Below are 71058 nucleotides of genomic sequence, written 5' to 3'. Positions count from 1 at the left end.
ACACTCCCTCAGGGGTGTCTTTGCCATAGTACCTCCAGGAGGTCTCCTGTTGGCATGGACCCTCTACTGCCCAGAGCACAGTCACAGCCACACACTCCCTCTCCAGTCTCCCTCTGAGTCTCTCAAACCATGTCTTCTTGTGTCTCCTGTCCCTGCTGGCTGACTCTGTGTGTGCTCCAGCAGGAATACTCTGTGCTTCTGAGACCAATAGAAGGCTTGGTGTTGTTGGAATTTAGGATCTTTCCTATTGCTTCTTTCTTTCATGGAATTTTGTCTCATCTGTCACTAAGAAACCATGACTAATACTTAGGAGATAGGAAAAAAGTTTCCACAGGCAGGGTGTAGCTGGCCACTCTCTTTGCTGGGGGATTTCTCTTGGAGGGGCAGAGATACCACAAAACTGGGCTGGGGAAAAATGGGGCTAGGGCAGGTCGTTGCTCTCTCAACTTTGGAGGAGGATGGTTGAGATGCTGCTTGGTGGGGGAATTTGCTGCCAGAGCCCAGCCCTGCTCTATTTTCTCCTGCTATTACTCATGAGAGCAGCCATTGAACTGGGACCTTATTGGCACCCTGCCTCACTGGAATGGACCCTTGCCATCTGCTCGGGTGCCTCAGGGGAAAAAACCGATAGCCCAGCCGTGTCCCCTTTCCTGGAGGGTGTGTCTGCCTGCCTGCATGCGGCAGCTGCTGAGGAGGAGCCCCGCTGCCGCTGCCCAGCCCTGCTGCTTTCTGCTGCTGCCTCGGGCTTTTTCACTGCACTCTAACCCACGCCCCTGCCTGCTGGGACACCCCATGGCCCCTGCAGCAGCTGTGGAGTTTCTGCTACCTCTCCTGCTGCCCGGGCTGAGCCCACCCTGGTGTCCCAGCCACCTCTCCGAGGTTCCTGCTGCAGCCTGTTTTTGCCATGCCGTCCATCCACCATTACTGAGGGTGACATGGCTGAGCTGTCCCACAGCGCCCCCTGCAGGCGCGGGGGGATCACGGCACGGCCCGGCCGGGAGCCAGCAGCGCCCCCGCTGGCTGTGACCGGAACTGCAGCGAAGGGGAAAGTGCCTGTGGCCAAGATGGCCGGGATTGGATTCCTCCTGGTGCTGTCTGCTGTGGCTGCCGCTGTGCTGGCGTGCTTGTCTTCTTATCCATACACATATGGGAAAAGGAATAAGAGTTCTTTACTATCTTTGCCTGAAATCCCTGCAATTTCCAAGTTGTAATAATTCAGCGGGAAGGGGATCATGGTCTCTTTTTCAAGGGAGGTTTCCTCCTTTTCAAACCAAGACAGGTGTGCAGTAGCAGTGTCAGTGCCACTGTGACATAACTGTAAGTGGCACTGGGCAGTTCATGGCCTCTACCCAGACAGGGCAGCCTGCTACTGAAGCCCTGCCAAGTTCATGTCCTGTACCTTCACTGACCAATGGAATAGAATCCATAGGATGGTTTGGGTTGGAAGAGACCTTAAAGATGATTTGGTTCAAATCACCTGGGCTCTTTCTATCAGACCAGGTTGCTCAAAGCCTCATGCAACCTGAACACTTCCAGGAATGGATCATCCATGCAGCACATTCTTGAGCAGCCTGTACCCAGGAATTGTTTGGACATAAATCTTCAAATACTTGCATCTTCTGTCTCCAAAACACATGGTATGCTTTTGAAGTAAATTAAGACTATTTATGGTATGTAACAGCACATATCTAATTTCCTTATCATTTTTCCATAGGCCTCTTAATAGGTAATTCCTGGTCCTCAAGTGATAAGGACTTCTTCTTTAGGGATTTCAATTGCTGCTGGAGGATAAGTTGTGTTCTAATTCTGGCACCCCAGGGGCTGGCTGGTACTTTGTCACCCAGTTGAAATTGGGATAAATGGCTGTCTGTGAGACTGCTATGATGTATTCCTACATTTGTGTTGACTGGCTCCCCCCAGCTTCAAAGAGTTGAGGTTTGCTCTTCCTGGAGTGCAGTTTGACTGAGACATTGTAGAGTTCTACCTTTCTAGATGCCAGGGGATTAGAAGGAATATGATACACCATGTCTGCTCCACAATCTTTCCCTCATTCTTCGATAGCTGTGGTTTTGATTACTGCTAAGCCTAGCCAAGGCTGCATTCCATCATGCCAACACACACCTGTGTTTGTTGCATCTAGGGTGCCACCTACATTATCTTGCCATGTAGAAAATCTTCTGGCAACTCCTGTCTGACTTTGCTGCTGCATGGATTGGTGTTGTGAATATAAAGGGGGCTGCTCTACTTGCCAGGCTTCTTCAGACTTCCCTTTCTCCCATCACATTTACTGTTTCAACAACTTTCCATGCATGTCCTATTATTCCACTGATTTCACACCGCCTGATGCTTGCACTGTGGCTTCTGAGATGAGTCTAAGCTGTGTTTTCTCCCTCAGTACATAAGCAGAAATTTCATGGACCTACCTGGCTAAAAATAGCTTTCTTTTGTGCCCACACCATAATCCTGTATTGGCAAGTCTGGTTAACTGATCAGCCTGGTTACTATGTTTCTTAAATTGCCTCTGAATTTCAGATGTTCTTATTTACAACATATGTTCAAGTTCTTTCTCTGAGTAGCTCTTGTATTACTTTCCATTCTTGTGATGCTGGAAATGGTTTTCCTCATTGCTGCTGATTAACATGACTCCAGTCTTTGAGCCATTTCTGGACTGCATTAGTGATGACTCAGGAGGCTGTGTATCTGTATTCTCAGGGCCACTGGGGCTCCCAAGTGTGCTCTAAGGCTAACAGAGGCCATTGCTTCTGCAAATTCATGGCAGCCTCTTCAGCAAATAACTTGTCATATTTTACAGCCTTCATGTTCATTTGCTGGCTTCAGATTAATCAGTTCAGGCTGGGGAAAGGCAAAGATTACATGGTGCCCATTCCTTAGTACTGTTTTGAAGGTTGTTCCTTCAATCAGTATAGCATCAATACCATGGAAAAATTCTCCAGAGATGTTGCCTTGAACCTTTGTGGATGGTGCCATGGAAGATGGTAGGGTTGCAATTCCTGTCCCTTGTACCAGCCAGTTCCAGATATATTGCACACCATTCCAGGTGAGGGCAGACCCAAAGCTAATGTTTGGAAGGTTGCTTGGTATCGTACAAGGTAGTTTTAGTTTATTTTTCATTTAAAAAGGGTAATTTCTCTATATGTTTATAAATTCTAGTCTGGGCAAGATTTCCCAGCTTGCTGCCGAAAATTGGTTGCTCCTTCCACAGGTACAGTTTTCACCTGTTGAAAATAAATGCAGTGGTACTCATCACAAATTCCTTTTAAACTGGTTTAGCCTCTGCATTTGATGTGACTGTGAAGCCCAGAATAATGAGATCCAGAAGATATTTTTACAAAGAATTCCAGAAAGTCATAAGGCAAATTCCTGTGAAAATACACGAACTTACATCTTTGTGGTGTAAAGCCTATTTACAATAGTGTTTTTAAATCCTAAATGGGTTTTTAAAATGTAGAACAGTGCCTTTAAAATATATAGTTGACATACCAAATGCAGGAGTAATTCAAACATGTTTTGGGAAAAAGATTATTTTAACAGGAAGCATTTACATTTTAAGTCAGCTCTGATCACACAGCACCATTGGTTGTGTAACAAATGAATTTGTTTTACTCCATGCACATTTCAGCCAGTTGGGAAGTGTCCACATGCTATAAACACCTAAAATTGGCCTAAACACCTAAAAAAAAATCCTTAACAGTACTTGTAAAAGAAAAGGAAGGCCTCTTGACTGGAGCAATGGTTAGGTAAATGCAGATGTTAATTCTGCTCTACTTTTCTCATAGCTTGCATCCTGTAAAACTCCCATTGGATTTCTTCTTGGTCCCAAATTTTTCACAAGTAATGGTATCCATTTCTTGATATGAGTAAAGTATCCACAAAGCTCATTTCACTCTGAGCCCAAGAGTTTTAATGATGGTAAAATCAAACTTTTTTTTTTTTAGGATAACAGTCATTCTTTCATTGGTTAAAAGTTAAACTCAGTGTACAAGTTAATATTTCCATGAAATAGAAGTTCTTTTCCATTAAACACCCATCAATTTAATTGGTAAAAATCTGATTTTAATTATCAAACTGTCTTTGTATGCTGTTTTGCTTAACCACAGAAAAATATTTCTTGTATATTTTCTGTGTGTGAAGAAATCTAACATTCTGAGGCTAGCATAAAGTGAAAATTTCTGAAACTCCGCTATTTCCAGGAAAGCAAATTAAAGTGATATTGGTAGGATTACTGTTTTTATGACTGATGCAAAAATATTACACTCTAAACCTTCTCTTTCTGGAAAAAGTGCAGTTAGAGTGTTTAGAAATATGTTTTACCACCAATTTTTTTGTTCCCCGTGATTTGGAAGAGAAGAGTAAACTATGTGAAGATGAAAGGAACTAGTAGTGATAGTAGCAGTGGTAGAAGTGAGATGTGAATAAGAAGTGAGGCTGTTGTGATGGGTAGTGTACAGTGTTTATTAGAGCTGATGCTATTGTTGGACAAACCAGGCAGCTCTAGAGTCACACAAGTCTTTATTAAATTTAGAAATGAGATTTTGGGATACGCTTTGGGGGAGGGGCTTGGGAAATTCTTTGCAGAAAGCTTTTAGATAAGTCTGTCTTTTTCTGCATTTTATATCGTTATGTTTCAATCGGCTGATTCTTCCCTCACCTCCAGCTACCCAGACCTGTCTGTGTTTTTTCAACACCAGAAATGCCTTCCTGCCTACTCTGTGGTTCTCAGTCCACCCTGGATGCCAGGCCTCTTGCAATTGGATCCCAAATTCAGTGGTTACTTCACCATCTATTCCCTGCTCTCTCCCTCCCCAAATGTTGCAAATGGTTATTGAGACATCTCTTCTTCACCTCAGAGCTGTCCCTGCTTGTCTTAGCCAGCAAGTTTGCAATCGGATGTACAGTATTCTTCTCCACGGTTCTCACAAAGACTTTCAACTTTCCTTTTTTCTAATTTGGCCTTCTGTTAAGGTCTTAGTATACAAAGCAGAGATGTGGACCTTTTTTCCCCAAACTTCAGGCAAGACTTGTGATTCTGAAGCTTGTGGCTGTAGTGACAACTCCTCTGCATCCAGATGTCTCCTCTCTCTCCCTTCCCTGTCAGTGTTGCTTCTACTCCTATCCCTTGGGCATTGCCATTGTATCTTTGTCATTGGCTTCATTGCAGTTCTGTGTCCTGGCACGTCTCCTTCAGCCTGCAGTTCTTACCTGGCCTGCATCCATTCTTATTGTTTTCCTGTGATGTTCTATTAAATTTAGTAAATTTGTAGTGCAAACTAAGTCTGGCATGTGAAATGGCAGGCTGCAAGTGATTAGCATTGGAACATAAAATCTAATTTGATTTTAAGTGGTGGTACAGAATCAAAGTGAAGATGATGCAAATAATTCTTAGAGTGGACATGGAGAATTCTTGTTAAAGGTTTTGTCTAAATATAGCAGTAGTACTTTCACAAGATGCAGTTGAACTGGAAATGCTTACAGTTCCACTGTGAACGCATTCCAGCTGTTTTTCTGGGCTCATGAACACACTGAAACTACTGAGAACATAGCCTTGGTACAAAAGGGAAAACTTGCCTTTTTCCTCAAGTACTAAAGGATAGGAAGTGGAAAGGAAAACCTCTCAACCTTATTTTAAATGAGAAACAAAACTTACACCATGTTTCTGGCTTGCCATGTATTTGTGCAGACTCCTGTGATTCAAATCATTGCAAACACTGTACTGAGTCTGGTTTCCTCAACCCACACCTTCCCCACAGGAAACCCTCATCATAAAACCCAAAGTCTTTCTCTTTCTGTTAGCACAGGAGGTTGTAGCTCATTTCAAGTACGCAGATTAAAAAGCCTGAAGAGTCTTTTTAGCCATAACTGAACAAGCCACAGTTAAAATGAAGAGCCTGGAAAACCAAAGTCAGTTTTACTGTTCAGTTAATGTTTCTGGTTAGATTACAGATTTTGTTTGGACTTTACTATTAGCATACAAACTGTATGGAATTGTTAAGAATTGTGGTCAGGAAGGTAAAAGAAACAAGCTGTGAAATTATCATTTTACAAGTATCAACAGACATAGAAATTCTGCTTACTGTGAATCTTCATTTCAGTGTGCTGCTACAAAAATAACACTGTTGATCTGGCTCTGTAAACATTGCAAGTGTATATTTCAAATACATTTTATTTTAAAGAAGGAATTTGTAAATGAAGATCCAAGTTCCATTAATTTGTTCAACATAAATTATAATTTCACTTATTTTCCTTGATCAGAGTGAGGATTATTTACCAGTCCAACAGTTGAGGTTTTGGGACTGGTGCCTATGCCAATTATTACGTCTGCCAAATCACAAATTTTGGGTTTTTAGTACTTCATCATTTCTTATGCCAGAACTTCACCATACTTCATCTAATGCAGATTGCCCCAATCTTTTGCTCCCTGAACCTTGCTGCTAGACTTTCTTTTTTTCCTCTGAGCCCCCCACCACACTGGGATTCCTCTTTCTTCCATTCCTTCCTGCCTCAATCCAAGAGGCCACCAGAGATGCAGAGTATGAGGATGCAGACCAAACAAAATGCTGATTGATTGCAAACAAATTCCTGACTGTTAGTTGTGGAGTGAAACCTTTAATTATCATCTTACACACTTTATTGCTGTATGAAGTGTTTTACTGATTTGGGATGAGCAGAAAAAGCACACAGTCATGCCTTGAAGTCATGCCCCAGACATCACACAGTTGCCCTGAAGACACTTCTCCCTTTCTCTGCCCTAGACTGGGCAGGGTACTGAGCTATAGAAATGCATGAAGAGATTTGGCTGCTTGTGATGTGGCTGCTGTTTTGAGGTACACACTTCAAGTCAAGAGGCTGCCTGGAAGTCAGTCAGAAAGGTTCTTATCAGGAACTGCTGAAGCTATTGCTAGATGTAAGTGCAGAAAACCTCGAGGGATAACAAGAGTCTTCAACACTGAAGAGGGAGTGGTGCTGACACCATAATGGCTTTGAACTTTGGAGGATATTCTGAAAATTTGCAAGGATTGCACTCCTCAGTCCTTGAGGACTGAGATGCTTTCAAATGTTGAATATAACACAATTTGACTAGTCATTGACACCCACAGTATTGAGTACTAATAATGGTAAAACTTCGGAAAGCACCTGTATTTCTTACTGCTTTTCAACTAATCCAGACGTTCTTGGAATCAGATTCACTTTCATTATCTGTGATGCCAGCCAATACTGGGAAGGTTTCTTAGAGGTGTTAGAGAGGTTAGGATGCTGTGACATTATGTTGGTTGCCCTGGCATATATTTTATTACCTCTAAGCTTCTAAGAAATAAATTCAGCATTTACAGGGCCAAGCTGTCCTTTGGTTTCTTTTACTTTAGCATGATCAATACCAAAGTGTCCTGTAAAATTCCACTACCACATTGCAATGCAATGTAAAATGTGAACTATTATACGTTAACAAAGTTAATATATTTTTATGCTACAAAACCTGATTGATATAATAGTTGGGAGGGAATCTTACATAAGAAGAGTAAATGTGAGCCTTGTGGTCAGAATGCACCTGGTTATGGAAATTCAGGGTATGTGAGTAGTAGCTGCAAGGCTTGTCAGCTTTTTGAAAGCTTAAAATCCTGTCTGTTGAACAGCTTCAACTTTGAAGCTGTAGACTGTAAGCAACATGTAATTAAAGAATTTTGGTGTCTTAGGCTTATAAAAAATGAACTACTGACATTTCTTATGCCAAGACAACTTCAAAAGTGTCTGAATGCAAAGCAGGTGCACAGTCCTTATTGATCTTGCTGAGATTTGGAAACAGATTTTCTTAAGACTGCTGCAGAGCTCTTGATCCAGCCCCATGATCACAGAGGCAGTGGTGGAGATCAGAGAGGTCTTGGCCCATTGTGAGCTTCCCTAGAGGAACAGTGATTACCCTGAGACCTGGGAAGAGGGGCAGGGGTCCTCCTTGCCTGCTCCAGGGGGTAAAGGACAGGGCTGGCTTTGCTCTGTTGGTGCAAGAGAAGGCAGTGGCAGCAGTGGCTCTGGGGCTGGCCTTGATGACATCAAGGAACTTCATGCTTAATGCAGAGAGTGGCCTCAGCCTGGTTTAGGATTGCTGTGAGGAAGCTGCCATGAACTGCTGCACACAGATGCTGACAAGCCCATGTTTCTGTCTGCCAGCTGTGTGTTGCTTTAGTCCCTGAATTGACACAAAAGGTAACTTAGTAATAATTGAAATGCTCACTAATTTTAGTAATGCATTTATGTTTGGTAAGGGCAAGTACATAGGTGAAATAGCATTAAGCATAGTATATGGTACTTGCAGTCTTCAATTGCGGTCAGGCCCTCCTGAAATTACAGGTAAGAAGAATGGAACAAAAAATTCAAATAAATACATCCAATGACTTTTGATTGCTTGCCATGTGGATTCAGTACCTTTGCTAAATTTTGCAAAACACTTTTCCTCTCCTTCTACTTCACATCCCAGTGTTCCCAGAACTTGTCATTTCTTGGTGGAAGTTTCATGCTTCCACCACCCAAATGTTCTTCTAGCAGCTCTTGTTAGTGTAGCTTGGGTTTCTGCTTACAAACTTCAGGAAACAGAGCAATGTATTTCAGTTTTCATTTATAAAAAGAATTGCAGACAGAGTGACTTACTTTATTTTTACTTCTGTGACTTTGCAGCACAAGGAGTATAGTCCAGTGGCTAGGATTGGCCCATGTCACAGAACCATAAGCTGCTGAAGCTGGTGCCCTTTCAGTCCCACCCTCTGTTTCAGAAGGATGAGCCCCTGCAGGTTCCCCAGGACTGTGGTCAGCTGGGTTTTACTGATTTTGAGTGTGTGGCGGTGGTGCTTTTCTGCTTTCTGCAGTGGAATGTGAATATGACCAATCTAATACTGCAGCATAAGTATCTGAGAGCAGTGACAGGTCTTTTCAAAGGTCTTGGCACTATAATTTGCTTACTTGGATCTCTTGGATACCCTCTAGTTCATCAACTATTCAAAGCCTGTGTTTGCTCTTTTTCTTTTACCTACTGTTTTCCCCCCAGTTAATACAAACTGTGTTGGTTACTAGCAATGGCCTGGTGTAGATCTGTGGGGGAAATTCAGGACTCCTGAATTAAGTAACCAATATGATTAAGCAGAAGCTGTCTATTGTTTACATTGTGCATTTATTTATACATTCTAGCTCTACTGCCCATGCTGATCATGCATTTCTTATTGGTGTCTTTGCTTGTCCATGCATTTTGCATGCACTTCTCAGAATATGTGATTGGTTACAGTCCAGGTGGCTCACAGCTCTCTGGTATCTCCTTCTTGTGGTCTTGGAATTCTGTTTCTTAGCTTCTTTCTTATTTTAGCACAGTTTGTCTTAGAAACCTTGATGGATTCCAGAGAGCCCTGAGAAAATTCTGATAAGAACAGTTACAAGTGAAATGGCTGGTGCACACTGTAGTCTGAGTGGTTCAGGTACTTTGCTACAGATCTGTCTCTTGAGATCCAGGTACTTGAGATACAGAGGTGAAAGGAAAATAGTGTAGACAATTCTAAAGTATTCTTGAATCTGCTCATGCTCCTAGGAGCTAGAAATACCTGCTGTATTCTTCTTCATATGCAATACAATATCTGCTTTATTTGTAAGTATTCTTGTTTAGACTAAGAAAATGCTCAGAAGCCCAACTGCTCTGGGTGTTCCTTAAATCTGTAGGGAGTGCAGCATATTCTTGCTGACTTTTCCTTCTTGGGCCCTGATAGCACCTTTTGTTCTTTATCTCATTGTTTTATAATTACTTTTTTACTGGAACCAGCTGAATCATACTGAGCTTTTCTCCTTTAGACTAAGTTAGTGAACTTCTACTTTAGTAGGACCCACCCATACCAAAAGTGGAGTGAGTACATTTATAAAAGCAACTGCTTTAAAGACATAGGAAGGCTTGTCATGAACAGTGGAGAAATAACTTTGTTTGATGGGAAAGCTCACGTCCAGCACATTAGAGGGCAGATTTTTATTGTAATGAGTTCCATAACCTAAGTTTTGACATTTTTTGCTACCTTACCTCAAAAAAGTAGTGTATATGAAAAGCCTGATATGCTTGCTGCATGCTTGGAAAGCAGAATTTTGGTTTCAGAATAGTAATTTCAGTCAATAAAGCATGATTATATTTTTCTTTTATTGACTCTCAATTTTATTTATTCCTCTGTCAGAGCATTTTTTATGTGGGCTTGGCAGTGAGCGATCTCATCCTAAATTATTTCTCTGTGAAGTTCATTTGCAAAATCCCTTAAAATAGCAATATCACTGAAAGCCCACCCTTTTACAAAGGTTTCCTCCTCTTGAGGGAAACCATTGCAGCTGAAGCCATTCTGAGTTCCTGGTCTGAGTTTTATGCTGGCAGCGGGAACTCTTCATGTAGCCTCTTTTCTACTCCAGGTAAAATTTCAGCTCCACCAGCTTTCTGTAAAGTTGAGTGTATGTGCTTGTTTTTCCATCTGCCTGGAAAGAAACATAGTTCTTGACAAATACACAAACCAGTGTGATGTTCATTGTGTTAGTGCTTTACCTTTGACTTCGAGACAGATGGTGTTGTCAGTTCCTGATGGTCCCTGCTCTGGGTGCTGCTCTGGTGGAGTGTTTTGAGGAGTGTATTTTCAACAAATTCCTCTGCCTGCCCTCTTGGAGTTACACTACCAAATTATGATCAGTTCCTTCCAGCTTTTATGGGGCTGAAGCAGTATATTTAGATGTCTTTTTCTTGAATGGCTGATAGCTACTTTCAGGCCTTTTTCTTTTTCCACGCTTCAGTGAAAGTAGGGATGGTGAAAAATCAGAAACACCCCAAACAGTTGCTTTAGCTATCCACTTATCTTACAAGGCTCTGCTGTTGATCACACCACCACATTTGTGCTGTGAAATCAGTTTGTGTCATCTGTGTCTTGAGTTGGTGTGTTTGCAGTTGGCTAGGTAAGCAGCAGTAACTCTAGCACCTGATTTAATACAAGAGACTGTTCTTTTCCTAAGGACTGAAAATAGAATCTAATCTCCGTGTAGTGGAAACCCCATGGTGGTGCCAGCTGCATTTAGCTGTGTTTTAGGAAGCTGAAAAAGTGCTCAAGATCATACATGCTAATATCTTAACCACCTCCATACTGCTAATCCTAGTTAGGGGGAAAGGTAAGTCATACAAACCCATAAAAATTAATTTTTAATGCCAAGGTATTAACTCCATTACATAACTTCATAATGGCCTTTGTGCTCCGAAGCTTTTCTTCACACTTGAATCTTGTATGCTCTCATGCATTGGAGCTGTCCCCCAGCTTATTTTGTGGTTCAGTGGAAAGAAGGGTGGGAAAGAATATGCTGTGGGTGGCACTAAGGAAACATGCAGTGGCAGTGGCAAGAATAAAGTGCATTATTGGCTGCAGGAATGTATGTTCCAACCCTTCAGGTCATTTCTATAGAGCCAGTTTTTGGTGTGGTTCCCTTTTTTTCTGAAAAGACATATGGATAGTGACCTGGAGAGATAGAGAAGAATGTCTGTCTTCAACCCTGACTCAAAATATTCTTCTAGATTGACTCAGGAAGCAGAAAGCATGCTTCAAGATCGATCACTGACATGTTTATGACTTTATTAAATGTTGGGTTTGAGTAAGAAAAAGCAGCGTCCTTACTGTTTCTTTTATCGTCTACAGGCCAAGATGACTTTTCCTTAGAAGATGCAATTTTAGGAGGTAAAAAAGTTTCTTTCACCTGATTTCTTGTATTTCTGATGAAATAGATTGATTTCTTAGTATTACTGCATGACCAAGCATGACAACTTTGCCACGTATGGTTTGTTTAAACCTCAGTGGAACAATTCAGCAATGTGTTTGTCAAGGTGTTGACCACACAGCACTCAAATTTGTCTTTTGAAGACTTAAAGATTTCTCTTTGAGGTGAAATTGTCTTGCTGTATAGATTTGATCTTGTGCATTTTGATGTATAGGCATGTACTTAGATTTGTCCTTTGTCTTTCATGTAGCTTCTGAACTGTGTGTTAAATAGTATTTATTTTTTTCCCTAACCATATCTGACAGAAAGTACAAAGAAGCCTCTTGTAACTCAGAAGACACCATCATCAAATAAAGGTGAGATCTAATTGGCTTGTAATGCCTTTTACTGTAAAATCAAGTGTAATATATGTTCCAATTTGAGATCCTGAATTTTTCTATTTAGTGGCATGCAGGGTTGTGATTTTTCTCTAAAAGAAAGCAGTCCCCTAACAGCAAAAGGATTTCTTAATTTTGGAATCTACTCTCAGAAATAGGTTTTGTGATTTCACAAAAAACGCTGTGAAAGTTACTTCTGTGGGCTTTCAGTCTACATGTTTGGAGCTTGCTCACCTTGAGCTGGCCCTTGGCAGGTCCCATCATCTCCAAAAGCAGCAAGTTGCTTGGCAGGTAATGCTGGTAACTTTGTAGGGCTTTCCTGTGAGTCACTGATGAGTGAGCACATCTTTCATTTGTGGAGAAAACGTTGTGAGGTCCATTTTGTTTATAAAGTAGTCTAAGAGTACGTGTTTTGTATTACATTTAAAACTTCCCTTCTTTCTTTGTAGATGATTTTGACTTGTCTGATGCTTTTGATTTTGGTGAGTATTCTGTTTTCCTGGATACTGCTCAAATATACCTGGTGCAATGTCTATCTATCCTTTATGACCTAAGTATAATAAGGCACTGAGTTTATTAGGGTAGCAGACTGTTGATGAGAGTAACTGCTGCCTAGTTTTGTTTGTTAATCTTAAGGTTCTGGATCACCAAAACTGTAGGAATTTCAACAATTTCTTAGCCAGCTTCTACTTGTTTCATTGCTGTTTTTTCACTAGATGGCACTGACTCCATAAGCTTACTTATGGAAGTAAATGTTAATTCCAAAGTAATCTCTCCCATTTCAGGAAGTATTTTTAGTAGCACAAGAAACATCAATCTGTTATAAATAATTTGAAGAAAGTACTTTTTCTAATGTGAAGGTTGTGACAGAACTGTACAGAGATAATTTCTAAGACCTCTTATTTCCTATTTTGTGGTAAGCCAAATGAAATGTCATTGTGGGGACCTATATTCCCTGTACTTTGTCTATTTTACAAGTGAGATACTAGACTTTATATTTTATTAAAACCTGGAAATTTTAAAAAAGAAAACAGCCAAGTAACCTGTACCTGCTAGAATAATTAAAAGAAACTCAGCCTTTGAAATCAGATGTGCAAACTAAAATGCTGCATAAGACTTAATGAGTTTTTCTGTGTATGTTCCATCCTAGCAAGGATCTGACATGCTGGTTAATGTAGCAAGAAAACCCTTATTGGCATTAAAACATAGTTTCTTTAGCTAAAATAGCCAAAGAAATACAGCATTGGCTAATGAAAAGAAAATTACATGGGGAAGTTTTGATATAATATTTTAGGTCAGATCATCTTTCAGTTTCACTCCATGCTCTGCTTCTGGTTTCTTCACACTAGTAATTTTGCTCACTTTATTCTAACTCTTACTTGTCTACATACAGGTGATCCCAAGCCACAACCTCCTGCAAATCCTAGAGAGACTGGTAAGACTGATCTAACAGGAATTTCTGAACAGTAAAAGAGTATTTGTTAATCTCTCCTAGTCCCTTTGAACATAACTGTGTTATAGTCTGGTTTTGTTATCTTAACATTTTCTTTTTTTTTTCTCCTAAATCTCTCTTCTGTTTTTAGATAACCCCAAGAAAGATCCACCTAAAGAATCTGGTAAGGCTTCTAGCACAAACTCTTGGTTTTACTGTCTCAGTTACACTTCCAGTAATTGATCCTTGTCAATTGCCTGCTATGGATGTCAGGTGTGGCATACATCAAACACTGAAGATTGAGAAAAAGTTGTCTTGCAAATAAGCTTTGCACCAGTCTTGAAATTCCATAACAAACCTGTTGAATCACTTTCACTTAAAAACAGGATGATGTGAGGAAGAGGCAGGATAAGACTCTGTGTGTGTGTGCTTGGGGCAATGCTGTACTTGGCTGCCTGTGGTTAAGCATCCATGTATTGCATTGAGTTCTTTCTTCTCTACAAACTGAATCCCTTCTAGTCGTGCTCAAAATTAAGTAGCAGCTGCCTGTGATCTTTATTCTTAAAGGATCTAAATTAAAAGGAAAGCTCTAAGTTAAAGAGTTGCCTTTTTTTTTTTGTTTTGTTTTGTTTAAAGACCCCATTAAGAAATACAACTCTTTATGTTTGAAAGATAGGTTTTAAATACATGTCCTTTCCTGCATGTTCTGCTTTAGAGGTCCTCCCTATCTTTGCCTAACCTAGAAAAAAAAAACAGATTCAGAAGGATGCAGGTGTGATGATGCCATTATTCACACATATGGTGGTAAAGAGCCCTGGAATGCAAGCCTCAGTTCTTGCTCTTTCACCTGATTTGCAGTAGATAACTTGGATTTGATTCTTGCATGCCTCAGTACAGTGCTTTTGGCACCCAACTAAAACATCCTCTGATGCAATACTTTTAGTTTTTCTGCCTGAAAAAACTGATTTGCATTGTGTAAACTAAATATTCATTTGGCAGCATTGGGAAGGAGGAGAAGGTGCCATGAGGGAGACAGGAAGGCTCCATGAGGTAGGGTTCATAGGGAAATGGAGAGGGACTACTCCAATGTCCTGCAGTAAATCAGAGAAGGGAATTACACTTGGACTGTTTGAGACTTAGAGACTCAACTCTGAAGAATCATTCACAGTTGCAACCTTGAAAGTTAATGGTCCTTTTCTGTCCACATTGTTTCTTTGCTTTCACAGGACAGTGAGATTTGGGCTTTTAGAGTTAAGCAGCTTATGAGGCTCCATGCTTGCTTAACCTGATTTGTGCAGTACTACCTGCTGTTGGACAATGACTTCTCTCAGTTGTTCAGGAAGTCCAGAGAAAGGAGTGCTGCTGTCAGACTCTGTAGTGCTGGGCAAAAGGGACTTGACATTGTGAGGTCTTTTAAAAGGTTAAATGCTCTGACTCTAGTGCTGAGCCTAAAGCCACCACAATTTCAGCTGAATCGTCTTGAGAAAATTTCCATGTTATTATATGCCTTGATGTATCTTATTCACTGAACTTAAAACATGCTAATGTTATTTGTATTATTTTATAGACAAATTTGATGATTTAGATCTACTGGATGGCGGTTTACCAAGAGAAGGAGGAAGTGATGGCAGTGGCAGCAATGGTAAGAGAGCCGCTTGTGCTTCCTATTGTTTCTGTGCCTACCTGAGCTTTCGTTTAAAGCCTGCTCACAAGCTGGTTAGACAATTAGAGACCTGGTTAGAGCTGGTTAGCTCTAATTTGTAATGCATTTGGTTCTGGTATCTGAAACCGAAGAGCATATTTTTGAGTTCAAAAGTAATGTGTTCTGTCTCTGCCAGAAAAAAAGCCCCAAATACTTCAAGGGTAAAACTGGTCTAGAGCAAACATTTTCAGTGATTTTTTACTGTTATGCTAAGAAATATGGCTTCTAAAACTGAAATGTGAATGCACTGCTTACTTCAAAATTGACCATTAATGTAGTTTTTAAGGTCATCCAAGTGCTATTTTTGATCTTTTATGACATACTCTTAGTTTTTTTAGTTATTGTAGGTAGGAAGCCTAGGAGTGGGCCAGAAGAGGGTCCACCTTATGTTCTCAAAGATTTCCTTTGTCCCACAGGAAGAACTGTCATTTACACTTCCAAGTGATGCTTAGCCTTCACTTCTTTACTGTGGTGGTAGTGAGGCAGGTGAGGAAGTGAGAAGCTGTAGATGCTCCATCCCTGGAAGTGTTCAAGACTAGACGGGATGGAGCTCTGACCAGCCTGGTTTAGTGGAAGGTGTCCCTGCCCATGGCAGAGGAGTTGAAGCTTGGTGATCACTAAGGTCCCTTCACCACCATATGATTCTATTCTCTGAACAGTATAAAACCATTTCATAGCTTGCCACACTTTTTTTGGTAACTGGCTATGCCTAACGTTACTGCTTTACTGCAATTTTAGTATTTCCAAATCAGAATTAGTTTTAAGTATCTTGATGGGGTTTGGGATGTGGTGGTGGTTACTCGACTTCTCTGAAGAGCTGTCCTAGGTGGAGACTATTGATGCCACTGTTTCGGGTAGCTTCCTCCTTCCAAGGTGCCTTTGGGGCAGTACTTGAAAATTGGAAGGGGCAAGAAACATCTGTGGAGACTTGTGTGGTGGTTTCATCTGCACAGGTTCCTGCCTCAGTGGTACGAGTTGCACAGTGACAAATTTAGAGTTAGCATTTATAGAACTTCTGGCTTGCTTGTGAAGAGAATTGCAAAGGTTGATGAGGCTGGGATTTTAGGAAAAGATGGTTCTGTGGAAATACAGCTGAATGTTACTCTGAAATTATATGAGTTCTCTGTGGTGGTGCACAGGCTTATTAAACTAGATTTCACAAAATGTTATTAGCTCGTTTTGTAGAAGTGCTGAGCACTTAGGGCTGGAGTTGGCACTGCTCTGAGCCATGCTTTGAAAACAGAAAGTTTCAGTGCCAGTTTAACACTGTATGGATATAATAGATGGCTTGTATTTTTGGGTAATTAATTGACAAAATGTTTGTCAATTATGATATAAGTGTTCTTTAGACATATAAAATGTAAACTCCCCATTTATTTTTACAGAACGGAAGGGTCCAGCTCCAAATAGTGACCAAGAAAGCGAAGGTAAATGCATGAGTGTGTGTGTAGGATGTGTTTAGATGTATGAAGCTTGTTTTCTTGGGGTTTCTGATTGCTAATCTTCTGCTAGAATGGTCACTGCTGGGAGTGGGTTACAATTAAAAAGCTTTTGTGCAATCTGGAATTCTTTTAAGCTCTGCTTCCATAGCCCTTTAACATTTCTATGTTAAAAATGATTCCCAAGTGTTAAGGTCTCAGAGATGCTGGTGCAGTGATCGCATGTATACAAAGTAGATATGGCAATGAAAGAGTTGCTTTTTTAATTAGTGGAACTTAAAACAGGCATGCTTAAGTTCTTTAACAATGGGCACTGCTAAGAAATCAGTGGTTGTAAAATGAGAGGATTCATTTTTCATTGTGCACAGAGTTGATTATTACAATTTCATGTAATTTCAGTTTAATGTTTTTTGGAAGTGTTCACAGTGTTTACTTGGAGACAATATTTTGATGTGGCTTTCAGCTCTGAAAAATGTTTATAAACATCTCTGTTTTTTTCAGGTTCTCAGGGAGTATTAGCTGGAATTATAAGTGCTGTGGGTGCTACTGTAGTTGCATCAGTAGGTAGTTTCATTGCTTACCAGAAGAAGAAACTCTGTTTCAAGCAAAGTGGTAAGAGTTCCAAATTAGTTTTGATTCCTACTGTCTAGAGAGAGGCATTTTTGTATTTATATATGAACTATAAATTGATCCTATGCATAAAGTAGTTGTAATACCCCAGTGAATTTATGTTCACAGGGAGTAACCTTTCCTACTAGTCATCTAAGACTGACAAATTCCTTGCCCAAAAACTAGGAGGACTCAAAGCTTTACATTTCCTAAAATAAAAACACTTCTGGCTAAAATTAAGCAGGAGAGACTGCAAAAAATACTTTTTAAGGAGGATCAAGTGAAGGTTAGGGTTAGAGATTTTTCATGTTGAAAAATACTTGGTAGTTTCTAATTTTGTAAATTTTGGCTTTGTGTCTTCACAAGATGCTTTCCTACTTATTAGTTTTATGACAGCTTACCCCAGTATTCATCCCCAGATTAATCTTCTGCAGTGATATACTGCTTGCTTCCTTTCTACCTAAATAAGATATAATTTGGATAAGAAAACTTTGGGAGTACTGTGGGTGATAGGATGGGCAGAAGCTTTGGTTTTGTCTGTTTTAGTCTTTCTGACTGTTTAGTGAAGGGATAGAGCAGTCATTCAGCCAGGCACTGCTGTTTTGTAACTTGGTAAATCTGGAAACCAAAGAAGATCTCTACCATGTATGTTAAAATTAATGTATTGACAAAACAGGGCAACTCAACTACTGTCAGCCCTTTTTTTTTCACTGCTGCTTCTTCTCTCAAGTTATCTCTATTTATCAAGAACCTCAAATATAAGGGAATTTGAATGCTAAATATCTGGTTTTTTTCCCAGCAGATGAAGAGAATGTGAATATGGATAGCCACAGGGGAGCACAATCTGAGCCACCTGGTAAGACAAGAATCTAGATGGAAGATCAGCTCTTTGCTGGGGATCCTATAAAATGCACTTTATTGACCATACTGGAGAAAATGAATTATGCTGTTCTGTTAAAAAAGAAACAATTAACAATTTTGGCAGAATATGGGCTGACAGTGTGCCTAGGTAGCCAGGAAGGCCAGTGCCATGCTAGGCTGTATCAGCAATAGTGTGGCCACCAGGACCAGGGCTGTGATTGTCCCCTCGTACTTGGCTCTGGTGAGGCCACAGCTTGAGTGCTGTGTCCAGTTCTGAGCCCTTCACTTCACGAAGGACACTGAGGTGCTGCAGCATGTCCAGAGAAGGACAGTGGATCTGGGGAAGGGCTGTGAGGAGTGACTGGGGGAGTTAGAGATGTTTAGCCTGGAGAAAAGAAGGCTCAGGGGTCATCTTTTCACTCTCTGTAACCACCTGAAAGGAGGTTATAGCTGGGTGTGTGTCAGTCACTTCTCCCAGGTAACAAGTGATAGGACAAGAGGAAATGGCCTCAAACTTTGCCAGAGGAGGCTTAGATTGGATATTTGGAAAAATTTCTTCATGGAGAGGTTTGTCAAGCATTGGAACAGGCTGCTCATAAACTCTTCAGGAAAGCACAAGAGTTGTCATCCATGGAGGTATTTAAAAGATATATAGATATGGCACATAGGGACAAGGTTGGCAGTCTTGGGGTAGGAGTTAAAATGGATGATCTAAAAGGTCTTTTCCAACATAAATGATTCTCTGATTCTATGGTTTTACCATGATGACAAACTTGGAACTGAATCAAGCATTCATTGCCACTTTTCTCGAGCTTTTTATTGAACAGATTTTTTTATTACCTTGAGAGTGCATTGAAATGCAGCAGCTTAGAGAAAGTGAAGAATTGAATTTTCTCTGCAAAAGTATCATTAGAGGCAATTGTGAAAACACAAGCCTGCTCCATCAGTGTCATGGATAACTGCAGTTGGAAGCTTATTAGTGCATATTTTTTCTGATTAGAATCTGAAATACTTTCTAATTATAAACTGACACAGAACACTGCAAGAATGTATAGTAAAAACTTTATATTTGGACAGTGATGAAACTACACTGGAAACAAGGAGGACTGAACTCACTAACATGTTATGAAGCAGTCCAGCTGGAGAAGGATGGTCCTTCATGGACGTCCTGGCTGGCTATCCAGCACCGCTAGCCGTAGCGGGGCACTATCCCGATCTCTGTGGCTCAGGACCGTGCCTAAGGCAAACGCTCTGTGCTGTGACAGCAGCATTACCTTGTGGTAGGACGTGGCTGGGCTTATGGCTACAGCCAGCAGAAATAAGAGGGCGCTCTCCAGCTGTGGTGAATGGAGGCTTATGCCGACAGCCAAAGAGAAAGATGGGGAGGTTGCAACAGCTTATAAGGAGGGAGGGAAACAGGGGAGGAGTCAGTCCTTGGACAGATAGGGTTTCAGAGGGGAGTGGGATACAAAAGATTGATTTAGGGAGAACACCAATGGGGATAACTTGAGGGTGGGGCCTGGCCCCTGAGCTAATCACTTGACACTCTAGCTGGAAGTTTCTAGAGAGTTCTAGAGAGAAGGGTGGGAGCGCTGAGTGATGGACAGGGCACCAGGGAGGGATTTGAGAAAGGGTACATCAGTCTCCAAGGCAACTGGGGAGGAGTTTGGATAACTGGCAGCACAAGGGAGGGAAGGGGGAACCAGGGCAGAACCATTACATGATAGGGGGGAACAGAACAGTCCAACTTATACAGACACAACACAACAGGTGAGAGCTGTGGAAGGATCTCATTTAAAGCAGCAAACACTGAGAACCTCACCCTTCCACCTATGGTTGTGTAGGGGATTTGGATGATGGAGCAGGTGATAAGCTCCAGGAATCCATGGACAGAGCTGGAGGAAATGGTGTAGGGGAAAACTTGACCTTGTGCCTGGTCAATGAAGGAAGAAGCACCATAACCTCATGCTGAAGTTCATTGGTTTTGAAGTACTGAGTATTAAAATCTCAAAGCAAGATATATATTTGCAGTATATTCTTCTGTGAGTTTAAACTTAAACCTGCAGAACTATTTCTGGGTTTTTTTATAATTGAAAAATAATTATGCCTTAATTCTCTTGGGTATTTCATCAGTTTGTTATAAACTTCCACCTGGTTCATTATCTTCTTTATAAACACTTTAAGCTGCTAAATATATAAAACTCTCAAGTACAAAACATTTTCTTGTGACTGGCTGTAAGCACTGAAGAGACTCAGGTATCCTCAATTCAGCTGTGCATTAGGGAAGCAAGTAGGATCATTCAAACTCCTCTACCAAAGGCAGTTAAAATATGAGCTGTAGTTGGGTTATGCTAAATTTGTGGCCAAGATTCACCAGAACTCAAAAGTGAAATGCATCAGATGATGCATCTCTTATTTTAACCAGCAAAGTCACACTTGGGATGTTGTCAAATATGGTTACTTCTACCTATTGATCTAATCTAATATTGATGTCATATTATGTCCCAGATTTCATACCTCTGTATGTTTTGCAGACAAGCATGGTCATGTGTTGAGCTAAGGGACTGGGCAGCCATGGTCATCATGGTGCTGCTCCTGATCTGAGTTCTGGGAGTCAGCACACTGGTAATAGATGTGCCTCCATGGCTTCCAGTTAGAAGCAGTCTCTCATTAAGCCAGGTCAAATGGCATAGCAGAACAGATCTGTGTTTTAAAATCTTGTGTAAACCTGTCTTTGACTTCCTGAACCTAGGAGCTTACTTTGAGTAGCTTGCTTTTTGTATGAGCAGCCTGTTTGCATCTGCAGGACCTGCCAGCCTGAACTGAGTGCTGGGTTACAGTGCAAGTGTAGATAGCTTCCCTCTATGTAGTAGGATGTGATTATTTGTGTGAGAAATCTGGGTGCAATACTCCTTGCTATGCAGCCTGTTGCCTTCATAGAATCAAGGCTCTGCTTTCCTAAATTTATCACAGGGTGTCAAACATCTGCTGAGTGTTGTTGACTGCATAAACTGTTACATAGTAATGTATAACTTACGTTGTATGCTAACTCGGTGCACTAATCTTGAATTGGTTTTCACTTTTCAGTTCAGCGCACACTTCTGGAGAACTAAGTTAAAGGAAGAGTGGTGAAGAACAGATCTTTGGAACTGGATAAACAACCCGCATTCTGTCAAAAAAAAAAAGAAAAAAAGGAAACAAAAAAAGCATAGCAAACAGCAGAGCCTGAAGTTTCATGAGAAAACATGAAACTTGTGTGAAACACCTCTGGGACTGTGACTTAGATCTGAGTACTTCTGTATGGTTAGCCCTGTGAAGCATTGTTGCACACCAATACATGGCCTTAATGACAGGAGTGTAGAAGTATGTTGTGCCTTTACATTCTTTCCTTGACTCCTCTGACAAATAGGTGTGTCTTAAGTGCATTCAGTGTATTTAACTTTTCCTTACCTCTCCAAAACCAATATGTAATTATGGTTTCTGTTATGTTATTGCTCTCAGGCAATACAAATACTTTTTTAAATAACCTGAACTCAGTGAGTGGACCAACAAACCAGCTTGGTGTATGTTGTGGGCACCTGAAAGCAAACAGCTCACTGTGGATGGATGGTGGATCTGGGTGTGGGTGCTGCTGATCCAATCTGTGTGGCTGCCTGGGACAGCTGCCAGGGAAGAGCTGCTTGTGCTTGAGCATACAGGAGACAAACATTCTGTTTTGTATTTAGATTTTTTTTGCATTGCATCTGTCTGGTACAGATTGAGAAAACCCAAAGTTAATGCACACCAAGCCTTCATCCTTTCTGGCTCTTCCTGCTTGGCAAGTACTGAGCTGGTCAGTTGTGGAAAAGCCTGTTTTGCAGATTAGAAGCATAATTGGACTTTGTATTTCTGGTGACATTGATGTTTGGCATCATCTAAAAAGTTGTGGATGAAGAACTTGGGAGTGGGGATTAACATTTTCAGACTTCCATAGCCAAAAGCTTAAGTAAAGATAGTGTTGAATTCAAAAGGCTTATCATACATGTATAAGGGACAGAAACAGTGCCACAGTTCCAAACTACAAACAGCAAGAGTGACCAGAACAAGCCAGTCTCACTTCATGGGCATCCACTGAACAGTAGAAATAGCAAACATGTGAGAAGTGCTTTTGGACTCAGGAAGGATTTCCCTAGGGTGATCACCTATGGTTGCATCTTCCTCTGAAAGCACTTGTGACCAGTGCTGTGGCTCTTGAAAGCAACAGGAAGGTTTCAAGGATCTGTGGAAACACAGAAAACTACAACTCATAGCAGCTAAAGGACTGAATTTGGAATAATAACTAGTTCTGTCAGGAAGGAATGGTCTGACCAGTTGTGTTGGCTTTCATTCTAGTTGCTTTAAATTTTCATACAGTTTTACCATTTGTGTCCTATTAATGGGCTTCAGCCATCTGCAAAGTTCTGCAGGAAGATGGCATTTCTTGGAATATTTTAGGACTTAGAAATTAATGAATTTGGATAGTAAACCTGTAAATATATCTGTACATTCAGACGTGAATGTATGCCAGGGATAATTCATTTGAGAATTTCTTGTACATGTTTCTTAGCTTGCAACAAAGCTTTACACAAATTTTAGTATTTTCTTATGGAATTAATTTGTAAGTCTCTTTTTGCCCTATGTCTGCTTTTAGTATAAAAGTGCTAAAGCTTTTAAGTGTGTTTGACTGTGCAAAAGTGATTCCTACATTAGCATTTGATTTATGTAAATACAAAGAAATGTACTGCTTGCCTACATGAATAAACAGATATATCTATGCCAAGTGTTGAATAAACAAAAATAACTGTTTGTTAGGGATAAAATGGCAGGAGGAGCTCAAATTAGCTTTTAGCTAACCAAGACTGTTGAATCCGTTTTCAGCTTTTGTGAACCCAAAAGTTACTTACTAAGACCTATCAACATTGTGATTTTTCTAAAAATAAATTAAAAAAAAAAAAAGGTTTGCGTGTTCTTCTCCTCAGTAGTTCTGAAAATAAAAAAACTTGGTGCTCACTCTCCTAGGGAAGGACCCTTTAAATAGTTTGGCTACCATCAGCAGCTCGGGTTTATTTCCTAGAGACGTTTTAATTATTTTGGAATGAAGTTGGCCAGAAGCAGCAAAGCTTTGTGTTGCTTACCTGTGTGAAGTGTAGAGAAGACATCTGTGTGTGAAGGACAGGCATGGCTTTTGAAGAAAAATATTTGGAAACCCAGAAAAGATGCTGAAAAGATGCACTTTGATGTCTTAGTATGGGCAAACTTAACAGCGTTCAATTTTCCTCATCCAATTATCATCAGATCCTGAAGCAATAGACAATTTTGCAGGTCCATGTGTTTTCTCACCTGCTGATGTGAGAGGACCATAAGAGAATGAAAAGGCAAAGCAGGGGTTGCCAAGTGCCTAAATAGTAACAAATTTACTGATTTTTCCAACTTACTGATTTGTCCGGTTGTGGTTCCACAGTCTGGAGTCGTGGAAGAAAGAAAAAAGACTGGCTGCTGCCACCTGGATACAAAGGTTAAACAGAAGACTTGAAATTTCAGTCTGCTGTCTTGTGAGAATGTGCCAGTTTATGGGTTTCTGTTACTTACCTGTGAATAAAACAGCAGTTCGCTTGCAGTTATTGGGGTATTAATTGTTGCATTGCTATTTGCCTCACTACCCGCAGAAAATTTGATCTTGTTTCTTGCTCAACTTCCATTACGTTTCAGAGCTAAATATTCCAATTCATTATTTCTCCCACACATTGGGAAAGGAATCATCAGTTAACCATTATTGACCACTCTACTGAAGTGGTTTTGCAGTCACATCCCACAGATCAGCTGCTGCCCATCATGGTCTAATGAGCTTCCATTGACTTTCAGATGTGGGAATTAACGTAGTTTCTATACAGGTTTCAATCAGACTGTACAATGGAATGAAAAAAATAGTGCCCTTTCTGAGTCCAAACTGCAACTTGATCCCTGTGAGGTACCTTCATGAGCAAGCTGAGTTAAAATGGCTGGCAAGAAAGAGCCCTGTCCCAGTTCTGTGGTACACCCTCTTCCATTTCTTACTCTAGTCTACCTTCTGTGAGGATGAGGAGGGGTTACCATTAGTAGCAGGAGGAAAAATAATCAAAGCAGGTTCTTATTGTAGAATAATATATCGCTTTAGCTTCTACAAGGTAGCTGCAGTGGCAGATTATTCATCCTATTGGTGGAAAAGACTGATTGAAAAGTGGTTTTCAAATGCAATGTTCATTTCAAATACTTATTCAAAGTTATCCAAATGAATTCATTGGATTGTGCAAATGAAAGCAAGCAAATCTTAGTCATAACATTTGGCAGCTTTTTGCTGCAGCTCTTATTTGTGCATATTTCAGTATCTGTGCCAAATTTTGAATGCCAAGGAAAACATTTTAGTGCATTCAGTTTTCAGTATATCTTGGGCTGAATTACACTTTCAGTACTGCTTTTCTGTGTTGGCTTTTTTTTTTTCACTTTAGGCCACAATCTCAACCACATGTTCCATGTGTGTTTTTCACTTGAGAGGCAAGTTGAAAATGTTACTTCCTTTTTGCTCTTTTCTGTTACACAGATACAAAGACACCTTTAAAAGGAAGTGAACAGATTATTAGGAATGGGAAGAGGACTTAAATGGAGAAAACCCACAGTTTCCCCAAATCTCTGTATTTGGAGTAAATTTAATAACCACAAGAATAAAATACATGTTCCTCCATCTGCTTGTGAAGTCATTGAACCTTTAGCTAGTACGTAGCAATTTTAATCTTGTGTTGCCAAGAAATTGTATCACCAATTCACTTGTGTGTTTGGCTTACATTTACATTAATGGCTTATATTACTGGATGCTTCAATATTTTAATTAAAGCACTTCTGTTTTTATTTAAAAAGATGAGTAGTGTAGGATATTAGTGGCATTCCCAAGTAGTTCTAGTGTATAATTCAGTTGTTTCATGTCCAATAGACACATGCAGCAGGTTACCCACACCAAAGAGCAATGTCTGACCTCTGCCCATGGGAAGATGGGGCTGCCACTGTGATGAGTTGTGACTGAACTCTTGTTTCCTTTTAGCTTGTCTCATCTGAAAAAGGCCTGGTGGGGTAAAAGTATGTGGTGTAAAGAACAAACAAACACACTGTCTCCTTTTCTGCCTCCATTCAAGTTTCTATAATATTGGAGTTTTCCTTAAAAAACAAGTAAAAAAGTAAAAAAAAATGTAGGCAACTCATCCACCTTGTCAGGTGAATAATAGAACTTTGTTTTTCTTTATGCAGAAAAAGATGGGTCAATGATTTTTCAAGTGCTAAAAGTTCTATTTTTCATCAGGTATTAGCTCATATGTTTCTTTTTAATATACAGTATTTTTTACTTGCTATCTTGGGCAAGCTGTTGTATGTTTTTGACAGCACTGGGATTAGGAAGTTCCTGTAATGCTCCCAAGAGCAGGAGAGAGATAAGCATTCAAGACATCCTGACTCTTACACTAGATCCACTCCTTCCAGTGCTGCCCACTTTCATATTGTTATTTAGCTAGACAGGGCAATAGAAGAACTGAACAAGATGTGCGTCATCTTCAAACTTCATTTGAGAATGTTCTATATCACAATGAGGTTGTATCAGCAGGCAGGTGAGACAGTGCATTTTGGGAAGACTTCACTTGCAAGAACAACTGTTTTGAAGTAAAGCTACTGAACATGTGTAAGCTGTTCAGACCTGCCTGGGACTATTCCCTAACCTTGCCAACATTCCTGTTGCCTTCAGGCAAATTCATCACTTGGATGAAGATCAGCACATGTGGCCCTGCTTTTGGCATTCTGAAAAAAACAAAACAACAACAACAAAACAAACAAACAAACAAACAAACAACCAGTGGATTTATGGGATTGCTCATTTCATGGTATAGTTCTTGTTTTTAACTGACTGAAAAAGTCACCTCTTCAGCCTAAATGTCCTTAGCTGTTTTGAGACTGACCAATTGACCCTGACATGGAGAATGATGATTCTGAAATCGAACTGTAGAGCTTCTATTAGTAGCTTTAAGCCAGACATTTATAAACCATTCTGCTGCTTCAAATTTGGGCAGTGGAGAGGGAGGCAGTTGACCTACTTGAACATCAAGCTTCTTGAGGACCCAGAACCACCAAGTTCTATCAGTCCATCTTATGCTGCTGCACCTGGTTTTTGTAGTTTCCATAAAAGCATGAGAGCTGTTGTATGTTCTGGGTAACTCAACAGAAATGCAGCTGGGGGCAGCCTGTGTCCCACACCAGATTGAGTCACCCTGCAACACCACAAGTGCTCAGACTGGCCACTCATGGTAGCAGAGTGCTGAGCTATTTGCTGCCCTAGACAAAACAGCTCTGACAAAACCCCCTGCAGCTCGTCCCCCAGCACAAGGGAGGATGCACAGCAGTCACCCTGCTGGTGCTGGGCACCAGGGTGATGGCTGCAATCCAGTTCAAAGGACAAGGCTGGGTTTGCTAGAGAGATGCATGAGATAGCTATGATGCTATGACAAAACTGGATTTAAATCACATCGGTAATTTTAAACTAAGTCCATGTACAGACAGATGCATGATTTTTTTGGTTTTTCATTTTCCAAAGCTTTGTATCATCACAGTCAGCACTATCTGACATCTCTCCCCATGAAGGATATGCATGGATATTTGTATTAAAAAAAAAGCCAAAAGCCAAAACAACAAAAACCAAACTAGATCAATAGAAAGTCATGATGGGCAATGTTTACCTCTGAAGATAAGCATCTACTGGGGAGCAAAGCATGCTTCAGTTCAGTAATCCAACATCACATTTTAAATTTACAGAATTTATTGTCTTCCCTCTGTAGCCAATTCCAAGCTGCTGCAAAGTGGATTCCTAATCTCCATCCACTTCCTTTATTTAGTGGCCTGAGTGAGGGGTTAAGTCTGACATGATTTTATCAGCTATTATTGCTGAGCCAAGAAACAAGCAGGAAAGTGCTGCTTTGAGGACAGAGTATGTCTGAGTGATCCTTTCAAGCTTGCTTCAGAGAAAGACAGTCTCCTCTTACAAGCCACCTGAGCTCCCTCAGCACCACACCCTACTTGGAAGGCGAGGATGTCAAACAGGTTGGCTTTCCCCTCTGGGAAGGAGGTGGATCCAGAGTGTGCAGGCACCTCCTCATTGGGCGCTGCCGCTGCTTCCCCAGCTCTCTGTGCTTCCTGCCTGGACGATAAATAACTTTCTTGGAGCACAGGTGGCACCTAATGTGCTGCTCACAGCTTGGCTCTAGCAGGGTTGCTTGTTTTCGTTACTTGCCTTGTAAGCAAGAAAGTTTCTCTCTCTCTTGCAGAGCTTGGGTGTAGGGGTAGGAAACTTTTTTGAACAGAGGTGAATCCAAGTGTCTCCCTCAAACCTTGGCACTGCAGTTGCAACATCTGCCATCACTGCTTGGAAAAAACCAACTGGTGCAATCAAGGCACTGCACAGAAGAGCATGGAGAAATTCAGAAGTATTTTTCTTTTGTGCCTTGGCTTCCTCCTAGTCCATGTGAGAGGTAAGTGACCTTTACCTTGGCTTTTTTCAAAGGCTAGATCATTAAAAAAGAAAAAAAACCCTCAAACCAAAAAACCTAAGCTCCCAAGCCTTAAAAGGGATGTTTGTTTATTTAGAAATGCTTGCTAGCTTTTTTTTTTGTTGGTTTTTTTTGAGCTACTCTTTCATGAGAAGCATTCAAAAGTGTTTATATGTGCTTCACCAGTTTCTAAAGAGATACATGTCTCCTGACTGATTGTTCATAATAGCTAGTTGAAGTTTGCTTATTATAATTTCTTCTTTTCTTGCTAGTGTTGCTTCCCTAAAACAATTCACAAGCTTAGGCTTGAGTATAAACTTTTTTAAATGGAACCTGTAAAATGAGAGCTTCCAGGGAAACTTAAGTTTCCACAGAGATCTGTGGTCAAATAATGATTTAATGTCTTAAAGCTTTTCTTGGTTATTGGTATTTTGAAATCTATGAGTTTTATTATAAAAAAAATGCTGATGCAGTCTAAAGGTGTTCATGCTTTTATATTGGTGCATATGCTTTAATAATTATAAACTAATAGTTCAGTTACCTTAATAAATGTATTCCACAAGCATACTTTTTCATGCAGGACTAATAAAGAATTTAATAAATTTTGCACATATTTTTTGGTGAATGAATAGCAACAGAGAAAATGTAGCCTTTTCATGCTGAGTCACTTTACTATATTCAAACATAATTTCTTTCAGCAAAATATTCTTTAAAACTTTTGTTGAGGTAAAACCAAATAGAATTATCTTTATGTGCATCTGCCATGTGGTGTAACCTTTTCTTTTTTGCATATTAGCAATACTGCAGAAACTTTTTGTACAGTGTTGGCTGCAGGAATCATTCATTAATCATTAGTTCATTAATCACAAATACATCATTAATCACTAGTTCCAAAATAGCAGCTGCTGCTGATCCTCCCACCTCCCCTGATTTAAATGAAGTCCCTAGGAGATCTTGTAGTGATGGGCAGTGAAAAACACCTCGTCTTAATTTAGCTTAATAGTTTGATTTTAAGAAAAGAGGAATTATTTAGAGGTCTTCAGCAATTAGCGTGGCATAGAAAGAGCAGAGCAGAGACTGTGCTGGCCTGCATGTTGTGTTGTGAGCAGTGATTATTCATCCAGTCTCTCACCTCTTGGCATGCAGACTTTCTTGTTCTGTAGCTGTCATACGTTGAATAGTTCTGTTCAGACAACCTGAGCATGAGCAAGCCAATTTGCATATACTTTTCTATTTTAATTACAAGGGTAGTTAGCCTAATCATTCTTCATTATACATGCATTAATTTAGAGCCAGTTCAGGCTCTGCTTTGGGGGAGAAGTCACTGCTGAAAGTTGCTGTGGGCTTTGGGCGCAGTCTTATGACTCTGGAAACTATTTAATCCACTTTAATTAAGCAAACTTAATTATTTTAAGTCTGTGGCAGCAGCCACTGAACTTTATCACCAAAGCATTCACCATGTTTCAGGGATATTTACAAGAACTTCCTCTCAGACCTAATCAAGACGTGATATGAGAAATGCTTGGCCACATTGGTAAAAAGCTTTCTAAGTACTTATGAAGGGAATGTCTATGGCATGATTCACCCTTTTATAGGCAGCTTAATTCTCTTCTAAATTGTAATCCTCTGTGATAGCATCTATAAACTACTGGACAACCACAGCCAGACCAGATGACATCATTACCCTCTTACCATCCAGCATTTCCTCTATGTCTATCTTGAGTTAGTTAGCCAGACTACCTTGATGGACAGATCTTGACAGAAGCATAACAGAGCCAAGAACCATATTGCACAAGGAAAGTGAAATCTGATACAGTTCAGAAACATATATGCTCATTGCAGTATTCCATTTTTAGCTACACTCTAGATTTTGGAATTTCCAGACTTAGGTAACTTGCATGAAGACTCCTATGTATTTGAGCTTCAACAACTAATTGTGAGGCTTTTAGCCCAATCTAAATGAAATAAACTTAATAGAAACTTCTTCCACTGAATTTCATGGTAACATCCCTCATGAATTCCTACAGCTTGCCTGATCTCTGGTAATTCAGGTTTGTTTGTGTCTTCACTGCCCATTTAAGGGCTCAGACACAACTCAGGCTGCTCCCCTATAACTGAGATCATGAAACTTTGAAACATAAGTCCTACCTGGGCCACAAACCTGTGTGCAACCTGGGAGCTCTCCCGTTTACAGACCCGGAAGGCAACTGAGACTCCCACTCAAACCTGACTGCTCGGAATGCTCCTCAGGCTCCCAGTGTAGATATAATCCATATATCCATGGTCTTTAAGGTTGACTGATGGATCACATGTTTAGCCGGTAACAAAGACAGTGCAAAGACTGCTATGTCTGAGATGGTTTACATTTACTCCATCAGGTATTGAATGCTATACAGGTAAAGGGAACAGCATTTGCTAGTCAGTAAACCAAGGACCTCTGTTCAGCTAAGGCTTACAAAGCTTTTGACTCAGTTGTAGTCTCAGTTAATCAGTTGTAGTCTCACTTAATCAACTGTACCCTTTATGGGGAGAAAATTGTAGACCAGTTTGAATTTGAGACCCTGTGTGACTTAGTGCTGTGAATAATGTAGTTTTCACTGGAGTTAAAAGACAGAACAGGAGAGATGACAAACACAGTCCTGTTTTTTCTTATACTGCTCCATGTATCAGCAGCCTTCACTGTTCTGTGTGAGGTCCCTGTGGACGTGCTGAAGCACTTACAGATTCAGCAGGCAACAAGTTCTCTTCTGCTGGCTGCCAGAACTATTTCACCCCCAAGACCTGAACTGCAATTATCCACAAGCACATCAGTGCTATCAGCTAAGGGTGGAATTGCAGTTTGAAAAATCCGCATACCTGAGCTGGTTGAAACACTAACAACGGCAGAACTGTTGCAACATCAGAGCTTGGGGAGAGAAAACAACTGGTGCAGTTACTCAGCTTCTCGGGTTCACTTTTCAAACATTGCTGCCATGCTGCAAGCCTGGCAGCAGTGACCAACCTGCCTGAGTATGTATTATTAACTCATTTGCACCATCAATTGTCAAACCCTTTCCATCTCATTGAGGGTAATTAAAAATAAATAAATGTCAGAATTCTTTCAAGATTAGAAATCAATATAAATAGACCTTTCTACGGCATTTTTGCCTCATAGTAGGAGGAGAGAGATTCAATTTGTTTTGATTAGAGTCTCCCTTTCCACAGGCTGATATCTATAAACATTATGGGAAAATACTAAAAATACTTAAATCATACCTGTAGTCAGATTTACCTGAAGGGAAACACACCATCCCAGCTGAAAGAATTGGCTTGGATGAATTATGAAAATATAACAGTCCCACTTCCACTGAATAAGCATTGCCTGTTATCAATAGATTTTTAATTTGTGAAGAATTCATGCAAAAGTTAAATCACAGCAATATATTTTCAAAGGGCAACAATGCTACAGAAAAAAGTAAATGCAAAGGCATTAAGTAGGCACTAAGATTAGCAGACAAGTTGAAGTCCTTCCTTACATCCCTGGTCTAATTACACCAGTGATGAAGGAACCAGGAGCTACTGAAGGTCAAGAGCTCTTTTGCATGCATTTTACCTGGTGTGAAAGTGGGAAGGGGAACATTAAAACACATTCTGAGAGCAAGAGAAGCAACAAAGCCTGGCATCCCTCTGACCACCTATATTCCATTCAGTTCTCTCTGTTGTCTCCAAACTACTCACTGGAGAAAGTGGGGATTAGCCAGCTGGTGCTTAGGCAGCAAGTGGCCACTCTGAAAGCCCAACCCAGCTGTTGTCTGTGCCACACTAAGGATTTCAGTAGGAATGTTCATACAGGTCTCTTGCTTGAGTACAGCTCTCATGTAATGCGACCATCATTAAGCCTGAGACTCTCAGACTAAATGGCTGGTGGCTTCATGAACCTGTAGTGACAGAGAGAAGCTTTGGATGAAGAGCCCACACTGTGGGATAAGCTCTTCTGCCTCAGGATACAAAGCTGAAAATCTGAGTACGGCGCACAGGAACACGTATGTTGTTCCTTCATGGGAGATCTCAATTCTTTTGCTCTGCCTGCAATTTTACAGCACACACCATCTCTTCTACTCTTACTCTCTAGCAAAATACAGAAAATCATATCAGTTTTATTTTATGTATGCAGGGCATAACAGATCATAAAAAACATCAGTTATCTTTGAACAGAAAGGCAAATGTAATAGAGCTAAAAGATTTTTGTTTGTGTTTGGTGAGACGATGTCGCACAGAGCTAAAGCAATACTGCCACTCCTACTTTATTAGTGCATCTTAGTTGCTGGTAATTATTTAAATGTGTTCTTGTGTGAATAAGCAAAAGAGTCCTTTTCATTTCCCCTGCATTTAAACTAAAACCAGAAATGGCCTAGCAAAAAATAAGAAGCCAATAATCAGGTCCATATGTTGTGGTCTATATGCTGAGCCTTGGATCTTAATTATAGATTTTAAGGCATACTCATTTTCCACCCCAGCATCAAGGGGTTGTAATGGCAATCGTTGTTTATGAAACTAAAGGTCCTTGAAGGAAAAACAAGCTACAGTAACATCATCAGGAAATATGGATCATGGGGCTATGACATGAAAGAAATAGTACCTGGTCATTGAGATTTTGTCCAGAGTGCCCACTCTGGGGCGTAAACCTGTGTGTTCTCCCAGAAATGAGTAATTTCCTTTAAAAAAACATAATTGCTTCCTGAACAAAGCTGGACCAGTACAGGGGTATGTTCCAAGTCCCATGCATGGGAAAATACATACTATTTTCTCATTATGGAGTAAATAGGTTTCTTGATTTTATTATAATCAGAAATGGTATGTGCAAAGAATTACTTACGTTTCAGCTAGAAAAAAGCCATATAATGAGTTTCACTAGTGATTTTGGTAACATATTGTTCCTTTTTATAAAATTTTTGTTCTCATTTTTAAGTCACAGACTTCTTTCTCAGTCTCTTTCAGCTTCACAATGTTTTAAGCACATTGTATTCACAGAACAATTCCTATTTAATTACACTGAAGAAATCATACTTGTTCAAGTCTTTAAATACTGTAAAATCAACTTATTCTCCCTATCTTTCTCAAAATTAGAAATTAGTTGCTTCTAATTTATTTGGCACACACATAAACTCATCCCAAACCTATGACTACTAGCAATGCACCAAAAACCAATTAATTTATTCATCTTAATGAAAAAATTATTAATCTAACACAATGCACATGAATGCATTTTAGTTGTGTGTCCAGAAACATGTACAAATACATTCAAACACATTTTCTCATGGATTTTAGCTTCCTTTTTAATTAAAAGTCTGACAAGTTAATTTCATTTGTCGCATAACCTGATCCTCATTTAGAAATATTCATTTCTGCCTTATTTAAATCTGCGTAATTTTAAAGGCGACAAGCTGTGTTCAATTGGAGATTGAAAATTGCAGAGAGATGTCGTGGTTGCCTTTTGTCAGAAAACTTGACTGTGTTGTCATGACAAACTGGTAACACTCACCTGCAGAATCCAGCCTTGTTCCTCATGAATTCAACTCAAAAGCTGTGGGACCTCAGACCCTTGTGATCAAACAGATGCATGGTAAAGGGTGGTGAATCCACTCAACATTTAAATAACAAATTAAACCATGGACAAAAGATGCTACTGTCTGCATTTTAGTGACTGGATATTTGGGTCACATTTTCAGAAAACTAATATTCAAAATTTGTGAACATTAAATGCAGATGTGCCTGAGGACATGAGTTTGCAAGCATTTTCTGAAATTCTCTGTTATAAGTCATTGAGGAGCAGTCACAAAAAACATTATTTCAGTAATTTTATTTCTTTGTCAAAACACGGATACTCCCAGAAGAAAGGTTAGAAGTAATGCCAAGAAATAGCATGCTAGCTAAAAAAGCAGCAATAGCAGAGATAACTCTGAGATAACACCACCTGCACAGCTAAATCTCTTCACAACTTTATCCAGATTAAAATAAACAACAAAGACAACAGCAACAAACACAAAACTCCCAACCAAATAAAAAAACACAGTGGAACAAAGCTCTTTCTGCCTCACTAAAATTTCTTTTATTCTTGTTATCATCAGTATATTTCCAACTCTTTCTATTATGGAAGCTGATTAAAAAAATATATGTGGAAAATTAATTTATTTCGGTCTGTTTTTTCTGTGGAGAGCTTCACTAGTTTATTTCTTTTGTCATTTATCTTCAGAGTTCTCTGAAGTGACTGCAGCTCCTATTGAGCTAAATATTTTCTGAGACTCTAATGTGGTTTTGTTTTTAGACTGACCATGGTATGTATAAAGTGTGAGCTGTTCAGCTATTTAACCAACTATTCTCCTTAAATTAGGCTCTTAAAAATGTCTAGGTACAGCCTCAGGAATGGTAATTAGCATTTAAAATTCTGCTTCACAGAATCTTACTCCTTGTGGTCATTTTTTGATGTTATTATCAGAGGAAGCTGGCGTTGAAATCCAAGCAGTCTTTAGGTTTATTTCAGTATAATTTACCATGCTGCACAGATGTCCTCATCCAAACTGCCCATCTGCCAAGGTTTATGTCTACGTAGTCAAAGAGATTTCACTGTGGACTCCTGTCTTATTCTCAGGCAGTCATTCTGTGCTGATGTCCTTTTCTTTTTATTATTTGGTTAATAATTAGAAATATTTTTTTAAAAAAAATCAATCTGAATTATTTTTGAAGATTTTCAGTCCTCTTTTTTCTCTTAGAATTTCTATATTTTTCTTCTGTTTCTCACTTGAAGCCTCAAAACAGCACCTTTTGTCTTTTCACACCTTTTCCATAAGAGAACAGACATAACAATAGGAGAGGGAAGTGTTGGTATTGTCCAGAAGAAGGGCAGGTGTCAGTAAATGTTTCAGTCTGTTGCTTTAGTTCTCATGCAATTGAAAGCATCTGGTTCATCGTGCTTGAATTTCATAATCTGATTAGATACCACCTTCTTTTTTTGTTTTTCCCTAACTTCAAAGAAATATTCTACCTGAAAGTTTTCCACAGTTTTCCTTCACAAAATTATTTTGCCACATTCTCTTTGCAGCATTAGGACCTCAGTAGTTTCTTTCCATATTGTTAGTTCCTGCTTGTCATGACCTGTAAAAAGAAGCTGGTTTGGGCAGCTTTGTTATTACAAAATTATTTCTCCTGACTCGTATTCTGATTATGGTTACAAAATTATTCCTGATAACTCACTTCAACAAGAAAAGGTTTTAGCCATTGATTGTGGTACCCTGAGGCAATGGGGTTTGGGTCAGACAGCCTCCTCTAATATTCAGGATGCTGATCAAAAATGAGGATTTTGCCAGAGGTCAAAATCAAAGGACTGTCAAGCTTATGTTGCTTGTACTGCTGGCACCAAAGAAATGCTTCAGAAAAATATAATTTGACCATGTAAGTCAAGGCAATGCCAGGATGTCTGCCTGTGCATAGCGTGTCTGCATCAAGATCAAAGGGTCCCATGGCTGGGGTGACAGCCCTTGGAAAGAAGCTCAGGGCCAGTAAGGGCTGGTGGTACTCAGGGCTCAAACAGAAAATATCTTCTGATGAAGCAACTTGTTTAATTTATGTATTTATATATTTAAGGGATTAATATTTAAAAGCCCCAACCTGTCAAAGTCTTAGATTATGGCTTTAATAATGGCTTTAAATTTAAAGAGTAGTTTTAAATTAGATATGAGGAAGACTTGTTTTTTACTGTGAGTGTGGTGAGGCATAGGAACATGTTGTCCAGAGAAGTTGTGCATACCCCACCTTCAGAAGTGTTCAGGGTTGAATACGTCAGTGAACAATCTGGTCTGGTGGAAGGTGTCCCTGCCCATGACAGTGAGAGTGGGAAATAGATGGTCTTTAAGGTTCTTTCCAACACAAACCACTCTATGGTTCTATGATTCCATGAATATTATCCACCTGAAGACCCAATCCAAAAGTTACTCAAGTTGGCAATGTTGTCTGAGGGGCCAAGGCAGAGGAGGAAGAGGTGGCCAGATGAGGCAGCACTCCAAGAACAAATCAAATAATAAAGAGATAACCTACCATTCTGCTGGCATTACTGGGAAAGCCTTATGCTGTTACATGTTTTTACTTAACAAACATATTCTTCTTAATATGTTATTGGGACAGTTTTGCTTTAGAAGCCATTCCTACTTTGCATTCCAGCCTTGTTTTATCTCTTCCATCAGACCCCGTCTATAATTAAGTCCAAAGACTTACATTGAAATCCTCGTGGGAATCAAAACATTTTCACTTTATATTCCTGCACTGACTATTATTTGAGGATCACACAGTGTTTCACCACCGATAATTAATCTTTCTGGAAGCTCTTTGACACAGACAAGAGCTATTATTCAGGAACAGTGATTAATGAGAAGAAAGCCATGAAGATGTACAGGACCTGTCAAGATGAAGGAGCTGAGCTGAACCCTGAGCACTGCTGTGCTGACAAACCTCTGGCAGCCTCTCTCTTCCTCAGCTTCTTCACTTGAACAGTGATGCCTTTCTTGCTGTGAAGTGTTCAAGACTTGCCAAGAAAAACTCCTTAATGAACAGTTAGGTATTATGCCTTTTAGAAGGGATAATAAACATATGCAGATCAAGAGCAGCTTGAGGCTTACTCGATAGAGCTCAGTAATGCATTTCTGTTTAGGGAAGTCATAGCATGTCATGACTTTTTGTGGGTTTGTGTAGGCTGATCATATGTTTGGAATGCAAACACAAGGATGATGCACCACCCTGGATGAAAACCAGTGGATACATGTTCACCAAGCACGTGCTTCATGAAGGCTGTACATTACAAGGAAAGTGGCAGATTGCAGAGTTAAAAGCAAAACTCCCATGAATAATTGTGTGTTTTCAGTTCAAAGTCATCTATTTCAGTTTATACATTTAAAACATTTCCCAATTTTCTTTGCCTGCTAACTTCAAAAGTACAGATGCTAATTACTCTGCTGTGGCATTCAAAGATATTGTGTTCAACTAACAGAGAACAGGAAGAAATTTTTTTTTCCCTTTTCAGCTTTTTTCATTTACAGAGGAAAATAAGTTAGATAAACACATCTTAATATATTTTACATATGGCCCATGTTACAGTAAGAATTAAAAAAACAAAGTTGATTTGTGTTGTAAGTGATCACAAGACAGGCTTGACATTAAAGCTGCTTGCTAAGCTGAGCCAATAAAATAATAATGAAGATATTAAAAATTATTAATATATATGTTATATATTAATGAAGATATATATAATATATATTATATATTATGAGTATATTATATATACATATAAAAATGCATATATACATACATATATATTATACATTTATATATTATATATGTAATATATATTATATATTTATATACATAAAACATATAACATATAAAGTTATATATGTTATATATTAATGAAGATATTAAAAATTCTCACCTAATGATTTTGGTTCACAAGTACTATGCTGAATGCTGCTTTCAGCTGTCTCCTGGCAACAGTCCTGTGCCCTCTAGCTGGCAACCTGTGTTCTTCAAAGGGCTGTTTGTACAGCAGCTGAATATGATAACAGGAGAGAGCAGCTTCTCTTTGGCCTACCTGAACAAATAACTTCCTTGGATTAAATGAGCCCATCTCTCACAGTCATTCAGGACTGTGCTGTGCGGAGATGACAGCTGACAACTTGTTCTGTGCCTGCTGCTGTCTGGATGGGTCTTTCTTTTGCCACTTATTGGTGTTCTGCTTCTGTACTGAGCCCTCAAGTCAGGAGGTGATGGAAACCTGCCTGCTGACTTAGTGTCTTCTGTCACATTCCTTCTAGGTCAAGATGATTTTGATTTAGCTGATGCCCTTGATCACCCTGGTATGTAAATTTTCTATCCTTATTTTACTATGGCATTTATATCTAATAGTAAATCTTAGGTCTTTTTCCTTGAGGAATGGAATATGAAGTGGCTACTGCTTCTGTTAAAGATACATAGAACTGAAGAATGCTAGGTTTCAATGTTTCTATCATGAAATGAAAATCTTCTTTAAAAAAAAACAAACAAAAAACTAGATTTGAAAACATATTCCTTCATTTTTGGCTTCTACTGTGATACATAAAGTTTTATGAAAAGCAGCTCTCTACATTTGTTCATACCTGCTTTTGTTAAGTTGAAGCTGTTAATGTCTATTGGCATGTCATTGTGTCCAACAGACGACATCATCACCAGGAAACCCACAGTGATCAGAAGACCGACAAGACCTGTGTACAGTGAGTAATAAATAATGGGTCATAAAACTGATTTTGTGCATGTAGGAAACTTTCATGTGAGGCTCTGTATCATATTTGCTGCTGTGCTTTAGCTGAGATAATGTGTGATTAACAGCTGTCTTCTTAAAGTAAAAGAAGTGCTCTTTTTACAATTACCAGTTACATGTCTTTACTGCTTCCAGTAAGGCAATCAAGCATGGCTGGCCAGTGAGAGTATTTTATTTCCTAAAGTCCTTCTTCACCCTTTTCTAGATGGCTCTGAACTCCCTGGGGAGTATAACAATGGGTAGCTGTTGCTAAAATTGACTGTTTCTCTACTTTTTTCCTTATTATCCTTATGTTTTGTATATTTATTCATGATGCTTGATAACAGAGTTGGAAAAGAATCAGAACAAAGAGGGGGCTCAATTAGCCACCCCACTCTTTTATAGCACTCTTCTTCTCATCGGTTACAGCTGTGGCCTGTTAAAGTCAGGCCTGTTCCTAATCTTTGATAGTTGGCCCAGCTGTAACTCCTTAGGGGTAAGATTACTTTCTACACTATCTTTATTTTCTTATAGTGTATCCCCCTACACAGCTGAGGCCAATTACAGGCAGGGTCCTCTGGCATCCTATGCACCTCTGCCTGAGTTAAAGCTCTCCTGTAGGCACCTCCCTAGTGTAGCAAAATTCATCACCAAATTTAGTGGAAGATAATGTTTATTTACAAAATCTCAAAGTAAGTTGATGTTTACCCCCTGACATTGTTCCTGCATTCTGTTTAATTCAGCCATGCCCTCGCATCCACCTGCTCATGAGCACCAAGATGTGTGTGCTTAGGTGGCCTGGTGAGCATTGCGGGCAACATGAGACAAAGCTTGCCAGCTACTGAGCTCTTATCTTGTCTCTGTGCTTCTTCTTGATCAGAAATGACAAGCAGAATCCACAGATCTTTTATATCCTTTAGGAGTAATCAGGTATTATAGAGAGGTCCTTTGCCTCATAATATTTCTCACTCCAGTGCCTCTGAACCCTTGGTCAGGTTGTTGCCCACTATATTTTTTTTCACTTGTTTGGAGTTCACAGGCTATGTGCACAGACTTATTTTCTGGGTGGATGATCAGAAAAGTAGTGATATGCTGCAACCTTTGGTGTTAGAATGCCTTTCTGCTTTTCCTCTGCTGACAAGTCATCTGTGCTGTCATCAGAGCACAGGCCTGCTGGTTTTGACAGAAACAAAAATTCCTCAGTTTTACTGCTAGGAACAGTGACCTTTAGTCTGTTGTTTTAACATTTTGCTGTTATTTTTGGTCCTGACAGACACACACATTTCCATTTTTATTTAATTCATATCAACCTTAGCATTTCTGCAACAAATCTCTTCATTAACCCCTCAGAGCACAACTTGCATTTTACCTGAATTGTTCATGTCAATAATAAATTGAATCCAGTATTCAATTTATTGCTTCTTACAAATTTAACATTTGACAGGTAAAGGTATTTTTGAAATGCAACTCTCTACTGGGCAGGCACAGGGAGGACCTACACCTAACAAGTACAAACCAAGTCATGTACTATGAATTTGTTTATTTTCCTGCCAGATTTCCTGGTGACATCAAAGCATTTCTGAGTTGTTACTCAAATGAGACTAGATACTGTGCTAAAGCAGCTTCCCAGTCCTCCTAGGTATAAAGAACAGAAGAAAACAGATTTCTGCACGGTGATTTTCCTGTGTTTCAGGAATTCTGACACATCTATAATTTAAAAAAAATTGTTTAATTGAGAGTCTATCTAATTGTCTGTGGCAACAAACACTGTTACAAAAATTTTGATAGGTTTTGCTGTCCTCTTTGTTCTGATTCACTGTGCCACTCCACGCATATAAGCATCACGAAAGGGATTCTTGAAGTGAAAACATCCATCCAATGCATTTCTTTCAGAGCTCACCATCATTCCATACACACCTTAAAATACCACCCACTCATTCATATGCACACCTGCATGTTAGAAACAGAGTTCCTCTTTATGCATCTACAGCTCATGGACAAATTGTTTATTGCATGGGAAGATTCCATCCCAGGTACAGTGAGACACGTGTATGGTGCTGGGCAATGGTCACAGCCTGGTGATTTACTGGGAAACTTTTCCATACAGACATTTAATTATATCTAAAAACCTTCATGGCTCAGGCAAATAAAAACAGACTGTCTCTCAACCTCAGACAGATGCATATGATTGCCTGAAGCAAGGGGTCATCCTGACCCTTACATAGATATTTGATTCAATATCTCCCCAAGCAGGTTTATTGCTCCCTAGTATTTGCTCTCGAAATGGATATTCAGTTTTCCTAGTTCAATAAATTAAATTTAAGCAAAACATACATATACAAATTTTAATCACAGACATAAATATTAATAATTAAGTATATTTTATAAATTAGTGCAGTTACATATTATAACATAACTAATTTTATTTTTGTATTTGCAGGTATATTAAAGAGGTATTGATCTAGATTCAGCTGTAAGATTTATTTTGACATCATTTAAAACTGGAAAAAAAACCTTTGTATTTTGAGTAGAAAATACTGTGCTATTTGTCAATTAGTGTGTGGGAAAATGCTACTATAAGAGTTTTCAAGAAAAGTGTGATAAGTTATTTGAATTTGTGGCACTGACTTGAAAAAGTGCTTGTCAAACATGTAGTTGTACACGTTTTAATGAAAATAATATTACATTTCCCTCAAGAATTGTGTGTAACTCACTTTTCTACATCTTCCTCCTATTCATTTTTAGACAACGATCTGCATTTAGGAGATGCTCTTGGTGGGGGTGAGTACTCCCTTGTTTCCTTGAATACAAGGGGATTTTTTTTCTTCCATAGTCTTTTCCTGAACTCTGCCTAATTTGTAAAAAGATATTTCAGTACTGCAGGAGGTGCAATGGTCATGAGAGTTATTACAGCTCATGTACATGCAGCCCTCCTCCCTGAGGCCGTCACACAGAGTGGGGACGGCACCTGGTCACCAGCGACCTTTGAGAGTCGCTGCTGCTCAAGGTCTGCCCTTCCTCACATGAACTGAAGTTGGCTGGGGCTTGCTGTACCATGGCAGAGCACCCCAGGCGTGGCTGGGGAGAGCAAACGTCACCCATTCAGCTGGGATGGCTCAGGGTGGAGTTCTCTGACTCAAGCTTGAAGAAGGTCATGGCTGTAGTTTCTTCAGCGACTAAAAATGAGCCTGTTTCAGAGATGAGCACTGGTGAATACAGCTTAAGCTTGAAGCAGTCAAGGTGTTTTAACATGCTGTTAACTTCCAGATATTCCCATAACACCCAAACCTGACCTCAGAAGTATTCTGAGTACAGTACTGTACTGAGCTGTGCAGGCATATGAATCCTTGAGGCTGGGAATTTGTGCACCAAATTTCATTTAGTGTGTTTAGAGATATACCAAGCATGTGAAGAACACTAGAAAGGTTCTTGAATACTGCAGTTACCCAAAATGCAATTAGCATTCAATTAAAGCCTAAAATTCCCCTTAAATCACAGCCACACAAAAGAAAAATTGCACAGAACCTCTGAATCAGCTGCAGTGGTCTGGTTTGCACATGTTTCAGTCTTAGAAAATGACACTTTTGACATAGTTTCTTTTTTTTCCATTTCTAACTTCCCCTGTGGAACTTCATGCCTTTGTATGAATGATATATTAGTCCAGATTTAACAAAACTGGATCTAATTTTGTTAATAATTCCCATGTTTATAATTTCATTTATTCTTCCCTGTAACAATTCTTTCATTCCTGCAAGCTTTTATTGAGTACTGTTATGAGAGGATAGGTTAAATATGTTGGCTAACGTATTAATTAATAGCTTAAGTATCTTAACGAAACCACATGTATTCATTCCAAGGATGGAAAATTGTATTTCCATTGTTTTTGATTTCTTTGTTCCATTTTCTGTTCAGGTTCTTAACTGACCTTCATACATGGTATAATAAGGTTAAAGTTATGTTTCTCATTATCAGTATTTCTGAAGACATTATGTTTTCACCAGCTGTGCCACACAGTATGTCTTCTTATGCTTAGAGAAGACTAAGTGCAGCATCATGATAGAAATTAAATGTGGAATTGGTGGTTTTCTGCTTTTGTGCCACAGTGAGTCTTAGTTCATTACACAGAGCCAGAACAGAGCAAGTCCTTCCTCTGCTGAATATAATTTATTGGGAAAAGTCAGTTTCAGCAAAGCTTTATGACTCTACCTAAAATCTGTAGGCTGTAGGCTAAACTCACTTGAGGTTAAGCATATACCTAAATAATTTTCTGGATCAGAACCTAAATGGTGTTCAGAAACAGAAGAATTTTATTTAGCAGCTAGGCAAGAAGAAAACATAAAAAAGGGCATCTGGCATGGTTGGAAGGTGAAAGATTTAAAGAGGGGGAGGGAAATTGCTATTTATTTCTGTGACCTAATTTTGATTTATGCAGAGAAAAATGCACTGTCTGGCATTTTTAAGAACAGTTGAATACCTTGTTGAATTGGTTGAGTAAAGGGTAGCAAGAGAAAACTGACTCTATACACACAGAGCAGCAAGCCTAGATATTAAATTTGGCAGGCTTTGATCTGGGTGAGCTCTTCAGCGTTGTATATGCAGTTTGGAAACTGCTTTTAAGGATCAGATCTCCTGCTCTATCCAATGCATCTCTTTCTAATCCTTTGGCAAAAAATTAAGGCTAAATGCTAGCACAAAGTTCTGAACAACAGCAAAGCTGAAGACTGAGATCATTTTTCACTGTTCAAGAGCAGAAAATTCATTATGCATTAGATAAATTCAGCATCTGTTAAATGAAACTAATCTGCAGGCCTTATTAAAACCTGCTGATGGCAATGAGATAACCTGCTGCTTCCTGCCCAGCCTAGAACACAGCTTCTCTGTTGGCTCTGAATAACTGCACCACTGACACCCAGAGTGACTGACACATTGTGCCCCCCAGCTGCCAGCTTTAATCAATGATAGCACTTGCCAGATATACGTAAAATATTTTCCCTCAATGTTTTTTGTGAATTCTTCTCTTCTTTCGAAAATATTCCCTACTCACTTCCAAGTCAGTTTTTATAGCTAGCTATTTGTTGATATAGTGCATAAATCTTCTTAACTACTGAAAAAGCCCTTTTATTAATTCATGGGAGGGCAAATTAGAAATAGGTATAAAATGCTTTTATTTAAAGTTCCCAGTTTTGCCTGTTCAGTCATCTAACAATATTAATTATCAATAGGTGACATCTCAAGAAAACCTTTATACCCACCTCTTCCACCACGCCCAGGAAGCTATGGCAATTCTGGTAAGGCTACTTGCTCACAAGAAATGTAGTGCTATCAGCTGTTCAGAGTAGACATTCTGAATACCTTATTCTCTTATTTCTCTAGTAATAGCATTTATCATCCTTTTCCCACGTCTTCCTTTTGTAGTCACTCTTTCTGACCCAGGGGTGAGAAAGCTTTTTTCTGAATGTTAGTGTTGATACCATAAAGTTTTTCTGTTTGTTCAAAATGTGGACACTGCATATTAAGCGGCATGAGACTAATATTTAATCTTGTTCATGTTTTCATTTTGGGTGTGTATACACTGAACTATGCAAAGGCTCAAATTTGACATCTAGCCACAGGACAGGGATAAACCTGTGCTCAAATCAAGTTGAGATGTGCATCTGAGATGGCCCTGGGGCATACACCAGATGGGGCTGGGCAGCCTGTATTGCTTTTGAGTTTGGTTCCAGACACTTGCTTAAATAAAGTAAATGTGGCATACCTATTCTGGCTTTCACCCTGCACCTGTACTTACTTTGGGTATGGCTGTAGTGGTGAGCCATGGACAGGTCCTTCTGGAGTCCTTCCTGGAAAGGACCCACTGACTCTGCTTCAGGGGTCACTGGCACTCAAGATGTCCATATTATGTAAGGATTTGTGTTACTGGGAGCCCAAGCCCACATATCCCACAAGTGCCCAAAACAGACAGAGAATATATAGACACCAATGTGTCTATGTAGTCTCTGTCAGTACTTCAGCTTTCAGGTGAATTTTGGTAGGTGACTGTTCAGTGTAAGACAGGTGACCCATCCACCATGTCGAGGCTGGGATTTCAAAGGTCCCTCACTTTTCCCTAGAATGCTGCAAAAGGAGTGGACGAGGGAGCTGAATGGGTTACCATTGTATATCATCTTGAAACTGGAATCTTTATCTTGCAGGAGGTTTTGATGACTCAGATCTGATTGGTGGAAAGCCTTTACCACCAGGTAACATTTGCCTATTTCCCTTCCAAAATGTTCCTAACACCTGTAAATTGGAGCTGGTTGGTTTTGTTTTTGTGATAATCTGTTTGTCTCTGGAGGTATAGGACGACACTGCACTGTTTTCATTTAGGTTAGTTATCCTTCATGAAAAACCATGGGTTTGAGTGTGAAGCTAGAACTTGAAACATATTCCAAAACATTTTTTAGATGTCAGAAGCCTGCAGGTTTTATCCCTTTGAATTCAGCAAGGAAAGTCCAAAAACAAGGGGTATGCTGAAATAGATGGACCAAGACTAAGATCTTGATGTAAACTACTGATAAATAAAACTGATTGTCTGGGAGCAGAGAAGAGATAGAGCATTCTGTCCTCCCTGTGAAATCATCTTGATGTAGTCTGTTACAGGTGGTCCTTCTATTACATTATAACATTCTTCCCCAAAAAGGAAGTTTCAAGAGGATGAGCAGTTATTCCTCTGGCAAGCACAGCCATCAGTGGGGAGTGGAAGAGGAGCTCCTCTCTTGCAGTCTTGTTGGGCCACCCCTTTTGCCCTTTGTACATCACGTTTTGCTGAGTAAAGACTTAGTTCTCAAAACAAGATGACAAACATTTCTTTGACGAAGCTTCACCCTCTATTCCAGGAGATCAGGAGCATCATTTCAATCATGGAGGGAACACAGGTATAGTAAATAATTTACATTATTCTGCAATTGATTTCTGATCTTTAGGAAATACTAAAACAATTGTAGCCTTACAAAGTAGCAGATATAATAAATTAGGGTTTAAGACTTAATTTCCCCATCAGCTGTAATATAACACAATCTTTTATTCATCTGCTTAATTCTATAGTTCCACCAAACTATTTTCATAATTTGGTAAAGGCACTCTTTAGCAGACAATATACTTCAGACAAAGCATTTAAGTGCCTCTGAAAAAAAACCAAAACCCACCTTCTCTTTCTTTTTCCACAGATTCAGGTTTAATTGCTGGAGTTACATCTCCTGTAATTTCTGCTTTTGTGATACTGATTGTTGGATCCATAGCAGCCTACACCGCTTACAAGAATAAGAAACTCTGTTTCAAACCACGTGGTAAGGCCCAAACAGTTTTCCACTGATTTAGTGGTGAAGTTGATGGGAACTTGACAAACAATTGTCTCTGCCAGCACAAAGGTGCCTGGCAGTTATGTCTCTGTGTGAAATCAGCCAGGGCGGCCCAGATCAGCCTCAGAAAAGCTGGCAAAGAACACCCACAGTGGAAATACTCAATGTTCAATTTTCATTTTTCAGGTGGGGCTGCAGTGTAAAGCACTGCAAGAAGAGTTGCTGTCTGATCACATGCTCCTTTGGTTGGTGACATTCTACACTGCCATTCTGACAGAAGAAAATCTTCCCCTAACAAATGTTTTCTTGAGACATTGCAATCCTGCTCTCTCTAACCTGATGTCACTTTCGCACCTCAAGCTTTATGTCATCAAAAATATGCTTAAGACATCCAGGGATTGTATTGCACTCTCTGACCTGCATTCATAAAGGCTGGATACAGATTTTGACTCAGAAGTTATCATAAACAACAAAGAAATCAAGTTTGATATAAGCTAAAAATCAAAGGATTCAGGTTTGTGAGGATTCGAGTCACCAAATATTTTTTTTTTGTTTTCAAAATTAGCCAAAAAAACTCAGTCCTTCTGATAGAATAGGAATAAGGAGTTTGCCATTTCCTTTCACACCTGTTGGGTTTCTCCAGTATATTTCTGTAATGTTTACTATGTTTAAAGAAAATTTGTAGTTGTCTAAAGGATTAAAAATTTGAATGCCTTTACTTTGTGTTTATGTCTGAATTTTAGCAAAGTGAAAGGAAGTCTAGCTAGAAAATTCATTCTTAATTTTACAATATACTGAAAAGATTATGTATATTGATAAACCACTGTTTAAAATAAAACAGAGAGGAATACATGCTAATTTTATTTATTTATTTATTTTATTGATTAATTACTGAACTGGTGTTTAGCTCTTCTCAGGAATTAGAATTTTACATGAGTTTCATTTCTGTTCTTGAAAACTTAGGCCTGACTCTAGGAACCTTTGAAGGTACTAATCTAGAAAGATTTTTTTTTAATATTATTTATAACTTCTGAAAAGGGAAAATGGGTACAAAGATTTTTCTGATTCATTTAGAATGAGTTTGGGATGCTTCAGTCTCTAAAATCTAATTCACAATGACTTCTCAGCTTCATATTATGTGGAGGTGTGGTTGGCATAGTTTTTCTAGTTAGACAGTTCCACTTCTTTCCTTCATTCCTGAACGACCTTGCTGTGCTAACAATATCCTCATGTAGACAAACCTATAATGAAAATTGACACCTTTCCTGTCTCTCTGCCTTCATTTAGCTAAGTGGATCAAAAAAAAAAAAAAAAAAAAGCAAGTGAATGAAATACAGATGAAAATTGGCAAAACTAGCAGTTTACTGACATAATTCTGTAATAGAGACATTTTAACTGACATTTAAAGCATAAGGAAATTGGTGTGGTTTTGTCCTCATTTTATATCCAAAGCATGGTTTTTGTTACTGCAATTCCACATATATGGAGGTGAATATGATTTTGTGCTTATTACATCATTGAGAGGAAGGCATATACTAAAAAAGTAATTTTTCATATAATAAAATGCTATTTATCTGAATTATATTTTCAATGGATATATATCAGTTGCTTGCTTAGACTACCACTTTTTTTTTGATCCTGAAAAAAATTATAATGTACATCAGTTTAAACATAGAAATACCTCAACAATATACAAGCAAATGAACACCTTTGTGGCTATCACTTTCAACTTATAAATGAGAAAATATTTTTAATATGGCTTTCAAGGACATTTAATATTTATTTTTAAATATTAATTTCCATGTTAAGAGTTAAAACAGATTGTTGTATATTTTATCAGACAGACATAAAGATTTGATTAATGAAATGACAAGTATTTTGGTTTTACAACTTCAGTTCTTTGTCCCACCATGAAAATATATATTTCACTACTTTCTCTTCAAAATTTTCAATAAATAAAACTGTGTTTTATCTAAGATGACCCAGGTTTTGTTTGTTTTGTTTGCTACTTTCTGGGACATATGAGGATTGATACATTCTGTATACAAGTTCAAATATGTCCCACTAGAGAAAAGGAAATGCTTCAAACTAAGGAAAAATTATAGGAAAAAAATGAAAACAACTATCTACTATTTTTCTCTCTCTCCTTTTTTTTTATTTTACTAAGTGTCTAGAGAAGTATCTATGTGCAACATTTTTAATTTAGCTATACTATGACAATTTATTTTAAATTGTTCATAATATTTTCAAAATAATTTGTTACTTGTGTTGATATTAATAGCCCAAAATCAGATTTATTATGGAGAATTTGAGTAAAATCCATGAATCTGAATGGATAAATCCTGACTACCCAAGTATTTGACCCTCTGAAGCTCTTTGGTCTAATTTGTCAGCATATACCAATATATCAATATATACCAGTGTGAAGATGCACTTTTAGGTATCAATTTCCCTTTTAATAAGAATGATGATGGTAAAAACAAATTTGTAAGTATTTTATTAACTATTTCTAGTATAATTGTTTCCAGTAATTGAGGGGTTATGAAGGGAAGGGAAGGGAAGTTGGTAAACTGGCTGTGAGAACATTGAACTCTAGCTTGTGATACTGGCTCTGATACTTAAAATTTATTCCATACATAAAAAAAAATTGCTGGCACACAAGTAATACAGATTATCTAAATATAGGCATCACTTTTATTACCAAAGAGAAACTTTTTCTTAGTCTTCAAGTCCCCCAACTGAAATAGATCTGCCAGTAAAATTATCTTAAAGAGTAATCAGGGTACTGATAACTATGTTGTCTAGTTGATATGTCTACGTAAATCAGTGGTGAACACAGATCCATGAGAATTTTGTTTCTGTGGGATAAATAAAACTCAATTTCCTATGTGTTTGTGTTTATGTCCATCCTTCCTTCACCATTACTACAGAGCAATGACACCCTCTTCTCCAGTGGACCTTTAGGATTATTCCAGGGTGTAAGAGAACAAATGCAGCAGCTTGGAGTGGCAACAGAGATCTCTTGCAAATGGTTGGAAATGAAGTTTATATAGCTGAGTCGTACCACTAGGCAGTTTTTTCAGTGGCACATTCCCTGAAAGTCGTTTACCTCTGCTGCATAGATATTGATGTTCACAGCAGCTTTTGAAACAAAAATGCCTTGGCTAAACCACATCAGCCTAAAATTACTTTGCAGAGACATTGTATGGCTGAATTACATCACAATTACATGACGTCTAGGCTAGTGAAAAAAGCATGGTGTGCGAGAAAATGTGCATTTATTTATGCACTTGTGAAAATATTTACAGCCCTCTGAATAGCATGAGCTTCCGGACACTGAAAACACCTCCTTGCTTATCTGGGTGACAAGTGATCAGACTGTATCTGTAGGGGATACGATGGCCCCAGGGAGTTAGAGGCAGACCCCCTTCATTCGCGGTGAATCCCGAGTATCTGTGTGACCACATGCCGCGCTGGAATCACCCTACTCATGCTCTGAGACCTTTTTCCACGTTCCTTCATAGAGGTTGGTGTTTTCCTCTGGCGCTGCGCGGCGGAGTCTCCCCGGCCTGTGTCCCTTCCTCTCGGGAAGTGTGCGTGACAGGGAGGCTCTGTCGCAGCGCCTGAGACCCGGAGGGCACCCGGGGCATGGACGGGAGGGAACAGGAGGAAGGGGAGCGAGGCTCTCTCCCATCCCGGGGAGCGGGGCCCGTGCCGGGCTGCGGTGCGGGGCCGAGCTCCGGCTGTGCCCGTGTCGGGCTGCGCAGCCGGGCCGAGCTCCGGGCCGTGCCCGTGTCGGGCTGACCTCTGGGCTGTGCCTGTCCAGGTAGAGGTGCCGGGCCGAGCTCCGGGCCGTGCCCTCCCGGGAGCGGAGCGCTGCGGGGCAGGGACCGGGCGGCGGGAGCGAGCCTCCCTCACAGCAAAGCCGGCGCCCGGCGCGCAGCGGGGGCGGGGTGGGTCGTGCCAACCCCCCCGCCATGCTCTCCGCCGCTAATGCCTTTTCTCTGCCGCTGCGCAGGAGTCCCTGCGAATGTAATTCACCTGCCGGTGCCTCCAGCAGAAGGAGGCTAATCCCATTGTGCGGTTTAGCGGCCCCCCCGCCCGCAGGTGAGGCGGCAGGAGCGGTGGGTGCCGCGGACCGAGCCCTGCCCTGCCCTGCCCTGCCCGGTCGGCTCCCGCCTGCCCAGCATGTCCGGTGAGTACCCCCGGCCCCGCAGAGCCCCGCCCGGCTCGCCCTGAGCAGCGATCGGGAACGATCGGGAGCGCAGCCTGGAGCCCCCCGGGGCTTTGCCCTTCTCACATCCCGGTGCGGGAGAGGGTCCCTGCTGCTTTCTCATCAGCAGAGTGCTGTGCTGTAATAAGCAGCTCCAGAGGAGGATTTAAACTGTCTGGGTAATGGGGTGAAATAAGTGAACTCATTTATGTATTCTGCTTGTATGTACAGCTTGGCCTGCTTAGGTCTGTGCGTGCTTTCCTGGTGGATCCCCAGGGTGACAGGCTGGGGCTGGCTGTCCCAGTCCAGGGCAGAGTCAGAGAAACCTTTCTCATGTCCCTTCTACACAGCAGCCGTATTGGTCTGAGTCAGTTATCCTTAAAGCCATGAGTTGCTGCTTTTAGGGTAATCACAGGGGTTAAGTGCAGGTGCTGCTCTGGTTCTTAAACATACTCAATTTTTCTTCCTTTTTTATCATTTTTGAGAGCAGCAGCTCCCACAAATCTTGGTTTCTTGAGCCATTTGAAGGGTGTCAGTCATGTGGACTGAATGATACCAATTTTGAATTCATTCAAAGTACGTAGCACTTCAACACTGGGAAAATGCAGAAATCTGCAAATTAAAGGATTAGAGCACTGTGATTTTGTTTGGTTGAGGTTTTTTGTTGTTTGTTTTTTGTTTGTTTCAGGTTTTTGGGTTTTTTTGTTTTTTTTTTTTTTTTTTTTTTCTTTTGGTTGACAGGAAGGTGTGGAAAGACTGGAAACATCTAACTTGACATGTACCATAAACTTCCTTGTGCTACCTCTGGATTGCTTAAGCAATTATTTCTAATAATTATTACCAATTATTACTAATTTTCAAACTGGTATATTAGTGTTTTGGGGCTAGTTTTGGGTGTTATGTGTTATACTTGTTTGCATCTTATGATATTGTTGTATTTGAGTTTTCATGAGAATCATTTACCATCTGTTGAATAACATTATTGCAGAGTCTTGAAGCAGAACGCAACAGTTTTCAGCTGAAAGACATAATAAAGCTACAAAAACCTGGAATCAAGTGCTCTTCCAACACAAGAGCAGTAATCCTGCCTACTAAAATTCAGCACTGTTTTAATAAAAGATAAGAGAGAATCTGTTTTTGGATGAGGCAGAACTTCATTAGGCCAAGAGAATTATTTTATACCATTGAATATCATTAAATCTTGTTATAAAAAGGTTTTTGTAAAGTGTTTGTTGTTTGTATTCATTAGTAACATCAATGTTTCAACTATTAGATCTAAGAAAGCATGGAAATTAAAACTGCCAGCTGTCATTTGTGTACTAGGGCAAGAATTGCCTCTCTGCTGGAAACTTGCATAATAATTTTTGATAGGGCTCCGACTCAAGTTATTGTCTGACACTATTGTTCATGTTTTCTACTTCTAACAAAATATTTCTTGATTGCTTATAAGATTGTGGGTGTCAGGAGGAGCAGAGATTTCTGTTCCAGGATATGGCTGTGCCAGGCCAGAGGAGTGAGATGCCTACAGCTTGTGTTCTCTTTTTTTGGCAGTCTAACACACCTTCATGGGTACTTCTGGGGGAAGATCCACAGAGTCCTTGTGCAGGAGAGGGAGTAACAGAATTGGAGTCAGGAAATGTGCTGTGATTTGGAGCTGTGTCACTGTCACCTGGGATCTCAGAGAGGTGCTGTGGCTCAGTAGATACAGGTGGAGGCTGCAGCCTGCTCATCGTGCAGATTGCTCTGGAGTAGGAGGGGGGAGGTGACAAGAGAGCAACAGATGGCATCAGGGAGGAATTTAGGAAAGCAGTTGTGCAGTGTTGGTGAGTATGAATGGCAGGAGGCACTGGGGACATAACCAGCCTGTTGGAAGCTTTTAGCTGTTGATTTATCTGCTCTTATTTTTATGCATAAAATGACAATGTGTAACTTAGAATGTTCTTACAGAAAAATCATAACACAGGAGTGTCTGGTCTCCTGTTGCCATTTTGCAGTGGGCAGCTTGGCAAATTTTAATTGTTACATTAGGAACTACAGCTGGACTAAACTTATGCTTCCTCAGTCTATCAGAAGAAATAGAAAAATATTATTCAAAAGCTATGTCTAATGGATTATGAAAAAAAAAAACCTCCCTACCCTACTTAAACTTGTCTTGAAGTTGGAACTTGGGTCACTCAGAGCTTGCTATTATCAGTCACTCCTGAGTCTCAAAAGGGGTATCTGGTGTTTTTTAATCCTCTTTTTCTCTTTGAACATGAAAGTGAGCACCACCCTGTCTGCTTGCTCTGTTGGTATTCTAAATAAAGCTTTTAGGTGCCCTAGAATTATTTTCCACACCTGTCAAGGAATTTTGCCTCTGGCAGTGTCAGAGGTACTACTTCTGTGAGTAAGTAGCATAAAAAGTCAGTGATCTTGGCTAAAAAAGCTGTGACAAGTTGCACCAAAGATCACCCTGACTGTAGTGGTTCACATTACTTTTGCTGTCTCTTTTGTATAGCTGCAGAGCAGGCTCTAGAATAACTCAGCAAGTCAATTCCTTGAAGATCCTTGTTTTGTTCTAAGAAAGTATTCTTAGGTAGTAAAACTGAAGAGCCACTACTGATGATAATGATTTCTTAATTTGCATCATCATCATGTGCTTTGTGGTAATCTAGACAAGAGAAATGGGCAGATTTATAAATTCATATGACAGGATTTTAATAGGACTCTAAAAATACGCTTTCTTTTCTCATAGCTCACTTATAGCCAGTGGTATTGTGTTAGCCATAAGGGTCCTCAACTTGTAGACAATTTGCTTGAAAACTTAATACCCTAAACAGTAGGTGCTGTCCATAAAAAAAGTGTTGTCATTCAGCACAAAGAATTAAAGTTAGACTTTATGGTCTCCTTGACTATTCAAAAAAAGAAAAAAAACCCCAAAACTGAAAAAACCACCAAACCAAAAAACGGTTGCAATAAATTTAAATATCTGCACCTCTGGCTTTCAAACTTAAAGAAGATTTGCTCTTTTAAAGTCAGTGGATGAAACTCTGTATGTGTAGATTTAATGTGTCAGCTAAATGGAAACTTTCAGGAAAACCATTTACTTCCAAACATGTGTATGAAAACCTGACCCTTACTTGAGTTATAAAAATAAAATGTTTATTTATTAGGCTATATTCCAAAGAATTTTATAAACAAGGCAAGACAAATAACACTCCTTTCTTGAAAGCAAGGATTAGATGAAAGGTAATGATAAAATATTTTTATTTTTAACCCCCAAAGGATCCTTAATGAATTAGTGATGCCCCTGTACGATTTTAAAATTATTAGGATTTGCTTCTCTCTTAGCACCAGAAATATTTTAATGTTAAATATTTTCAGTCAATAGTTTGATTATCTATTCAATTATCTCTATGATGGTTCATTGTATTAAGAAGGCTGTAACAGGTATCCCACATCTGATTCTCAAAACAGACACTTAGCTTCTGTTCTTTGTGAGGTATCAGAAGAGTTTCTTAGAAGCAGTAGTTGTTTGGCAGTTTGCTTCCTTGGGGTTATGACCACAGGGGTACCGGGCACAAAAGCATTTGGAGGATGTGGTAATTTTCCATACCAATTTGCTGAACCATTTAATGAGTAGTTTGTGTATTTTTCTATGTATTACTTAAGTAAAGATTCAGCTTCTGTAGCCAAAAGAATTTGCAAGAGCCATGTAAGGATTGTGTTCAGTTTTGTGGTTGTTTTTTAAAATAGTATTTTAAGATAGGAACTCCCACTCATTTCACAATTTGTTTTTTTTATATTAACCTAACTCCCACATTCCTCTCAGTAGTTGTTTTATTACCTTTCTTTGGCTGAAGATGCTTGTTGCCTAGCACAAAACTGTTTTGCTTTCCTGATCCTTTGCATCTTTTCTGAGTAATTTTCTTGCTGAAGTAGCCTTCAGAGGTTTTCTGGTTTGCATTGGTTTTTAGGGATGCTTATATTTATTCCTTTAACCCTCTGGGAAACTGCAGTAGGAGCAGTTTACTTCGCATCTGTTGTTTTAAAGCAACTCCTTATTCACTGATTTCTGGAACACCTGTAACTTGCTCGAGCTGTTATTATAATGGGACATTTGAAAGTTCAATTCTTCATTTGCTTTGTCTGGAAATTGTAATTGGAAATGTTACTGGAGTTTGCTCAGCTGTGGGCTATGCAAACTATTTTAAGTTGATGATTTGGGTTTTCTTAGCCAAGTCTGTCACTTACTGGGATTCTCCTGAGGTGCAGGGATGTGTGGCAGTGTCAGCAAATGGAAAGCATTGTGCTTGAGATCAAGCTGGCTGGCTGGAGATGAGTGAAAATGGGGCAAAAAGTCAGGGGGAAAGGCAGCACACCAGTGGGCCTGTGTTTCATTCTGGATTTGGAGGATGTGAAAAATAAAAATGCTTAATATCTGCTAGCTTGTGGGCATCAGCCATACTTTACTGCATACCTTGATGATGGTTAGGGGCTAGAACTCACTCATTTTGGCAGCCTCTGGCTGAGGCAGCCATGAGGTCATTTGTTGAGTTCTCTGCATCTAGCTCTGTGAGATTCTTTCCTGGTGTTTCTCACAGGCCCTGGAAACTGTATGACAGGTTGTTTATGTTGGTATTGTTTGGTTGTTTTAATTTATTTAATGCAATTGCCTGTCCCTTAAGATGATGGTGGTTCTAAACAAGTATTTCAACACAAGTGTTTATTGAAGTTTCAGTCGAGCTCAGTGGAATTCCCTTCATGTGTGTGACCTGCTCATCTTGTTCTGGTTAATTTTGCAGCCTAGAGTGTATCATCCTTCTGCTCCAAGGAGGCTGTTCACCTTGCTGAGGTGTAGGTCCTCCCCAGAAGAGCTCTGACAGTGCTGGTTATATCACAGGGCAGAGCTGAAGAAGCAGCCCCTTATGATCCTGCCATGGGAGTGGTGTCTTTACAAAACACATTTTCTCCTGTTATGCAGGAGTGTAGGTTGCTTTCTTTTTTATTGTAACTTGTTTCCTCATATATTTCCTGACAATAAGGAACCCTTCTAAATTTCCTGGAGTTACCTGAGGTAGGGATTCTCAGCTTCTGGGAGATGTACTGATCTTGGTAGGAATTTCTCTGCACTTGTTCAGCCAGCACCAGGTACCCCAGCACAAAGACGGCAGAGCAAAAATGGTGTTGGGTTGATTCAGTGGCATTATGGAAAGAACATTTCTGGCTAAATCTCAGCATCTTGTTCTTTTCCTTAGCTATTGGCACTGTATAAGCAAGAACATTTTCCTTATTGGTTGTGTTATACTATGTTCATTAAATATAAAATCTAAATTTTTACAGATTACCTTTTTTGATTGACATTATGTTTCAGCAATAAGACCTAGAGAATTATCTGTTTAAAGCTAGGGCAAAAAATGTATACCTGCTATTGTGTAAATCAGGCAAACAAAAATAATAAAAATCAGAAACATACATTCTGCCCTCACATTCACTGGGTTTTCTATTCAATTGAGACTTTTGGGGGGAGTCTCATCACAGGAATAGTTTTTATAATCACAATGTGGTTGTTAAAAGCCACATACTGTTGTTTATCTGGAAGAGGAGGGAGCAAGCTAAAAGGGCTTACATTAAAGTTGTAAAGTGACTCTTCTGAATACTTTTTTGCAGTAACAGATCAAGCCTTTGTGACCCTTGCTACTGATGATGTGTACTGCCAAGGCGCTCTCGTTCTTGGACAGTCATTGAGGAATCATAGGACATCCAGAAAATTGGCAGTTCTAATTACTCCAGAGGTTTCCAGTGGGATGAGGTAAGTATTAATGTGCTTTTGGAGATTTAAATAGTGGAAGAATAAGAAACAGCATGAAAGGTTCTAATAGGTTTCTGTGGATTTCACAGCATTATGCCTAGAACTTCCCTCTTGGCTAGTGATTTCTAAGAGGAGTCTCAAATAAGTTCCATTATAAGCCCCTTAGCCTACTAAGAATTCACTTGCAGAAGTAGAGCTTATGGCTTGAATTTGTATTATAATTGAGGAGACCGAAAATTTGGAACTAAAGTTTTAGTTTCTTGCACTTCTGTTGTTTTTCTCCCAATTTTTTCTCTCTTAGGATGAGATACATAACCACTTGTGGCATCAGAACTCTCCATAAACATAAGGGCTCAGTTCCACATGACTAATGTTCTTAAAATCATGATAAGAATAGTTTCTTTTTGCTTTTTTGTATAAATCAGTTTGTAATTTGTGTTGTGATTCTACAGACACTGCAGAATAGCCTTTACAGAAATCTTGTTAAGTCTGAACTCAAGCCCTGTTATTTGGAGGACTGTGACACTTGCTAAAAGATGTGTCATACTATAGCAACTTAAACTCTTAGTTCTGCTATGTCTTAGGAAGTGTGAAAGCTCCTGTTTTCTGTAGTCTGTTTGAATGTGTTTGTAATGCATCTGGCTCAAGAAATACATTTTCACATTTTTGCTATGACTGGATGCACAAAAATCTGTTTTCACAGACTTTTGAAGTATGGACATTATCAGAGCGCTGTAACCTTCCTAAGGGAATACTGTATCCATTTGATGCATGGGTGGATACTAAGTCTGTAATTCTTCCCATGTCCATTGAGTGGGAAGAAAAGAGTTTATATTATGTATTTTAAATCAAGGATAACATTAAAAAAAAAGAAGAAGAAAGCAGATCACTGAAATAAACTTCTAATAATCTCTTTATTTAGTTCTTTGCCAGTTAGTTCCTGTTCCTTGAAGATCAATCAGGCAAAAGCTAATGATCCTGAAACCTAGATTTTGAACAGAACAGGTTTTCTTTTTCTGTGTTTGTGAGACATTGAGGACTTTGATTACAATAGCATAGTGTAAGTAAATTAGCTGTGTTTTAAATACTTTTCTTCTTGCTCCTTGAAGGAAAATTACCTACTTTGTTGTTACCAATAGAATTCCCATAAAATATATGCATAGAAAAATAAAATGTTTAGCTTAAAGTCTCGAGATGCTACATAGTAGTGAGGAACTATATATGGTGAGCAAGTACACCTTATAAAAGGTGCAGTTTTGAAGCAGTGTTTACTTGTGCACTGTAGGTACAAATGAGAGTGCTGGCATGTCTCATCCTGTAAAATGCAGAGGGAACACGGTATGGTGCTGTTCTTTGGAATCAGTTGTGCAGGATGAAAGCTGCTTTAATTTCTGTTGGTGTTTCCATAAGAGATAAGTGACTAGAATGAGGATTGTTTTTTCCTTCAAACAGCAGCTCTCACTTTTGAGATGTGCTGGCCCCCATAGTGCAGAAGACAATGTTTTATGGCCTGATAGCTACCTCTTCAGCAGGCTGTGTCCAAAGACTTTTCACTTCTGACTTCTTATATAAGCAATCAATCTAGCTTTGGTTATTGTCATAATTAATGTCACGCTGTGTGTCACTGTTGTCATGCCTGGAGTGAACTCTGATGAACTTGTCTAAATCCCTTTCTTTCTCTCCACTGCTCTCTGGCAGGTCAGTCCTCAGCAGCGTATTTGATGAGGTGATCGAGGTGGGTGTGCTTGACAGCGCTGACTCAGTCCATTTGGCTCTGATGCAGAGGCCAGAACTGGGTGTAACCTTCACTAAGCTTCATTGTTGGACTCTTACTCATTACAGCAAATGTGTCTTCATGGATGCAGACACTTTGGTGAGTGGAGAGGGAGCCATGGAAACATTTGTGTCTGTCTCTGACTGTGGGATGCTTCCTTGCCAGGCAGCCTTCAGGGCCTCTGAAGTGACCAGATTTGCTGGCGGTCACAAGGTTGCAGGAGCTCCATCCTGGCACATTTTAGCAATTCTCAAAGTTGTGCTGGCTGCATAAAAATAAATTCAGTTTGGAGAGTAGCCTCAGGACTGTCCTCAAAGGAGATCACAAACTCTATGTACTGTGTCTCCTGACAGAAGTTTTAAATAGATCTCTCTCACATGTCACAGACATCTTTTGTGAAAAATCCTTTCTTTATGATTTTTCCTTCTTCTGGGAAGCTGAGGCCCCAGAAAGAGAATGTAAACAATAGTTATCTGCTGCTGTGGAATGTAGCAGGTGCACCTGTGATTGGCCCATGTTCCATGTTTACAATTAAGGGCCAATCAGGGGCCAAGCTCTCTGGGACAGATTCACAGAGAGCTCCCTTGTTTATTCATTCCTATTCTATTCTTAGCTTAGCAGCTTCTGAACTTTTCTCTCTAGTCATTTTAGTATAGTCTTGATGTAACTTATATCATAAAATAATAAATCCAGCCTTTTGATCATGGAGTCAAGATTCTCGTCTATCTCTCTCACCCTGAGGAACCCTTGCAAGCCTTGCAACCCTCACATATTTTTTTTTGGAATTATTCTGTCAGGAAGGCAGGATGGTTTTAAAATAGAAAAAAAAAAAAAGAAATTCCTGATGTTACCTTTTTTTTTTTTTTAAGTTTTTAGATGCATAGAGATAATTTTGGTGAGGACAATCATGTCAACCTTCCCTTGTGCTTTCATGGCTCACTCTGAAAGACTGGGATGAATTTCAATTTAATAGGATTGTATTTGAATTAGAAATCAAATTAAGTTATTCTTCTTGAGGAGGAAGGCTTATGATTTCTTGCTTTACATTAATGTTAAAGGAGGAAGGCAAAATTTATCTTTTTAAAAAATTCAATTAGGTAATTTTATTTGTAAAAAAATTGCTCCTGTTTTTCGCAGTGGCTGTGAAAGGTGGGGGTCCTGACTTTCACTGACTGTACAGCTGTCTTTTCACAAACTTTATCTCTGCTTTAACCTGATTGATTTTCCCACTTCGTTGTGAAGCTGAAAAGAAAGCAGAGAAGCAAATATCTGATCTTACGTTACATCAGAAAACTGGCAGCAAGAGACTGTTTTTCTACTACCCTTAGTGTGTTGCTAACTAAAATGAATTAGATTCCAAATTTTCATTCAGTTCTGTTGTAGTTATGAAAAATAATTGACTACGGAAAGGTGAGTGAAGAAAGAAGGAAAATGTGTGTTTTATTTATATGTGTATAATATTTAAAGGGACCTTGGATGGTCTCCCAAGCATCATGAAATAATTTCACAGGCTTTTCATTTTGTCAGAGAAACCATGGAGAATCACAATTAATGTTGCGTTATTATATCAAAAAGAGATGTTCTGACCTCTAGCATATTTTGCAATGGCTCTGCTTTTATGCTCTGCAAGCCATGTACTAGGCCAAATTATCAATTTACTCCATTGGTACTAATATGGCAATTCTTGCTCTATACAAACATTTACTCTAGCATCTTTTTCTCTTTTCCTACTCTCCATAAGGTACTTTGCAATGTTGATGAGTTGTTTGATCGAGAAGAGTTTTCTGCAGCTCCTGATTCTGGCTGGCCTGACTGCTTCAATAGTGGTGTGTTTGTGTTCCAGCCCTCCCTGAAGACTTACAACCTGCTGCTCCAGTTTGCTGCTGAGCACGGCAGCTTTGATGGTAAGGGGCAAGGCATAAGGAATGAAATGCTGGACATTTTCCATGCTATCAGGCAGAATGGAGGGAGGCAGCAGTTCTCTGGGCTCTATGTAAGAATTCAAGGTGCAGAACTTTGCCTCTTAGACTGTATTTAAGACCTGCTGACTTACTCTGGACTGTGCTCCTCAGAAAAGGGCAGTGAAGGGACATTGTGTCTGAGTCTTGCTAGGTTAATTTTGCTGTCTGGCTTAGGAGAGAGAAACACACCTGACCTTCAGTCTTTTGCTCTGAGGGAGACAAAACACTACTCCTTTCTTCTTGTAGTACAATAGGACTTCATTTACACTGAGGCTGCATTGGAATGAATCAGGTGTTATTCACTTGTACATGCTCACATGGCCATATTATCAAGTCCAAGTTGGAGTCCCCTGAACACACCAATCTCAGGCCCCTATCTCACTCCCATCCAAATTTTGATACAAATTCGAGTGTACACATGTTATGGTAATACTGTTTTGTGTATTCTTTAGGAGGTGATCAAGGCTTGTTGAACAGCTTCTTCAGCAACTGGGCAACAGGAGATATTGGCAAACACTTGCCTTTTCTCTATAACCTGAGCAGCAGCTCTGTATACACCTATGTTCCTGCTTTCAATCAGTGAGTAATAACACTTCTGTAAACCTCTGTAGTTTGTTAAAGAACATCCTTTTGTAAGAGAGACTAATAGTGGCATATTCTGTTAATTATAAATTACAGTATCACAAATGATCTTATGTAGAAACCATGCAATGGAAGCTTAAATTTAATGTGAATGTCTGGACACAGGGAGAGTCCCAGAGTTGGCTGCACTGTCTTTTATGTTCTTTCAAAGAAGCTTCTTTCATTTTTGACAAAATGTAATTACTTGGGCATTAGGTTCTGACAGGTTTACTTTTAAGCTTGTTCCTTTGTTCTCAAGTAATTTCTTAGAGAAACAATTGGCATTGCTTAAACTTTTTGAGACATTCCTTCTATGAAATGAAATTTGTGCTACTAATTATATGATTCCAGACAATGCAGTTGAGAATCTTATCTGGTAAAAGGCAAGTTGGATTTAGGGTGTCATGAATTTCCATTCTAGTTGCACAATACACTTTTATTGGAAGATGAACTTAGGCCAGTGTATTTATTAGTAATTTTTAATATGGGATCAGTAATACCAAGTTTTGGTGATTAAATATTTCAAGTGGTATGTATTTTTTTTGTGAATAGAGCCTGAAAGAGGACTGGAAATAGTACTGCATGAGACTGTCAGTTTCCTTCATGAACTTTTCCACTAGAATTAGCAGCTGGAAGCAAATCACAACGTAACTTTTTGTTTTCTGTATGTGAAACAAGGTGAATTAAACCAGGAAGATAGAAACAAAATATTAATAAATATAATCTCAAATGTGTTGCTCTTGCAAAATGCTAAATTTTGCAAGAGTGAGTAAGCATGTTTCTTCTAGCAGTTTATATAAGCTAAGAAATATTTTATGTATAGACCTGTATGTTTGATCTCTACAGTTTTGGTAGAGATGCCAAAGTTGTTCACTTCTTGGGAGCAACAAAGCCCTGGAATTACAAATACAACCTTCAAACAAAGAGAGTTATGCAGGATGGCACCACATCTGGATCTTCTCATCAGCTGTCATTTCTTGCCCTCTGGTGGAATATATACAGTGCCAGTATATTGCCTTTGTTGGAAAAACTTCAAAAGATGGAAGAATCAGAATCTGAGGAATGCAAGGTAACTGATGAGGAGTTAGTGGGAATATGTTGGAATCAAAACCAAAAATTCTGAAAATTGGTAGAGGAAGAAATTATATAATGTGGTGGGCTGAGTCTGGCTGTATTCCAAGTGCCCACCAAAGCCACTCTATCACTCTGCTCCTAAGATGGACAGGGAAGAGAAAATCTAAGGAAAGGCTCATGGGTCTGTATAAGGACAGGGAGAGATCTCTCACCAGGTACCATCCAAGGTGAAACAGGCTGAACTTCAGGAAATTAATTAAATTTATTACCAATCAAATCAGAGTAGAGTAACGAGAAATAACCCCAAATTTGGAGCACCTACTGCCATCCCTCACTTCTTCCTGGATTCAACTTTACTCCCTGTTTTCTCTGACTCCCCCCACCAATGGCACACAGGGATGGGAGGTGAGGACTGTGGTCAGTTCATTTCGTGTTGTCTCTGCTGCTCCTTCCTGCTCAGGGATTGGATTCCTCACACTCCTTCCCTGCTCCAGGTGCAGAGTCCCTCCCAGGGGACACAGTTCTCCATGGATTTTTCCAGCATGAGTCCTTCCTATGAGCTGTGGGATGCAGTCCCTAAGGGACTGCCTGCCCCAGTGTGGGTCCGCCATGGAGTCACAAGTCCTGCCAGCAACCCTGCTCCACTGCAGGCTCCTCTCTTGATAGGTCCAGTGGTGCTGCCAGGAGCCTGCTCCATTACAGGCTTTCCATGGGGTCACAGCCTCCTTCACACATCCATGTGGCTGTGGTGTGGAGTCCATCATGGGGAGCACCTGTGCTCCACCAGGGGCCTCCGTGGGCTACAGAAGGCCGCCCTGATGCACCGTGGGATGCAGGGTTATCTGTGCTCTGGCATCTGGAGCACCTCTTCCCTTTAGTTCTTTACTGACCCTAGTGCATGCAGGGTTGTAGCTCACACATATTCTCACTCCTCTGCCTGCAGTTGTCCAGTTGCAAGGAAACTCCTTCCTCCTCACTTTAAGAAGGAGAGTTTTCCTCCTTAAATCTTATCCCAAAGGTGCCACCACCATCACTGATGGGCTTGGCCTTGGCCAGTGACAGGTCCATTTTGGAGCCAGCTGGCATTGGCTCCATCGGGTTTGGGGGAAGCTTCTAGCAGCTTCTTACAGAAGCTACTCCTGGAATCACCCTGCTACCAAAACCTTGCTGTGTAATGCCAAAATGTGTGGGAAAACTTACTATCTGTTGGTTGGTAGGAGAAGTGACAAAAGTGGCAGTTTAAGAAGGATTTCTTGTATTATCTGCTTTCCCAAGGTATCCTGCAGCCATCTTCTTAATTGATAGAGTTTTTATGGTAATGTATGTGCAGAATATGATACAAATTAGCCAGAGAAGAGATAACCTGGCCCATAAAACAAACAGACTTTTGTTTTTCTTGTAGCTAGATTGATAGAGAGCATATAACTAGGTCTTGAACTGTAATAAAGTTTACCTTTTCAGTACTACATTTTAACTTGTTTCATGAGGTCATAACAAATAAATGAGGTTTGCAAAAGCAGTGTTAATTGCATTTAAGATGTTATGTACAGTACTTCTATGTCAAACATTTATTGATCTCTTTATGGGTTTTTTTTTTTTCCAAAGGATATGCAGTAGTGTGCTTTTCATGAATAGAATAAAAAAAATCTGTTTATAAATAGATGATTTCTTAGAAACCAGTAGCATAAAAAAATGTGTAGAAGTACAATTTTTAATTTTGTATCCAGACATTACAAATTAGATCCCATTTATGCATATGTAAATATATTCTTAATGCCTTATAATATTAAATTATTAACATAATTGAACTAATTGCATAATCCCCTTAAGATCAGTTGAATACTTACCATCAAAGCCCCAGAGAATAGTTTGGCTTATTAACCTCATGACAAATTGGAAAGCAGAGAAAGGAGTGGGTAGTTTTTGATCTTATACTTTAGCATGCTTTCATTTTTAAGGCACTGCCTATTAAAGAAATATTTCAACTATGGTAAATGAAGGTGGAAATACCTGTTAGATTTACCTCATGATGCTGGTGTGCTCATGAGTGAAAAAAAAAAAAAAACTAAACTGCAGCATGCTCTAAATCTAGGATCATATAATTTTTTTTACATTTATTATGTTATTCCTTTAATGATGAGAGCTCTCTAAGGAAGTGCAACTGTTGTAAATAAGTTATCGCTGTCCTGAAAAATTGTGTTTCAGTGGTGAGATGTTCTTATTTTATTAGCATGTTTTCAATGGAGTGGAAGTTACCCTGAAGAAGGTCAGTCCTTATGTGGACAGTTCTCTACAAAAGCCTGAGCTCCCAGAGCAGACAAGTGAAGTAAATCCCACAGCATGTTCACCTGAGGAACTCGCCTTCAAAGCTGTGAGTGTGTTGTTTATTATTTTTATATGCAGAAACAAAGTCAAATTATATACTAAAAGGAGATTCTTTCTGATTTGCAAGATCATATCTTCAATTTGGCTGTAGCTATTGAATTTTCTCACTAGCAATAAAAATAATCTAAAGCGTGTTTATTTTCTTTAAACTTTAGTTATGCATGTATTATGTGTCTGGAAGGTGAAAGAGTTTGCTTTGCATTTTAGGAAGAGGTTATTTATTCAAAGTTGTTAAGTACTTAATCAAATGTAATATAAAAAAATCTGCTACCAAAGCAATATTTTGAATATTAGTACTTTTGTGAATTAATATATTTAAAGCTAGAATCCTTTGTATCATTCCTCTGTAGAAAGCTTTTTCCCACAAGTGTTGACTCAGAAAACTGTTTCTCAAATTTCTGTGACTTGAGCAGCAAGGAGAGCTTTGAAAAAATTCACTAATGAATATTGCAGTTTTTCTGCTTTTTTTGTCACTTCTCTTGTATTTGTGTTTCTGTTGCACTGAATCTTCTTAGTTTACTCAGGAATTAAGTTGGACATAATAGCACAATCTCTGCAGGTGTAAGTCACTACATATTGCATGATAAACCACATTACCCCATAGTACAACTGAGAGAAAATGAAATTAGTGTTCTAATGTCATCTGCATTGTAATTTGTGAATTACACTCTAGAATGATGAAGACAACTTTCAAGATGTTCTTTCCTTCATTTCTTTAGCCTGTAGTTACGCCATAAAGTAAAACTGTAATTTTCCTTTCCCATTTGCCCTCTTCCTCCTCTTCTTCCCTTTCCCCTCTTGGTGTGAAGGAGCTAAAGGAAAATTGCAAACCTTACAATTCCATAACTTAAGAATAATTTATTTGCAAAGGCTGTATTTTCTTGTGTGCCTTATGCATCTGACTTCATTGGAAAGGCTCAAACTAAATAGGGACACATTATCAAGATGTTTGTTTGGGGTAAAAAAAAATCATAATTTTTATCTAAAGCAGATTCATTAAAATTTAAATTTCTATTAGTATTTTGATTACTAGGATTGGCTTATCAGAAGACCATATTAATTGGAAAGTAATAGCTTGGTTCCTTTCTTACTTAGGAATACCATCATTCCACTTTTTGTTGCCCAGCTTCAATATACTCGTGGAATTGTTTTGGGGGAAAAGACTTAAGAATGGAATCTGTCACTTATGTTTTGCTATCTGTCAAAAGCAAATATTTGGGACAATATTTTTGGGGCAATCTATTTTACCTCTGTTTTGAAATACTTTGTTCTGTTCTTATTTCATGCATGTAAAAAGCTTAAGTGAGAGCAAGCTATAATCCTGAAATGAGATTTTTCTTGTTGAAATTTGGCCTCATGAGTGGTCGGAATCATGAAGGGTAAGCTTGTTTCCCAGGCTGTATGTGTACTCACTGAAAAATGACAGCCATTTTGAACCTATTTTAGGATGAGATGAGCTGCCCTCTGGAGGCACTTATCCTAGATGGATTGTAGTAGGAGCTTTGATTCAATGCCATTTTTGATACTAAAGCTGGGTGACGTGAATTTTCTCCTTGTTGATAATGTGCTTCCTTGCTTTCCTCCCATCTATTGCTTTACCCTCCCCCAAGACTGAAAATTATTGTACTGTATTTTATGAATTCTCATGAAAAGGCAATTGTGAGAAAATATACCCCTAATAAAACCTCAGTGGCTGTATTTTAGCAACCTGTCCATGAAGTCGAACCAAGAGATTCTAACGTCCATCCCTCTGAGCCTGACAGACCTTCAGAACAACCTGCATTGCAACCTGCCCTTCAGGAAACCTCAGAAATGGTACATGTAGCTTTGTGCATTCAACATCTATTGATAACTGCATGTGGATAACTGCATAACTTGCTGCCAACATAATTTTAGGAAAGCTCAACTAATTACAATGCAATGTGCAAACGAATTCCTTAATCTTTTAGCCATGTAGTTCCTTAATTTTTTTCTAATACTGTGTTGTGATCCCTTTCTAGTTCTCTTTTCAAAACTTTGGGGTTTTAAATATGTATTTTGCTGTGCTAACCCCAGAATAATCAGTGCATGATGTTAATTTTAGTTCTCCAATATTAACACAAGAAAAGCTGTTTGGGTGTTTTGTGTTTGTTAGTTCTGTTATATTTTGTTTTGTTGTGGGTTTTTTTACCTGCTGAAGTGATGTTTCCAAGCAAGTGGAAAGGGAATGTGCAGGAGCCTGAGTGACCAGGCTTTCCTTTGTGGTCTTGCACTGCATTTATGGACACTTGTACATGTGGGCAGTGTGATAACAGGGGCAGACTTGGTGTGGATGGGGTTGACAGGGTGTCAAGGATTTGTAAGGTTCACCACACAGCTATTTTCCTAATGAGGGTTTTTGTATGATTGTGAAGCACTGTAGTGAAATACTTAAAGACTGAGAAACAAAACTGTAGCTCCTGTGCAGCCGGGGTGTTTGGGCCATAGCTAAAATTCTTAATTTCTAAAAACATTATGATTCTTGTCATCTTGTTAATGCTTCTAAAGCTGTTGATAAAACTTGCTAATGATAAAGAAATCTTGACACCTTACTGCATGTTGGTTGTATGAAATACCTGACCTTGTCTTCCACAAGTCCTATGCCTTATCTGCCCCAAACAGGCAGATGTAATGGATATTCGAGGGCATTTAGGCAGTCGAAGACATTGATTCCTGCCCATTAAATTCTATTCTGAAACATTTTTACCTTGAATTTGTGAAGACTTCACTAGAAAGCCATTCTTGTTGATTTCAGTTTTGTTTACAACATGAGATGGGTTGTTTTCCCATGAGCCTCTTTGAGCACTAGTGAAAGAAGGTTTTAGTGGCTGCCTTGATTAGTCCTTGTTATATTTCATCTTTATTACAGGCTATAATTGTGGGGGTGTTCCTTTCTTTGCTGGCATTGGTCAACTGGAGACACAGTTTTCCTTTTACATGGTAGAAATTATCACTAATAATGTGTCTCACATTTGTGCACCTATGATGACTTGACTTTGAATCAGCATTTACAATTTTGGAGTATCATTCAAAATGAACTAGCTGTTGGTACAATGAATAGTGTCCATATTTTGAATTAATTTATTAAACAACGTGTCTCACATCTGCTAAATATTGATCTCACTGGATTTCAAATAAAACTGATTACCAAAAATTCTAGAAATGTATGTTCACATGAAAGCTTGTTGGAGACAAGATTTGAACAGATAAATTATAAATTCTTCCTTGCAGCTGATATTCTCCTCTAACCAGGCAGTATTTGTAATATTTTCATTGTATTGTTGTTGAGTATGCCAAGATCTGAGTTAAGATCAGTAAAATAAATGTTTTGTATGTTTAAAGATGCCATGGAAAGTAGTAAACCATAGGAAAATGAGGTCACATTATCAAAACGGGAGTGAACATTTGAATATTGTTTATTTCATTGTTTTAACTGGGAGTGTACAGTGCAGAAGTTTACCATTTAAGGTTTAGCATCACAGTATTGAAATAAGAAAAACCAAATGACAGTTTTCCTACTCTTCTTCTTCTTTCCACAGAATGAGGTTGCACATTTTGTTTCAGAGCTGTCTATTTACTTCAAACCAGCAAAACCAACTCCAGAAGATGAACGGAGGAAATGGGAGGAAGGGCGCATGGACTATATGGGGAAAGATGCTTTTGAACATATCAAAAAGAAGTTGGATGCATTTTTACACTAAGACAGGGTGTACTGTTATGCCCATCATGATAGATTTCTTTATAAAAGCAATTCTTGAATACTTGGCTGTCTTAACCAGTTTAGGTGACACCAGTTAGAGGTGATTATGGATCCTCATACATTTTTGGGGGACCTTAACAGATACAGAATCTTGGTTTTTAACTGATGAATGTGCCTCGACTTTATTGTTACATGTGTCTCATCTTCATTGTTCTTACACAGTGCCTTCTAAAGAATAATGAATGGTACCTTCTGAGTATAAACTCTCATATATTTATCACTCTTCCCTGATGCACCCCATCTGCAGAAACAGTCATGCGTAGGAAACATGTTGGAAGTTGAGATTGTTTTGGAAATTGAATTTCTCCCAAACTGAGATTATTCCCACAGTACATTCAGAAGTTGCTATAAAGTATTTAAATAAAAAGAACTTATTCTTGAAACCAAATTAACACCTTCAAGGGTGACCATGATGTAGATTTCAATATGAGAAAGAAGTGATGAAATCCTGACCTCATTGGAGTCTGCAACAAAACTTTTTAATTTAAACACATTTAGGATCAGAGTAATTTCAGACTTCATCTGAGATCACTAGTGGATGCTCTACCCAGTTATAGGCAGCTGCTCGGGTCCATAACTAGTGTGAGGAAGCATGGTTTAAAACTCTTTAGACAGATTGATAATGTATGTTAACCTTTTAGATTGTTGCCATAGGATACTGATGCTTTTTTAAATATTGTAAGCTTTAGTTGCATATTCTGAATTGTGTGGTCAGAAGAAGAAACACTGACAGTGTTCTGTAAACCTTCTGGTGCTTTTTATAAATTTGTTTACAGTACTTCAAACTGCAGCTGATAAAGGCCTTCTTTGGCTTTGCATTGTTGTCCCTTACTGCAGGCAATTTGAGTGCAACTGAAAACAAAATTGGCACTCATTTTAGTAAACAGGCCCTTTGAAGATTTTTTAACAATAGCTGTGTGTGGGAACCAGTAAATCTCTGAATTCCAAATTCCGGAAAAAATATCTACTGATGAGACTGCATTATATTAAGGACACTTACAGGAGAGTGTTTTGTGCATTTGTGTACTTAAGTTTGACTTATCTCAGTCAGTTTACTTTAACAAAGAAGTAAAATACTTTTTAAAAAAAGCAAAAAACTTTTAAAGAGTCTTGACATTTATGCTAATATAGATTTGACAGTTGTTTGTGACCTCGTTCAATATTGGAATAAGAGTTCTGCAGTGATGTTGCAGGACTTGAAAAGTTTTGATCTAAATACATCACAAATTTTGGCAGAGAGATACCTAATGAAATTTCTTGGGAGTTCTGTCTAAAAGCAATGATGTACCATTATGCATAGATGCTAGCAGGAAAAACAGATAGCAGGATAGGAAGGACGAAGAAAATTTTATTTCTTTTTCCTCCCATCAAAAAGGATGAGAGGGTAGGGCAAGGAATAAATGCACAAATCAGGAAAGGAATGAAAGAGTCAAAAGGTCCCTTAAAAGAAGAAAAAAAAATCTTTGAGTGTCTTAGAATTACTTCCTAATATTCACATTAGTGAATTTGCTTTCACTTTTGTAGGATATTTCTGATTTTATCTAGTTCTCATTTATCCTTAAACTCTTAAATGGGGAATCCCACTGGTGTGTCTGTTGAACACAAGCTTCTAGATCCAGTTAGGTGTTTAGGGGCAGCAGAGAAATTGAAAACAGTTCTCCCTCTGCCTGATCTGGCACCCTGTCTATCCTGTGTTCCTGAGTAGGTGACCCTCACACTTTAACACAGGTAGGTGTGTTCTACCTCTTGGTGCTGTGGCCCAGTGCAGCAGCTGCAGTGTGCCCTTACTCACGTGGCATTTGGTTATCCCTGTTTCTTAGTCATCCTTAAGCACTTCTGAGAAAGTCCTCTGTTTTATGAACATTGCTGCTAATATACTCCTAACAGCTTTTGAAGACTATGTAAAGCTGTGGCCAGCAATGTGAACTCATGCTTCATGCAGCTGTACATTTTATATTAACTACTAGATCTTATTTGGTACATTGATTAGATCATGGAAGAAAAATTACTGATGTGAAATCAGTAACTGAAAGGTTTTAAAAATAGGCATATGAATTTAGTCAGATGTGTCATTGAGTACATTTCAAACTGTTAATATGTACAATGGTACTCTGTGTGGCTTATACAATGTTTTGCAAAGAATTGTAGTACAACAATGTAATGGAAATAAAAGAAATGGAGAAGACGTATGAAGTCATGTCCTTAACAAACAATGAAGAGCTACAGGTTGTTTACATGATGCCAAGGAATATTACTTGTGAATAACTAGTTACTTCAATTTATTTTTTAATTTTATTGAATTGCTTTCGAGACATTAGCATTATCTGCTGAGCAGAATTAGAAGTTGAGAGTAATAATTATTTCTACAGACATACATAATTATAATGTTTAGAATCTCTTGTATTACCAAACAGTAGTTGGTTTATTGTATTTCATGGAAAAGTATAGCTGTTAAGAGCCCTGTCCTAATTTTTTTGTCCTGTCTTCACACATGAAAAATTGAACTAGTTACTGGTAATGTAATGTTGCAGTGGCTTCTAGCACACAACTCTTTCCACCAAGCTGTGAAAAGGGAGAATTTTGTATGTGAATCCAGTGCTGTGCTTCAAGGAGCATTCTGGGCTTTTATGGCCATCAGTTCTGAGCTCCTGGGTCTGAGGGGTGTTATGGGCTGCATGTGGCCATGAACCACAGTGATGAGCTTTGCTAAGTCAAAATGTGTCTTGAGAAATAAAAACCCACCAAGCTTCACCTGGAATTTTTTTCCCCACAGTAAAGTGTGGTACAGCCTTAGGTATTTTTAGGGCAAAAAAAGTTAAGATGTGTAAATTTTTTGGTAGCACTATTCGTCTTTGAACAAGGCTAAACTATGACTTATAGTTGTGGGGTAGACTTTGTGTTTAGAGAGGACAACTTGTGTTTAAAACAAAACATGCTAATTTTTCTGTCATGTGCCTGGAGGTATTCACGGCTTTTATTTGCCATACAACAATTTTATTGGGTGCCCTTCATGTATAAGGAGATAGTGTGGGTGTGCCGCAAGGAAAATTCTTGAAAATTTTAGACATGTGGGTTAATGAACTTTCCTAGCCTACAGAAAAAGGAGATTGGTGTTCTTGAAATACCACTTTATTTACTGTCTAGTGTTTTGTGAGGACATTTCCATCTGGGTTGTTCTTGGGAAATAAGTTTTCTTTGTCCCTCTATATCAGTCAGCTCACAGAAATGTTTTTTTTTAAGCTGGTACTCAAGAAAATGCTTTGTTTTGTTTGGTTTTCTTCACCTTGATTTTTCTATCCATGAATGGGAGGCTGGGTTAGTAGCAGGTGCTCGGGACTTTGTGTGCTCCTATAAACAGCTCAGTTTTCACCAGTAAGTCTGCAGTATGTCTATTTATTTCTTAATGGATCTGATTATGTTGCTTTCCTAATCTAAACTGTTTTGATTCCTATGACTTTGAACATAACATTAATTTGACCTGTTTTCTTAATTCATATCTCATTAATTCAAATCTCACATTCCAGTTCCCCCCAGTTTTCTTTATATTATTTTGAGATTTTATTTCTGTGGTATGAACTTCTGTTGGTTTGGGGTTTTTTTGTTTGTTTGGTTGATTTTATATCAACCCAATAGATGAGATTAAATGCATGGTAGTAAATTTTTAAATAGCCTCCAAAAATACATGTCAGTTAAGACTGCTTACTGAAGTAGTCTGCATTGTCAGCATATTGGTTGCAAAATCTTTCAGCTAAAATTTGGTTCATCCTAAGATGGGTGGCTCATAAATCGTTTATTTTGTGCTAAAAATTAAAAGCTGTGACACTCAAGTTATATTTTGCATTCTTGTATAAACTTTCATTTTGTAATAACATTATACCATAATTATAGTAAAGGTAACTAAAAAAAATACAGTGATAATAATTGACTTAAACTTTTAAATAATAACTGCTAGAAAACTGAGAATTATATTAATAAAGGGGAAAGAAATACAGTTGCAAGGGGTTTTTTCTTGAATTTTACTCTGTTGTGAGAAGCCTTTCAACTTCAACAAACTGGAGGTATA

The 71058-nt window shown here is 39.1% G+C and overlaps 3 protein-coding genes across 8 annotated transcripts in view; all 3 read left to right on the top strand.

The window, feature by feature from the left end:
* CD99 (CD99 molecule (Xg blood group)) overlaps positions 1-23128 on the top strand; it is a 27326-nt gene extending 4198 nt beyond the window's left edge. The window contains exons 2-11 of the mRNA XM_054271817.1: positions 11694-11732; positions 12078-12128; positions 12599-12631; positions 13543-13584; positions 13733-13765; positions 15149-15223; positions 16669-16710; positions 17224-17334; positions 18131-18187; positions 21280-23128. Coding sequence (XP_054127792.1) covers positions 11694-11732; positions 12078-12128; positions 12599-12631; positions 13543-13584; positions 13733-13765; positions 15149-15223; positions 16669-16710; positions 17224-17334; positions 18131-18187; positions 21280-21305 — 509 coding nt within the window. The 3' untranslated portion in view covers positions 21306-23128. The remainder of the gene's footprint in view (positions 1-11693; positions 11733-12077; positions 12129-12598; positions 12632-13542; positions 13585-13732; positions 13766-15148; positions 15224-16668; positions 16711-17223; positions 17335-18130; positions 18188-21279) is intronic.
* Positions 23129-27685: 4557 nt separating this feature from the next.
* On the top strand, positions 27686-46149 carry XG (Xg glycoprotein (Xg blood group)). The gene is made up of 9 exons (XM_054272318.1): positions 27686-27746; positions 37601-37642; positions 37979-38035; positions 40807-40842; positions 43284-43349; positions 44253-44300; positions 44919-44975; positions 45267-45386; positions 46142-46149. Exons 1-9 carry the CDS (start codon positions 27686-27688, stop codon positions 46147-46149), a joined length of 495 nt encoding a protein of 164 aa, XP_054128293.1.
* Positions 46150-48778: 2629 nt separating this feature from the next.
* On the top strand, positions 48779-70333 carry GYG2 (glycogenin 2). 6 transcript variants are annotated; one of them, XM_054271656.1, is made up of 10 exons: positions 48861-48924; positions 49417-49593; positions 55261-55402; positions 57101-57275; positions 58918-59080; positions 59590-59716; positions 60605-60827; positions 63063-63203; positions 64922-65032; positions 66775-70332. In XM_054271656.1, exons 2-10 carry the CDS (start codon positions 49587-49589, stop codon positions 66934-66936), a joined length of 1251 nt encoding a protein of 416 aa, XP_054127631.1. In that variant the 5' UTR covers positions 48861-48924; positions 49417-49586; the 3' UTR covers positions 66937-70332. The 6 variants fall into 6 exon arrangements, with proteins under 6 accessions (XP_054127633.1, XP_054127630.1, XP_054127635.1 ...); XM_054271658.1 differs by lacking the exon at positions 49417-49593 and having other exon boundaries at positions 48779-48924; positions 59020-59080; positions 66775-70333; XM_054271655.1 differs by lacking the exon at positions 49417-49593 and having other exon boundaries at positions 48779-48924.
* Positions 70334-71058: the final 725 nt, after the last annotated feature.

The sequence above is a fragment of the Melozone crissalis genome, unplaced genomic scaffold (assembly GCF_028551555.1).
Source record: "Melozone crissalis strain CALT ecotype California unplaced genomic scaffold, PUWL_Pcris_2 ptg000013l_1, whole genome shotgun sequence".
NCBI lineage: Eukaryota > Metazoa > Chordata > Aves > Passeriformes > Passerellidae > Melozone > Melozone crissalis.
The sequence above is the reverse complement of the archived record's forward strand: the minus strand, read 5'-3'. Positions and strand labels throughout refer to the sequence as shown.

Bases quoted from the DNA above. Each gene is read 5' to 3' on its own strand.
- XG (XM_054272318.1), top strand. From the start codon at position 27,686: ATGGAGAAATTCAGAAGTATTTTTCTTTTGTGCCTTGGCTTCCTCCTA. The intron at 37,643-37,978 runs GTATGTAAATTT...TGTGTCCAACAG, and splicing joins TGATGCCCTTGATCACCCTG to ACGACATCATCACCAGGAAA. The intron at 38,036-40,806 runs GTGAGTAATAAA...ATTCATTTTTAG, and splicing joins ACCGACAAGACCTGTGTACA to ACAACGATCTGCATTTAGGA.
- GYG2 (XM_054271655.1), top strand. From the start codon at position 48,864: ATGCCGCGCTGGAATCACCCTACTCATGCTCTGAGACCTTTTTCCACG. The intron at 55,403-57,100 runs GTAAGTATTAAT...GCTCTCTGGCAG, and splicing joins GAGGTTTCCAGTGGGATGAG to GTCAGTCCTCAGCAGCGTAT. The intron at 63,204-64,921 runs GTGAGTGTGTTG...GCTGTATTTTAG, and splicing joins AGGAACTCGCCTTCAAAGCT to CAACCTGTCCATGAAGTCGA.